At 54.4% G+C, this 69,956-nt stretch overlaps 1 protein-coding gene across 1 annotated transcript; it reads left to right on the top strand.

Annotated features, from left to right (window-relative positions):
• Positions 1–7,719: 7,719 nt before the first annotated feature.
• GRIN1 (glutamate ionotropic receptor NMDA type subunit 1) lies at positions 7,720–47,696 on the top strand. Its single transcript, XM_067308918.1, has 21 exons — positions 7,720–7,977; positions 11,735–11,869; positions 17,461–17,637; positions 22,332–22,394; positions 23,133–23,233; positions 23,838–23,959; positions 24,738–24,912; positions 26,665–26,809; positions 26,909–26,992; positions 28,232–28,367; positions 29,309–29,436; positions 29,651–29,815; positions 30,591–30,709; positions 31,446–31,558; positions 32,432–32,580; positions 33,839–33,996; positions 34,718–34,879; positions 37,141–37,250; positions 38,484–38,629; positions 41,283–41,393; positions 47,628–47,696. Exons 1-21 carry the CDS (start codon positions 7,720–7,722, stop codon positions 47,694–47,696), a joined length of 2,826 nt encoding a protein of 941 aa, XP_067165019.1.
• Positions 47,697–69,956: the final 22,260 nt, after the last annotated feature.

Here is a 69,956-nt window from a genome sequence, read left to right on the forward strand (position 1 = left end):
GAGAACTGGCTGAATGGCAGAGCTCAGAGGGTTGTGATCAGTGGCACAGAGTCTAGTTGGAGGCCTGTAGCTAGCGGCGTCCCCCAGGGGTCGGTACTGGGTCCGGTCTTGTTCAACTTCTTCATCAGTGACCTGGATGAAGGCACAGAGTGCACCCTCAGCAAGTTTGCTGACGATACAAAACTGGGAGGAGTGGCTGATACGCCAGAGGGCTGTGCTGCCATTCAAAGAGACTTGGACAGGCTGGAGAGTTGGGCGGGGAGGAACCTCATGAAGTTCAACAAGGGCAAGTGCAGGGTCCTGCACCTGGGGAGGAATAACCCCATGCAGCAGTACAGGTTGGGGGTTGACCTGCTGGAAAGCAGCTCTGCTGAGAAGGACCTGGGAGTGCTGGTGGACACCAAGTTAAGCATGAGGCAGCAATGTGCCCTTGTGGCCAAGAAGGCCAATGGTATCCTGGGCTGCATCAGGAAGAGTGTTGCCAGCAGGTCGAGGGAGGTGATTCTCCCCCTCTCCTCAGCCCTGCTGAGGCCACATCTGGAGTACTGTGTCCAGTTGTGGGCTCCCCAGTCCAAGAGGGATGTGGCACTACTGGAGCAAGTCCAGCGAAGGGCTACAAAGATGATTAGGGGATTGGAGCGTCTCTCTTATGAGGAAAGACTGAGAGAGCTGGGCCTGTTTAGCCTGGAGAAGAGAAGGCTGAGAGGGGATCTTATCAATGTATACAAATATCTAAAGGGAGGGTGTCAAGAGGATGGGGCCAGACTCTTTTCAGTGGTGCCCAGTGACAGGACAAGAGGCAACGGGCACAAACTGAAACACAGACACTTCCATCTTAACATGAGGAAAAACTTCTTCACTGTGAGGGTGACAGAGCACTGGAACAGGTTGCCCAGAGAAGTTGTGGAGTCTCCTTCTCTGGAGATATTCAAAACCTGACTGGTGCAATCTGTACAACATGCTCTAGGTGACTCTGCTTGAGCAGGGGAGGGGTTGGACTTAGACGACCTCCAGAGGTCCCTTCCAACCTCAGCCTTTCTGATTCTGTGATGTTCCCCAACATGCTCTGTTTTGAGTGCAGTGAGGCCAAAGACTGAAAGAAGCCTGGATCATCTAAGGAGCATGCCATGTAGGCTGCCCCGTGGGCAGTAGCATATCATGCCCTGGCAGGGAGAGGGGTGACCAGGATTAGAGTTCCTGCAAAACTTTGCCAAATCCACGTCAGGAAGGACAGCAAAGACCCAGGCAGTACTCCCACTGAAGGAAAGAAAAGCATATATCAGAATCTTGCTGGACATCTAGCCAGCACACAAGGAAGTCAAAGCAGCAGCATTGAATGTGGGTGAGGACTGAGGAGATCTCTTCCCCCTCCAACCTCAGGCTGCTCTGCATCATTTACTGCATGACCCAAGCCCAGGCTCCAGCATCCTCTGAGATGAAGACTGATTTGAAGGTAGTCTTCCCAGCAGTGATTACTCTTTCTGAGAGCTCCTTTTCAGCTTCAGATATGCAGCGGGCCCAGAGAACTAGAGGTCTCTGAGGATGGATGTCCCATCTCCTGAGAACCCTTTGGGAACACTGCAGTGCAGGACCATGGTGTGCAGGCAGCCAAAGCCCAGGAACCTCTCAGCTGGGAATGGTTTTCCAGTAGAAAACCAGAATTTTTGTCAAAATGAGAGTTTCCCTACAGAGGATTTCAAACACATGAATGCTGTTTTCTGTCAGAACATTATTCCAGTAGAAATTCCCATGCATTTGTAGTTTATATTTGACTGTGTGTTTATGTGCATTCAGTTCCTTCTGATTTCACAGAAGCTGTTTGTGTTTCTCACCATCTTTGCCTCAGGTCATTGAGGTTCTGTGTCCCATCCTTCCCTCTTCCTGATCACCAGAACATCTCCTTGCCTCTGGAACCCTTTGATATCCCAAAACTAGGCTAACTGCAGCCAACCTAGTGAATGCCTGGCTTCCTTGGATGAAGACAAAGCACTGGTGAATGGTATAACTACTCCTACACCCAGGTAACTCAGTGATGAGGTAAACGATGCAGAGTGGCCTGATGATGGAGGGGGAGAGATCACCTCAAGTCTCCTCACATGCTGCAGGATGCTGCTGCTCCAACTTCTTCGTGTGATGACAGGGACTGCAGAGGTGACATGTGCTGTGATTGAGAGGGTGGCAAGGGCTCTCTGAGCCCTAGATGTTGTGCCCTGCAGGGAAAGCTGAGCAAACCCAACAACGATGCCCATTGCTAGACGAGCAGCTCTGTGCTGTCCCTGACGTTGGAGCAGGGAACCATGCTGCCTAGCAACTACACACATCTGAAATGCAGAGCAAGCTGTGCTGAGTCCTTTTTGGCTGTGAAAATATTTAGGGAGAATGTAAGACCTGCTTAGGGATTGCAGGCCATCCAGCGTGTCCTTTCTGGGTGCCATCTGGAGGAGACTGTGAGTCAGAGACAGAATGTACAATGGCAGCAGCTGAATTTAAACAGCTGCTCAGATACGTTCACCTTGGTCTCCATCCCATGGTCCTCCCTGCCAAAGAAATAATGCCTTTGGGTGAGTTACTCCCCAGGCAGACACAGGGCCCTTGCCTGTCAGTCTGGCTGGATCACAGACGTGTGATGGGGACGTCCCTCCCCAGTGTCCCAGCTGCTCAAACAAATCACATCCCTGGCAGGCTGAGTGGAGAGGAGTGTGCTACACTGTGAGTCCAGGAGGGCAGTGAGGAGACACAGACAGCCCCTGCACTGCCTTCCCTCTCCATCATCCCTGACAGCTGTCTGACCACCACCTGAAGCCCACCTTGTGCTGTGGGCTTACTGCTGTTCTCTGTCCCTGGCCCAGGTCATGCTTGTGTTGACCATGTGGCTGAGAGCCATCGATGCCTAGTTTCCTCTGTCTGCAGGGTACCCATGGCATGGAATTCCCCTGGATGGCATTAAGATGCCAGAGCAACAGAAACGTGAGAGATGATGAAGCTGGGCAGGAAGCCTTGGCCCAGGCATGGAGACTGCAGGAGGAGGGGAGGGATGCAGTACATCAGGAAAGCCTTATTCCAAATTCACCATCCTGATGCCCTAGGACACCATCCCAGTCTGTGCTGGAGTCATCCCACAGCAGTGCTCACCATTGAGGGCATGACTATAGAAGTAGTTGCTCTGGCTAAAAAGTGTGTGACTGGGAGTCCTGACAGCTGGGAATACCACGTGAGCAGTGTGGCCCTGCTGTCTGGGGATGCTGCAGTCTTGCTGGTCCAAATGCTTCACTTCTGCTCTCAGCAATTAGGCCTGCAGCTGAGGGAAACCCTCGCATGCTCTGCCCCTCTGGAGAAAACTATGGCAAGTCCTTGCCCTTCCAGGCAGATCACTCACAAGTGTGGTAGTGAAACAATGCCATTTTCATCATAAACGTGTCATTCTGCAAAGGTAGAGCTTTGTCTTACTAAGTTGATGATGTTTTCACAATAAATCTATAGCATTTTATGGCTTTCTGAAAAGGCTGGCTTAGCCACTGTCTGCATTGCCCTAGCTTTTGTGGCTGAGAGTTGGGGGAACGAGGGTGATCACAAGGCCTAAACTGCTCACAGGCAACACTTGTCTCCAGCAAGAGTTTCAGATGAAGGTCTGTGTGCCACATGCCTCACCTGCAGCTCATAGATACTTGATCTGGCTGTTTGCATGGGAAAAGTCATGCATTACTGTTTCACAGGTGCTCAGAAACCCTAGGAAAGCATCCACAAAAAGGCAGTGATCTGTCGTTGCTCCTGGTAGGTGACAAATCTGGGAACACCAGGTCAGCATGCTCTGAGGGTTGACTGGCAGACTTTATTCAGCCTTACCTCTTTTATAGCAGCTTATGACAGTTTTTTTCCAAATATTTTTGGGGCTCTTTTCACCAGGTTTTCAGCCTCCTTGTAAAGAATATGGTCACCAGATCTGGCAATGCTTCTATCTGGGAATCCTCAGTGCTTCACAGAGAAACTCCATCATTGCCTGCTACTATTCTGACACATCAGGAATACATCCAAGAAGAACATTGGCTCTTTTTGTTTTCAAAAATCATGTTCAACTGCTGTCTTTTCTGACCCACTAATCAGTATTAGACACCACCAAATCCTTTCCACAGTCCCTATTTCTGCTGCATCTGCTGTTCTATCCTAAGGTCAGGACTTACAATACTTACTTCTACTTAGGTGGCTGTGCACTGACTGTCTTAAAATATGTTTCAGTATGCTCAGTTTATCATATGATTCCAATTACTCAGCATCATTATTTGCTATTTCACAAATATTATCAGCAGTGATTGCTTCCAGAACAATGATAAAAATATTGAAGTATCAACCATGTCTCAAATCTTGTCATATTTGTAGGAATACCTACATTTAGCTTGAGTTCTTCACTAACAATTGCTTTTAGAGATGTGACATAGGCCATTCAGTATGTGATTTACTTATTTTATATCTTAGTTTAACCACTCCAAAGTCTTGGAGCTGTAAGTAAAATGTATTACAGTAGTCTGTGCTACAGCCATGCAGTTGCTGCTATCATTTAAATTTTAACTTTCTCAGACTAAGAATTTAGTTTTTTTGACAGCTCCATGATGACTGGCATGAATCATATATTTCTATAATTTACAAAATTCCATATTACCTTTTCCACTGTTGGGACTGATGTCTTACCCCCAGGCAGATAAAATTTTCAGCTGAGTTCAGTGCTGCTCCCTTCAAGCCTCTACATTTTAGGCTGATTTACTCTGGCCAAGGGAGGAATTACACCATTCACCGGGCATGGGACATCACACAAACATAAGCTTGTCCGACTCTCTTGCATCCAGAATGTGCTAGACACAAAGAGCAGTATCATACTATGCACATACTAATGTCTTCCTTTTACAGACAACTTTATTAAGTGCTTGTACCAAACCATGGCTAAGGAGGTTGCCATGAGATTCAAGAAGGCAGCCATAGGAAAAACAAACACCATCACTCACTGCAGAGTCTTCACAAGGATCAGCTGGTGGATGCAATTGTGTTTGCCATTTACACAGCTTCCACCCTGGGAAAACCCTGCATGCACCCATTGCCTTCAGATGTTCAAAGAGCTTGAAGACACAGCAAGTGTGGAAGTCATGCAGTGACAACATCTGTGCTGACTGAGTCTTGCTGCTTGAGTTTGTGATCTAGGCTGTTCCTGATGCCAGGACAACATGGCTCAGTGGGAGGCATGACCTGAGAGGGAAGCAGGCATTTCTCAGACCTCTGCAATGGTGCCAGGAACAATAGTCTCTGCAGAAAAAAAAGAAAAAAGAAAGAAAGAAAAAAAAAAGGAGACACATAGGAAAGACACTGGCTTCTGCCTATGATCACCCTAGACTCATGGGCAACACAAGAGGGGCTCAGGAACTGTACTCATTTTTCTACCAACAGATAAATCCAGACACTAAGGAGAAAAGACCTTTTGCACTGCAATGTGAGCAAGCTAAAAAATATTTCTAAGCCTGCCTTTTTCCTTCATCTTCTCTGTTAAGTCCCTGGCTGTGGTCAGGTCTTGCCCTTAGTATTGTACTTCTGCCCTCATATCCACCAGGGTCAGGGGCTGTATAGGCCCAATTGAAAATAGTTGGTTCCCAAACAACCTACTGAAAATATATCAGGCAGGTGGAGGAGAGAACACAGTCAAATGTGTGCAGTCTAAGTGTATGGATGCAACTCTCTTTACTTATCTGCATCCCAGGTCACACTGGGTAGACAGAGCCATGCATGAGTACTGAGAAGTCCTCATCTCCATGCTTGGAAGAATAGGAATAAAACAGTGGCACTGAAAAGGGTAAAATGCGCTTGGATGTCTTTACTGAGAGCACAGCAGGGTTTGATGTGGAGTTCCACACAAAGCATTGTGAGAGTTAAGATGAAGTGGGGCCATTTGCATTATCTCACAGAGTGCGTCATAGCTGCTATAGGTTTTGCTGCTTTTTCCAAGCAAATGTCTGCAGCTTCTCTGAGTGGGTCTCATAACTAGAAGGGTGCTTTGCAGCACAGTATCCCCTCATGTGCTGAGACCCTGCAGCATTACACAACAGCCATTTTGCTTCTGCAGCTTCTTCTGAGTGCGTGTGGAGAATGTGGGACACAGACAAAATGGTTTCCATGGCAACCTGCACTTCAGAGATGTCAGTGAGAAAATTTGCGTTGGGGGAAAAAAATTCTGCTTCAACTCACGTTGCAAGCAAGCGCAGAGGTGGGCTGTGGCAATACCCTAGAAATGGCTGATGTAAAAATATCTCTGGTGATTTTTCTTCTGCAGTGCTCAGTCTGCTCTCTTTCTTGGCTGGTATACAGTGGGCTGGTTGATGGCATTTGTCCCATGCAGTTAGAAAGCAACACCCTGTAGCTATCTGCAACCCTTTTGTTTTTTTCCAGAAAGGCTGAAGTAGCAGCTCTGGAGAACTCTGTTGGCTTCTTCCTTCTGCCCCTGGAACTGGAAATGGTCCAGGAGTGAAAACTCAGTCCTCTTCAGCCATGGAGTTGGACTGTCCTCCAGATGTTGGCCATTAGCTGCTGTGACTCCATTTCCTCTGGGGGTGGTTAGTGACAGCCTAGAGGCAGATAGATAAACAGAATCCCAAGAAATCTCTTCAGCAGAGAAATACTAAGGCAAAATTCCAGGAACAACGGAGTGAACTTTATGGAGGAAAATGGCTAGTCCCCATATTGAGGTAACACCTGGGAGAGTGATGTCTCTACGTAGAGAGACAGATCAAAGACAAGGAATGAGGTGAGCGACTGATTAGCCTCTCTGGTCAAGAGATGTGTTGGCCAAGGGAGAGTTCTCCAGCACTGGAGTGAACAGAGACCCTGACGGTGTTCATGTCACAGACAACTCTCCCTGGCCAGGGCTGGAAATGTGTGTTATTCAGAGACACTGCATAACTGGGAATATTTTTTCTGCAGAAAATCTCGGCTCAGCTGAAGCACATATGCCTCCCAAAGTAACACGGATTCACAGAGCACAGATGGGCTTGTGAACAGCACTGCAGCTGAAAAGATGAAAAGGGAGGAGCTGAACCTCCAGAAGATGCTCTCCATTTGCTCTCCACCGTGGCTGGAGGCTCAGCCACACTTGAGCTCTGGCCACTGCACCCTTTCTAGCAGTGCAAGACCCACTCCCCAGCCCTGGAGTCCTTGAGGTTCCTGCAGCCTTCCCAGGGATGGCTTCACACCACCCTCCCAGGAAGGTCTGGCTTGCCGCTCCTCCTCAGGTGCCCGCGTTGGTCAGCCCGGAGTGAGCAGGAACGCGGGGTCCACACGGGGTCCCACATCTAGCAGCCCTCCCCAGTGCACTCCCGCGTCCCCCGCCGCCAGCCCCCGCCGGGGTCTGCCCGGGAGGCAAGCCGCAGCCGCGGCGGGGCGCGGGGCGGCGGGCGGGCCGGGAGGAGGGCTCTGCGGCAGCGCGGGCCCCGCGGAGCGGGAGGAGCCGGCGGCGGGCGGAGCGGCGCGGCGCGGCGCGGCGCGGCGCGGAGCGGAGCGGCGGTTCAGCACCAGGGAGAGCGCCCCGCGCCGAGCCGAGCAGCGCCGAGCCGAGCAGCGCCGAGCCGCGCCGGGCCGGACCGGGCCGGGCCGCCCTATGGGGCCGAGCTGAGCGGCGCGGCCGGGCGCGGCGGACCCTGTGCGGCGGGGCGCGGGCGGAGAGCCCGGGGGGCTCCGGGCCGCCCGTGGATGAGCACCATGCGGCTGCTGCTGCTCGCCCTGCTCTTCTCGTCCTCCTTCGCGCGGGCCGGCTGCGACCCCAAGATCGTCAACATCGGCGCGGTGCTGAGCACCAAGAAGCACGAGCAAATCTTCCGCGAGGCGGTGAACCAGGCCAACAAGCGGCACGGCACCTGGAAGCTCCAGCTCAACGCCACCTCGGTCACGCACAAGCCCAACGCCATCCAGATGGCTCTCTCTGTCTGCGAGGACCTCATCTCCAGCCAGGTACCCCCGGGCCAGCACCCCCCGCCGCCGCCGGACCCCTCCGGCCGCCACCTCGCCGCCCCCCGCCCCGAGGCCCCGCCGCGGCCGGGAGGGCGCCGAGCCGCGACCCCCGCGGGCACAGCGCCCCCGTCCCGACGCGGCCCCGCGACAGCCCCCGGCCACCCCCGCGGGGACTCGGAGTGGGGCAGAGCCGTGGGCAAGCGGGCTCCTGCCCCGCTGCCCCGGGGTGCCGCCAGCCTGCTGCCTGCATTGCAGCCTTTATGTAAGAGCAGTGGGGCTGCATGCACTGCCACACCAGCGCACACACACGCCGGGTGCACACAGAGGCTTGCGCACACATATAGCACAGAGAGGCACAGGCCATGACATGCCTACACACACTGTGTGCACACACGGACACACACACAGTACCGTGGGTGCATATGTATTGTGCACAGACACACATCACCAGGGCATGCACCGGCACACACAGCACTATGTGATATGCACACACATGGGCATGGAGGGCAGCATGGATGTACACACATCAGGTGCACACTCACATCACTGTGGGCATACACATGGGCATGTGCTGCTGCATGCGCACGCATCATATGCACACACATCACTGTGCAAACATGGGTATGCAGGCACACCACTGCCTGTGTACACCCATACCACTGTGTGAACACACTGCCACACACACATGCCACATGCATGCACACACCTATGTGTACACACAAGCATGCACTGCACCATGCATACACACATGCACATTTTGCCACATATACCTACACCACTGCTTGCACTAGAAACACACGAAGAATGCTGCATGTACACACACAGCATTATGCACACACCTTCAGATGCATACATTTGAACGACTGTGCACCAGAGCTGCACACACACCCATCACACCAGGTACACACACAGCACCATTGCCCCCCCAACCAACATCATACACTGCACAGGGCAGACATGCAAGCACACACACTACCGCACACATGCACATGAAAGAGGTAGACACATGCCTACACAGATTGCAGTACACACTTAGACACTGCATGCACTCACATACACACAGTGTGCAGGCACATCACAGAGAGGTGCATACACACCGATGCACACAGGCGTGGGTAACAGAGCACACTGTGCATGCATGCACACACACATGCACACACACACACATGCACACACGCACACACTCCCCCAGCTGGGCACCTCCTGTCCTCATGTGTCAGTCTCAGCAATTTGCCGAGCCCACCACAGTACATGCCCCCCACCCCGAGCACAGCAGGCACAGAAGAGACCAGCCAGAATCCACCTTCCCCCAGGCAACAGGTGCAGCCCAGGTCCCCAGGGTGCTGCATGCCTCTGCCCTGGGCAGCTTGATGCCTGGCCGCTGCCATTTCCCCTGTGTGTGCTCTGGGTGCTGACCTCAGCTAACCAGCACTGTTCCCCCAGCTCTGGGCTGGCTGGTGGGCAGATAGGCACATACAAACCCACACCTCAAACACAGACTTGTGCTTATGTACAGACACACACATATATGTGCACAAAGTGTGTGAAAACATGCACCACACAGACTCATGCTCACCAACTTGCGCACAGAAATTCATGTATGGCACACACAAAGGCAGCAAGGGGAAGGGAGCTGAGGGGCAGGAGGTGCAAAGCACAGCAAAGCTGACACATTCACAGATCAGCTTCCTAATGTCGAGATGAAGGATGGTTGGAGAGATCCCCAGGGATGCTGGCAGAGCCAGGCAGGAAGCACAAAGCAACCTGTAAAAGATATTTGGTGCCTGGCTGGGAACAGAGAGAAGGTTCAGTTGGGTCAGGAGGTGCATGGCTGCATGTACACACACAGCATTATGCACGCACCTGGGCTGGGATGAGGCTTCATTTAAGCAACTCACCTAATCAATATCTATGCTTCCATGCCACCTCTAAGGCCTTGCCCCAATGACAAACCTTGCAAAGCCCTAGGCTGGTGCTGATCTTGGCTTGGGCAGGGTAGCTGCCCCCATGGGCCACCAGGTGGGCAGTGGGGCATGTGGGCTTGTGCAGAGAGGCTGCAGTCCCACTCTGGGGGGCACAGGGGCAGCTGTCTCTGTTAAGTCCCAAGGCGACAGCCCAGCAGTGTGGAGGGGGCTGCAGGTCCCACTTTCTGGGTGTCAGGGCACTGTGGGGTGGCTATGCCTTCCCGGTGGGCAGGGAGTCTCCTGGCTCTGCTGCCCTTGCATGGGGAGGACACAGTCATGCTCTGTCCTTGCTTGCTGGCGCTAAGCCCGAGCAGGGGGGCAGTGAGGTAGAGGAAAGCCTGGAAGCCCGCGCATGCAAAATGGCTCCTCTGTCAGCTGGTGTGCTGCACAGTGTAGCTCTTGCCCCTGCACAATCTCCAGCCTCTCCCTCCTGTGTCCAGATCCCTGCCCAAACCTAGCTCCCCAAGGTCCTGGTGCGTAGCCACACTCTGCCCTCCTCCTCCTGGCTCTGGTTGCCCCAGCCCTGCCAAGCGCTCCCTTCTCCTCTCCCTCTGCCAGCCTCCTTCCCCATCCCCCCACGTCAGGCATGAGTGCTGCACTGGGGACTCCTCCTCCTGCCCCCCCCATACCCGTTAGGTGCTCTCCCCCAACCCCTTTCTGGGTAATTCCTCCCTTCACTGATAGTAAGGTCTCCAACCCCTGCCACCAGCCCTCTCTGCATCCTCTGCTTTCTCCCCCCAATGCCAGGCAGTATCACCAGCCTTCCCACCCAGTTCTCAAGTCCCCCTTCTTCAGGTGCTTTTCATCATCCTCTCCTGTCCTAGCAAGTTGTCCTCCAGCCTCGGTGCAGAGCATGTCCTGGGGCTTGGGCAGATCTTTGGAGGAGGGAAGAAATGTTATTTCCTCTTTGATATCAAATTCCTTGCACTGATTTACCCCAGCTAGAGCTCTGACCTGGTGGCTGTCACCAACAGGGGTCATTCCCTGTGCTGTGAAAGTGCATTATTGTAACAAAGGATCCCCCAGGGATTACCTGGTTTCTTCCCCTTCAGTTTAAAAACAAAACAGGATCCTGCTGGAGATCAAACTCCCAGCCCTTTAATAACAGCAGGATCTTGCTGAGATCCTCTTCCTCTGTTTTGGTATAACCCAGATCCCTAAGCAGGATGGACCACCATGAACTTGTCCCATATTGCCCAGGTGTTCTGAGGGCAGATTCCAGCTCTCCTTGCCTGAGAGCTGATGATCCTCCCTCTGCCCCCCTCTGCCTCCCTGGCTTTCTGATTTCTGTGCATGTTCAGGGCCAGATGGCTGATTTGCTCTGTGGCTCTGCACTCTTTCTCCTGCTCAGAGTCCCAGCTGACCACTTTATTTGTAATAGTCCTCAGAGGAGAATTACAACTGAGTATTAAATGTGTGGTTAAAGAAATCGCATTACACAGTGTGACTGTAAGGGAGATGTTTCCCTTTAATCTGTAATCCATGAAAGTTATTAGTTTAGCAATCCGAGCAGCTAGGCGCAGCTTTTCCATTAAGATGCAACCCTGAACAGACCCATTGCCTCTGAGCGGGCTGCAGTCTGAGGCAGTCACAGGCTTGCAAACAGCCCTCTCCACACCATCGCTGGGACATGCTTGCCAGTGCAGTTGTTGCTATGCTGTTTCCGATATTCGAATGATCTTATCATGTTAACATGGGGCTGTTTAACATTGCGGAAAAGAAAAGGAAAATCACACTTGATGGCCAATGTGCTCCTGTGAAATAATGTTTGTGTCATGTATCCTGTCCTACAGGTCTATGCAATATTAGTTAGTCACCCTCCTGCTCCAAATGATCACCTAACACCAACACCCGTATCATACACAGCTGGCTTCTACAGGATCCCTGTCATTGGTCTGACAACACGCATGTCTATATATTCTGATAAGGTAACTGATGCATGTTTCTAGTATAGTACCTCATACATGTGGTGTAAATCAGGAGTGCCCATCAGGAGGATTAATGTTATCTGCAATAGCCTGCCTATTTATATGTCTGTATGCCTATCCATCCATCCATCCACCCTCTCCAGTTAAATCTGCAGCTCCCTCTCTTTCTCTTGCATTCCCTTGTACATTATTTTTTCACAGCTGTCAGTGTTGACCTACATAGTGCTGGATGATTTCTGCAGCGTTTCTCTCTCAGGCTGCTGGACTCATAGCTCTTTAGCCAAACCAAATGCATGAACTAGCTCCTGCCCTGCTCACTAGTGATAGCTGGAGCATCCTGGATGCTCCTCAGATGGGGAGAACTTGTTAAGGTGCAGGAGGATCCTAGTGATGCCTGTACATTGGGCAGGAGCTCTCTGGGGTTTGAAGTTGTTTGGTTCCTTTTACTTTCTGGGCTTATATGATATTGGTAGGAGAGACAACAGAATTGACTAATAAGTTATCCTAAGGCTTTAAATGACATTCAGTCGGGTCAGCACTCAAGAAAGAGGTTCAAATTCCAGGTGCCCAAACCAGTGTCTGTCTCTATGGAAACCCAGGGGGGTCAGTCTGGATGAGATCCTGCTGTATGCAGAGGGCTGGTTCCTGCCAGGTTGGTGGGCAATGCCCTGGCCTGTGTGTTAAGATGCTTCCGTGGCTGGCTCTTCCCCTGGATGCTCTCAGCTAACAGCTGATCTTGCAAAGACTCTTCTTGGTTAACAAAGGCAAAGGGAGCAGCTTAGCAGGACCAGGCCATTCACATGCCATTACAGCCCTGCTGTTAAGGCAGCCTTTGTGGAGAATTTTGTTCAGGTACATAAGCTTAGTGATTGAGATCAGGCCTGTTTCAAAGAACAAATACATCTTTGGAAAATGTGAATATTCACAAATGCAAATGTTCAGTGCGAAAATAGTCACTCTGCCCACATACTAAATGAAGCCAAATTTCAGGAGGTGAGGAGCAGCAGGCTCCCAGAGACCCAGGCAGCAGGACTTCTCTGCTGGAGCAGTGGCAGGTCATGGTATCTCTCAGCAGGTAAAACTGTGGGAGAACGACCAGCAAGCAGTGGCCATGGCAGTGACAGAAGTGGTGGCTAGCGTAGGCTGGGAGCTCTGGCATTCCCTGTCAGGGTTCTGTCAGGCACTGTTAGAAGGAAAAGGGATGATAGCAGAGCTGGCAAACCAAGGGGGAGGTGCAGCAGAAGGCAGGAAATACTCAGGGGGGATTTGGTTTGTGCTGCCTTGTGGAAGGGATAGATCTGATCAGCAATGTCACCGAGGGGGACTCTGTCACACTGCACATGATGCCAGGGAGAAGGATATCCACGTCCACACAGTTATCAGTCCAGTTTCTTCTCAGCTGAGCTGTGCTCACTGAAGCAGATTAGCTGCCATTTCCACAGTAAGAGCTTGTGCTGAATTTGCCATGTTCACCCTGAGGGGGTGGGGAGTTTTCCATTCAGTGTCCACTTCAGCTGTTTTTTTCCCATTTAAAATATGTTTTCAGCAAAAGTGACTCTAAAAAAACAACTGTCTTTCAGATCTGGAGGAGCAACCCACTGTGGCGGCAGGGAGAATATTTGCCTCCCACTGAATATTTGCCTCCCACTGAATATTTGTGGGTGTTCAGCAGGTACAGGACTGCTGGGTGCACTCACCAAGCAGGGACTTAGCAAGCAGGCCATCTGCTTGCACCAAGCATGTCTCACTCCTCTGAGCATCCCTGCCACGCAGGTCTCATGTGCAGCCTCCATCACTCCAAGACAGCCGGGGGCTTGAGGGCTTTGAGCTCCCTACAGAGAGGGAAATTGCAGGTAGATGCTGGTGCAAAAGCAAGGACTGAGTGGGGAGAGGAGCAGGGTGCAAGGATGTTGAATAGTGGACCAGCAGGAGCTGGGAGGCACAGCAAAGGTGGAAGCGGAGTGGGGCACAGAGTGGACCTGCCCCCTACCCACAGGCAGGTCCAAGCAGAAGACAACAGTCTGCTGCTCTGCTGCCAGTTCCCTTTCATTAGCTCAAGGGCAAAGGACTGGTGTGGCTCTGGTAATGCAGGTGTGGACGGGACGGTGTAAGGACCCTGTGCAGGACAGGACGGCCCTGCTGGTGCAATACTGAGAGATTCATCTGAATCCCTTTTTAGTTTTCAGTGATCAGTTTATTTATTTATTTATTTTTTTTTTAATTCAGGAAATTATATCTTTCATCTTAGTTTCTATGGAAACAAGCTTGTAAGATCACTTTGTGTGTATGCCCCTGATTGTTTTTGAAGGCACCAGCCAATTTTAGCTAAATTTCTCAGAGGGTTGAAGTCTCAAAGTTAATTATGGTACTCCTAAGTCCAGGCTGACAGGGGGAGGAGAGGCATGGGCTTCAGCACAGACAGGTTTGCCCATATCTTTTGATGCTCTCAGAGCATCTCCAGTCAAGCATAGCGGTCCATGCGCTGTAGCCAGTTTTTCAATGAAGAGACCTGAGGGAAGCAAGCTTTATTACTCCCAATATTCAAAGAACTACTTGTTCTAGAAACAGTATTGCAACTGTGAAGATAAAACACTCAGGCTTGGCAGCCTTTGTTTGGCCTCCCTTTTAAATACATCTTATAAAATGATTCCCTGTTTTTTCACCAAGATCCTCACCTCATTCAGCACAGTCCTGGGATAAACCAGCCTGCACAGTGAAGGGGATCTCTGAAATCCCTTTCTCCTTTGAGTGAGTGGAAGGTGAACAGGGAACTCCAAGAACAGATACCAAGTTCTCATGGTAAAGGCAGCTGACTGGTGAACATCACTATGATATCCATCATTATGGAGAGCCCTTTGTGGAATCCATATGGGCTAAGCACTGCAAAAAATCAGACTCTGACCTTCTCATGCTGGTCCACCAGAAGGAACAAGATAGACTATTATTTTTGTGTCTCTGTTCCCATGTGGAAATTGGGATAATTTACATCTCCTTCCTTTTCCGAAGGGATCTTGTAAAAACTTACTAATATTTGAAAAAGATGAAACGACATTGAGAGCCACCTGTGTCCACTTTGAGGTCTAGATTCTGCTTCAAACAATATTTTCTTCTGCAGAAAAAGAGTTAAGTGAGGAAGCATAGGGCTGAGCACTCAAGTTTCAGCAGAAGACAGGAGGATATTGCAGAAGCTGTTCTTCAGTTCAGATTTGCATTTCTAAACTAGATTACTGTGAGTGATTTCCACACTCACATTCCAGCAGTCTCAGTGAGCAGCAGGACTACTCAGAAGAGAGCAAATGATGTGAAGCCTCCAAAAAGTCTTACAAGACAAATTGTTGATTTGCAGTTGGGAGCATTTTTACTGTGTGCCTGATCTGAAGGGAGCAGGTTATGACCCATAACAGCTCAAATTTAAAGCACTTGTAGCAGCACTTCATGGACAATGCCTGACAAGCAGTTCAGCTGAAATGAATTAACATACAGTGTTGGTTGTCTCACAGATGTTGAAGTAAAACATCAGGTGTTAAAAAAATTGTTGACAAACAACTTCATTGTGAAATTTCTTTCTCTGAACCTTGGGGTATATATAGTTATGACATTCAGGAAAGCCAGGATCAGTTTAAGCAGCATTTTGGCAACTACTGGATGCAAGCTTGTTGAGAAACTAGAAAGTAGTTTCATGCAATATTTTGAAATTTCAAAGCTGTTTTCATTTCAAAGGGAATGAAGTAAGTTCAAGTTTGATTTTCAAGTTTTCTATCCTGTAAAAACTTTCTGATATATATTTTTTGGGGGGGGGAGTATTAGCTATTCTATTCTTCTTCCCTTTCTTTTTTCTCTTCTGATTTTTCTTTACTTTCCTGCATTTCCTTAAACCAGTTAAAAATACTCAGGGATAGGGGAAACGACAACCATGGGCGTTTCTGCTGGGAATCATGGCTCATGAGTCATCTGAGCTCCCATTACAGTCAGAGGGAGAGAAGCAGGCCCTTCTCTTGTGCCGCTAGCCTGAGCTCTTTTAGATATCTACCTCAGGAGGAGTGGGGCTGGACATGGAAGTGCTTAGGTTTCTCCACTGCCTACAAAGGGAGACTGAACAACATTCAGGTGGAGACCACATTTGTTCTTCCCACTGTTCGTCCCTCTGGGCTTTTTCCTGATCCTGTAGATTAATATTGGGCTTATGGGGCAAACAGTGTTTCTCTTGCTCTTTGCATGATTGGGAATGTTTGTATCATTCATACAAAACTGCTCTTCAGTGACACTTGTTAAGTCTCTCCTGATTCGTTTCCACGTTAAATTAAGCAGCCACAGTCTTCTCAGTCCCTGTAATCTGGAAATATTTCTGCTGCTTTTGGTATTTTTGCTGCTACCTCAGAGCCTCTGTTGTTTCTGTGTTTTGGTACAAAGTGGCAGAACTGACCTGATATCCCTGGTAAGGGCAGAGTGTTAAGAGATGTGACCGTGACAGAATAAGTATTATTTTCTGTATGTTCCATAGCTTGCTTTGACCTTGTCACCATGTAGTATGTGAGGAAAAGGAGTTAGCTGATCTGCTCCTTCCTCCCATGTGGTTCCATGGCAAATGAGACACTTTTTCCCTTCTAGAGTAAATTACTGTGGCCTAATCAGGACATTTGTAACCAGTGCTGGAGCAGATCCTTGGATAGTCAGTTCTGGACTAGCCCTCTTTGGTTCAGAGGACCATCTCAGCCCATAAAAAAAAATGCTGTGTTGCTCATCTTTCTGTCCTTTCCTGTTTAGACCTCTGACTCCCTCCAGAAATTAGCTATTTTTTCAAGCAGCGTCCATGCTGAGCCTAAGCACTTTAATTTTCTAATATTTGACTCTAGGGCCTTTTGGAAAAGCTGCATTTTTTTGAAACCTTTGCGTCAGCTACAACCTTTGATTCAATTGCTCCCCAAAGAGTACTGCACTTAATTATGCTGGAATTGCTATTGCTCAATCATCCAACCATAATGATGTCTTTAACCAAATCAGATAGGTTAGCCGGGGCATGAGTCCAGAGCTGTGTCTCTTCCTGTGTACTGCTGTGGAATAAGCTGACCTAGAAAAAGCCAAACAGCATGCTGTAAAACTGCTTTTCTGAACTTCTCTCATGACAAATGATTGGTATATACCTGTGTGTACCTGCAACTGCTCCTTATTGCTCTCTGAAGGGAATTCGTTTTCTTTTTGATGTCCACAGCACTGCATGCTCAATAACATTTTCAAATAATCAGAAGAAAAGGCTATATTTGCACTGAATGTTTCTGACTTCATTCCTGGATAAGCTTTTCTTCACCATGCATTTATTGGCTACAAAGCAAAAAATCCTCTCTCCCATGCACTGGATTAACCACAAAAAAGTAGGAAATCAGAGCAAGTATCTGCTTCTCAGTCAAAAGAAAGGAGTGTAGATACCAGAGGCCAGCTAAAGGTTTGCAACTCAGAGGACTGCCAAAAATTGCTGCTCTACTTCTTTGACCTAGTGATCCCTACCCTGTCTGTGCGAACTTGCCCATTCCTTGAGATGTACCCTGGCAGATGACCCACACTAGTCTATGTTTAGCTCTTGTTCTTCCTTGCAGAGCATCCACCTGTCCTTTTTGCGCACAGTCCCACCATACTCTCACCAGGCCAACGTCTGGTTTGAGATGATGAGAGTCTTCAACTGGAATCACGTCATTCTGATAGTCAGTGACGACCACGAAGGTCGTGCTGCACAAAAGAAGCTGGAGACCCTCTTGGAGGAGAGAGAGTCCAAGGTCAGTCCCTAAATATTGTCTTGTAACTTTGTTTAAGCAACAACAAAACTAGAAGTCTCGGGCTGTTGTATGTATGTAGATTTCTGTATGTAAAACACCTTTTCTTTCCATTGTAACATGGCTAACATGCTTAAAGCATCAACAGTGTCTGACTAGTACCTGACAGAACTTTGTACTTTATTCATTTCACTTGCTTTGCCATGGTCAAAATCTCCTACATGTAAATCGACTACAAAATGAAGGGAAGGATAACCTGGAGCTCTGCAAATACCTCGCCCAAGATTCCCACCTAAGGAGAGGACCAGTCGCTCAGCTTAGGGAAGCACCTGCCCCACTTACAGCCACCCAGGGGCCAGTCTAGACCCAGCAATGCCAAACCAACCCAGAAAAACAGCTTCTGAATTGGCTAACTGGAGCTCACCTTAGTGGTTAAGGAGGGCCAAAGGCAGCTGGCACATTGATGCACAGAGGTATAATGCACCCTCTCTATAAAGCTGTCAGCTCTGAGGTGGTAAGTCGATGCCCCAGTTCCCATCTCCATTGAAGCACATGCTAAACGCTGCTTTCCTGACGCCCCCATGCTGTTATGAGAGTGCGGTTGTGGCTCGTGAGAGCAGCTTTATCGAGGAGGTGCACTGCACCTGCATTCAGGGCCACTCAGGGGAAGGGGGAGGGAGACAGAAGAGGTCTCTGAACCTACTAGAAATTGAGCAGGATAACCTTAGACCTGCTACCGTTGAGTATAGGACTGAGCAAACGTTCAAGTAAAGCAGGGAAGGACAAGACAGGGAGCCATTTGGCTGCAAAGGTTCAAAGACAAGCACCTAACTGGAAAGCAAGGAACCACCTCCTGTCCTATGGGGTGAAAGGAATGTCCCAGCACAGCTCTTGTCCACACTGGGTCCTGGGTCAGCGCTAGGTGCCCTTCAGGTGGGTAGTGTCTGAACCCATCTCCCAGTTCTCCAGCAGCCTCAGGTCAGGACACTCATTCCTGGCTGCTACCTCCTGGGTCATGGGCAGGGACCACAGTCTGTTCTTGTCCAACCCCACCAGTAGACATTTGCTAGGTCAGCTGCTGAGGAGATGTGACTGTAGACTCTTCTTGTGCTTCAAGCTAGGCATCTGAGCTGAGAGACCAGCCTGTCACTGCTCTTCATCACCTCTTGTCAAGCCACTGAAGAAACCATTGGCACAGGAGTGCAGGCTGGTACAAACACTGACCAACAGGCTTTTAATTTTTGGCACTGGACTCTGAGAAGTTTCACCCTTGCTGCAGCCTAGGCCGTCATGAGACACTGGTGTGCAGTCCAACATTGTGGGATCCTCCTGCCTCCAATGGCAGCTTCTTGCTGAGCCACTGCAGCCTGATATTTCTCTCCATAGCCTCTTCCCAGCACACTGTTCCCTCCTCTCTGCCCTTACTCAGGGAGAGCTGTGGAAGGGTGGCTCCTGCTATCAGTCCTTCCTCCATCTTCTTGTATCTTTTGATTTTCACCTTCTGTTTGTCTTGCCGCCTCCATACACCCCCTTTTACTGCTCCCTCTCCATGCTTGCACTCACTGCAATGCCTGCTCCCAGGCGCAGGGTGTATTTCTTCTTCAGCTACAAGAAAACCATTGAGATCTGGGGCCTGAAAAAAGGGAAGAGAGGATCTGTCCTCAGACCTTCCCTGCATTCACACTGAATCTATGACATGTCTTGGTGTATCCTGGCAGCCACTTGGCCACTTCAGATGCCCTGACTGTCCTCTAGATTAGGGCCTGTGCTCCCTGATGGTAGGTCACTTTGTTTTCCCTCTGGGGTCTGCCATACTGTCTTGCTTCTCTTTCCTTTGAGTTTGTTCTGGCCAAACTGGCTGGCCTGGCTGATCTGGAAAGTGGACTCCATCAGGACTTTCTCCCTCTTTCTCAGTCCTCTCTGCTCTTCTAATCATTGGTGTGCTGACTCCCCTTCATGCCCTGAAGCTGCACCCTGGTCCCCTCCCCAGCCTCTTCAAAAACAGCCTGGGCCCTGGCAAGGGAGCAGGCTGAAGAGCTGCTCTTGCCCTCTTCAAGGCTTGGATCACTGCCCCTCAGGACCTGGGGTCTCTGCTGTGTGTCAGAAGCTCACCTGCCCACTTAAGCTCTTGGACCCTACCATGGCTTGTGTTCTAGCTGCCTCCTAGAGTCTGTGCAGGCTCTGGGTGATCCTCAGACATCACTGTATGGATTCATACTTTAAGCATGTGCTCAGAGCCCAGCACTCAGGCCAGGATGGTCTGTCCTGTCACATCCCACATGCTAGCTGTGTTTTAAGCCTCTCTGCAGTAACTATCAGCTTGGGGTTGCTGCTTCATCCCTGGTTGAGTGGTACAGCTCTGTAAACTTATGCTGGGCAGGTCCATGATTGCACAACACTCCTTAGGTTCATTAGGAAGTGTTGTGAAAAAAGGAGTTTGTTGGAAGTCAGAGGTGACAGGTCCCTGGCTTGTAGGTTCCCTTCCTTTGGGATAGTGGTGTTTGTACAAGCTATAATTTTTAAGTGAATGCTAGAGAATATTGTGGAAAGTGAAGTTTGAATCTGTTGGTCCCTGTGTCAAACATGAGCTGAGTAGCACTAGCCCAGCAAGTAGCAGGAAAGTGCTGTGGGACCCGATGTTCCCTGCCCAGTGGAAAGAGAGGAAGCATTACTGGTTTAGTTCTGTCAATAGGGATGGGAACAGAGAAAGGCAGAGAGGTCTGATCAGGTCCCACCCGGGTCCAGCTGTGTTGGACCCAAAACACCCAATCTGCTTCACTTTGCTGACCAGCTTGATTTGAGGTGCCAGCACATACAGGGCATGTGAAGTCATTTGTGGCTGCAGGTTGCAAGGTGGATGACAGTTTCCTGCTAAATTGCTGGTACCTGAGGAAGAATGGCCAATATCTCTTCATTAGAGGAGAATATTCATACTCTCCTGCTGCCGTGACACTGCTCTCCTCTGTTGTGGTGTTATTCCATATCTCACTGTGATCTGAGGAGACTCTGAGAAGCAGCCATAGAAATTCCCACCATGGATGTCATCTGAAGTGAAGGCAGACCTGGGTTTGCAGTAAATTTTGCCTCCTCAGATTCTTTTCCTTGTAAGGATCCAACTTTTTAGAGCAATAAAAAGGCTGCCAGACTGTGTACGAGGAGCGAAGGGTAAAGAGGGAAGAGGAAGGATCATGTGACTGCACTGAGCCCTTCGAACAATACACAGGCATGAGCTCTGGCAAAGTGTCCTGCTGAAGAGTGGCCTGAGTGCTCAGGAGGAGGCGAGCTATTTAGTTTGGAGACCAAGATGCAGAGATAAAACCCAGCTGCCTAAGGAACAACCTGGGAAAAGTGGAACCCTTATGTGCTGGGGATGCAAAGCCTCAGGTTCCTGGCGGGGACAGTTGCCATTATTTTAAGATGCTGCAAAATGGGGATTGAAATAGAACCATGTCCCATCCCCCTACACACAATTCAGGGACATCCAGCTGGGGTGGTAAGGGAGCTAGAGGAAGAGGTCGAACTATGTCCCACTAAAGATTGCCAGAAGTCCATTTTGATCCTCCATGCACTATTGGGGTGATGTTACTGGCATGACCACACTGGCTGCTCCCAGAAAGATCCACTGTGCTCTGTGTATGCTACTGCAGGGTCAAGGTTTCTGAAAGCAGAGGCCGTCAGCTCTCAGCATGCTGCCTGGTGGAGAGAAAACCTCCAGAAGCATGTTTCATGACTCCGGCTCCTTTGGGACTGAACACTAAGGCTGAGCAGCAGAAGCAGCTCGGGGAAGAGAGAGGGGGAGAAGGCATCTCTCTGCTCTGGTCCGTTATCTGTAGGATCAGTCCATGCTGTGCCACCTGTCCATAGTCTGGGTATGATGCTCCAGCTGGCAGCATGGAGACTGCTGAGCAGTGAATCCCACTAATGATGTGTAGGGTCAGGGCGTGGGCACTGTGGTCTCCAAAAACTGCACCTCCCAAGGCTACCTGTGTGCTGCAGAGCCTTGAAGTGCTCTGTAACCTGCCCTCCAGCCCTCCCCAAGCACCAAGTAAAAGGTGTCACCACATGATCACCATTGCTTCATATTGCCAAGATTTGAGGCAACACAGGACGTAGTGAGCTTTTTCTTTCTCTTTTGGATGGCAACAGAAGTCCAAAATGCTGCTCCCTCCTTGAGAGAGGTGAGAAGTTCAGCTGAGACACTTCACTTGCTGTGAACTCCCTTAGGGTGTACAGGACTGTAATGATAAGAGTAATGATAGTAATGCTAATACTCATAATTGTAACAGTTTGCATTTATCCAGCACTTGCTGTACACAACATTTTGTCCTTTACTTCCACAGTAATTCCATGGAATACCTACCATTTAGGCCCTTAGAGATGTGTAGATTGTTTCTGACTTTAAGATATAAATTTCTTGCTGAAGAATTCCCCAGTCCCACAAGGGAAATACAACTGCATCGCAACAGCTGTGACACTCAGGCTTGCTCTAACCAATACGGCTTTGCACTGTGACGCTCCCGTGAGAGCTGAGGCACTCTCTCCTGATAGTGGTTTTTGCGAGCTCCAGCGTTATAGAGACCCTTTAGCAAACAGTGGAGGAGGAGGTGGATGTTGGATTGCTTTACTACACGTCATTTTCAACTGTTTATAATATTCTTCTGTGTCTACATATTTTCTCTGTGCACATTATTCATCAGAGTAAAAAAAGGAACTATGAAAACCTCGACCAACTTTCCTATGACAACAAGCGAGGACCCAAGGTATATATGCATGGAAATGCACGCCGCCCACCAACCTAACTAGCAAATGAAAAATAGCCACAGCCACCAGAAAAATAAAAAAGAAAAAAAGAGAAAGAGAAAAAAAGAAAAGAAAAGAAAGAAAAAAAAAGATCCATGACTATGTTTCTTGGTAGCACGTTTTTATGTTGAGATAGTTTGGTTTGGACTTGAGAATGGAAACCTAGCCAGCTGACCCCGGAAGGATTTCTTTTTGAAACATGCATGTGAACCAGTAATTAACTTGCAAGTTTTTTTTTTTTTTTTTGAAAAGTTGAACCAACCCCCTTTCCTCCCCAAAGGAAATGGTTCCTTGGTGTAAGTTGCTCACTTTTACTCCCAAAGGTTAACCCTGTGCAATATGTTTTTTTCATTTCCCATGTTTTTGAAAAACAACACTCGTTTGAGTTTTCAATTGCATTTCAAAGCCTTTTTCTCTTTCCTGTACAATGCACGCCTCTTTTTGGGTCTTGATTGACTTCAGTTTGCATGCACAGTGCAAAAAAACAAAAAGCCAAAACCTTAAAAGAGAAAGGAAGGAAGGAAAGAAAGAAAAGAAAGAAAAGAAAAGAAAAAAAAGAAAAAAACTAGCTATAACCAACCTTATTTATCAGACTTGTGCAGTTTAATGAATTTTCTTGACCCTTTTCTAGATAGCATGGCTCTCACAAGCAGTCCTTAGACTACTGCACTAACCAGCTTTGCTCACACTAATCACAGGCTGAGAAAGTTCTTCAGTTTGACCCTGGAACCAAAAATGTGACGTCCCTGCTGCTTGAAGCTAAGGAGCTGGAGGCTCGGGTCATCATCCTTTCTGCCAGGTAAGGCCTAGGGGAGCCATTCCTTCCCCTCCTTGGTCTGATTTCCTCATTTTCCCCTTTGCAATGCTGCCCAGCACTGGAGCCAGTGCAGATTTGGGACATGCCTTCCCTTCAAGGAACATGGGAGAAAATCCACATAAAGCCCTGTGTCCCAAGCAGGTAGTAGGTATTGTGCTGTGAGTGCTGCTGGTTAAGGAACTTGAAACTGTGGGCATGGCAGAGGTGGTCAACTATCCTGCAAAGTTCTACCGCTTGTGATTGCAGCACATACTAATGACATACTCTGAGGCCCTGTGAAGGAGGGCGGTCTTGCCCCTGTGCCTGTAGATGGTGAGTCATAAGGAATGGGCCAGAGCTGCTGATGCTCAGCAGTGTTGGGTGTGGTGGGATGAGACAAAGCTGAGAGAAAGTTTCGATTGCATCAAAGAATGAGCTGTTGTCCAGGAGAACCAGCTATCAGAGTGGGTCCAAGGACAGTTGCCTGGCCAGGTCAGCCCTGGGGATGTGGTGTCCATGGTCCTGATGCCCCCTGGGGTCTCAGTCAGAGGGGAAGAGGCCAGCTGGCACTTGGAGCCACATTGCCGTTCCCTTCTTCTCGTTGCAGTGAGGATGATGCGGCCACGGTGTACAGATCAGCAGCCATGCTCAATATGACGGGCTCCGGCTACGTATGGCTGGTGGGGGAGCGGGAGATATCAGGCAATGCACTGCGTTACGCCCCTGACGGTAGGCACCCGCAGGAGGCACCAGCCCTGCTGTCGGCTGGGCTAGGAGGGCACCCCGCTCGGAGCTTGGACTGACCGATGCCTGTGGCACAACTGGCTGTCATTTGCTCCTTGCAGTAAAGCTTGATTTCCATGCTGGCAGGGCAGGCAGGTCCCTGCATGTGGCTGGGGAGAAGGCCCAGATGTGGCCCCATCTTCTGGGGTGCCTTTAGCCCTCTCTGGACGCAAGGGTGGCTGAGAGAGGCTGGGAGCTGAGTTCCCCCACCTGTGCCACCTGCCCTCCTGGGGATCACTTGGGCTGGGAGAACACAATGCTGTGGTGGACCTGAGCAAGTGGAGGGACCCACACAAACAGCAGCCTTTGCTCTCTGCTCCCATGGGGTGGCAGGAGCAGTCTGGCAGCCTTTGACATGCTGCCATGCCTCAACTCAAGTTTGCCAGGGCTTTGCAGGCTGTCCGCCACCTGGGGGAACTGCTAGGGTGCTGGGATGGGGCTACATCTCTAGGTGTCAATGGTCTGTGTTGCAGTCCCCAGTCCCCCTCCACCTCTGACAGGCAGGATGGTGTCAGCCCCGCATCTGCTGCAGCTGCTTGCCCTGCCTGCTCCTGCCTGAGTCCCAGGCAACTCCCCAGCTGTGCCTGTGTGGGAGTCCTAAGGTCCATAATCACACTTTTGCCTGCCCCTGAGCCCTGCCAGGCCCTGGCCCCGTGGGAATAACTCCAGAGCAGCCGGTGTGCCCAGCGAGGCTGACCTCTCTCTTCCCCTCTGCTTGCGGCAGGCGTGATCGGTTTGCAGCTCATCAACGGGAAGAACGAGTCAGCCCACATCAGTGATGCTGTTGCTGTGGTGGCCCAGGCCGTGCATGACTTGTTTGAGAAGGAGAATATCACAGACCCACCACGTGGTTGTGTGGGCAACACCAACATCTGGAAGACGGGCCCTCTTTTCAAGAGGTATTTGGGAAAGGGTGGGCTCCGCATTCACATGGGAAGGGTCCTGGTTGGGCAGAGGGAGCAGAGAAGCTGTTTAGGGCAAGCCAGAAAAGATGAGAGCATCTGGAAAAAGTGCAGTAGACCAGCACAATAGCTTTGTCAGGGAAATCTGTCAGTGAAGTTTTGGCACAAATGGCACAAGACTGCTAGCAATACAGATGTCATGGTTATATCTCTCCTGGAAAACTAACCAGGACATGGGCTCAGGCACTGGCCTGCAGTTGTCCACACTATTTAAGCATCATCTTGCTGCCTGGCACCAATTCTGTCCATGCCAACCCATGCTATGCCAGGCAATGCCTGGGGGACAGGGAGCACTGTGACTCCCAGGGAAGGGATCTTGGTGCCGTGGAGGGATGCTCTCCTCAGATCTGGATCTTAATTCTCTGAGCAGGAGAGGGGAATCAGGGTGTTGAGAAGATTTCTGTCAAATCAGATCTCAGTGCTGCTGAAATGTTTCCTGCTAGATGTTTTAAGGCATTGGTTTGTAGGCTGTGGCTTCGGTTCTGAATGCATGGGTCAATGTGCTGCAAGAAGGGCTTGGGGGATGAGGTTTCCATGCCTGGGGCAGGTTGCTCTCTGTTGTGACAAATCTTGGTGCCACAGAGGGTTTTTTCAGGTTTTGGGGTCTCGGTGGATTAGGATGTGCATGATGTAGGATCAGAGCACGTGTGTGTTGGATTTCTCTGTCACAGGCAGTGTGTTCAGCAGATGCTCAGTGCTACATGCCTTCCCTGAGCACGTGTGTGTTGGATTTCTCTGTCACAGGCAGTGTGTTCAGCAGATGCTCAGTGCTACATGCCTTCCCTAGAACCAGACCTCTGTACTGTGGGGAGTAACCTCCTGTGTCATTGCAGATGCTGGACCTACAGCGGCCTTTTCTGCCAGATGGGTCTTGGTAAAGTGACAATGCCCTCTGTAGCATAGCTCCTAGTGCTGAAGGGCTCTTCTCTGCAGGATGCAACCAGCACCAGGGTGCTGATCTCAGCAGTAGGATCCTGTGCTGGGGGTTGCTCTCTGCAGACATGATCATGGTGTTGTTCAGGATTCTCTTTCTGTAGATTCAGGTCCTGTTGAAGAAGGGACCTGCAGAGCCTGGGGTTTTTATTTTAGGAAGATTTCCTGTGCTCCTCTCTAGTGACACAATATCTTTGACATGAGCTATTCAATGTTATTCTCTGCTGAGCAGTGCAAGTGGCTTGTGCAATTATTCTGTATGTTTACTGTCTTCTTTCTAGGGTGTGGGGAGCTTGTTTTCCCTTTGATAATGTAAGTACATGCCCAGGGGCATTACCTAGGCTGCAATGGGCTGGCGCTAAGCAGAGATAGAAGGAGCTGCTGCATGAACACAGCCACCAAGAGACCCCCCTCAAAGGAAGGTCTCCCTGGATGCTGTGGCCTAGATATATAGCCCAAATCATTCCTTAGGGGAATGGGACTGACCTGGTAGAAAACAGGGCACAGTGACAACAGATATGGTAGTGCAAGGTCTGGAAAACACAAGTCTCCAGGCCTGATCTCATCCACCAGGAGCAGGTGACCAATGGACTATGAACAGGTTATAGGTAGTCTTGGCTGGACTTTTACAGGGTTGTGGGCATATGAGACAGGCTAGGCCACCGAGAGAAAGCATTTGCCTTTCTTGCCCCTTCTTAGATCTCCAATGGCCACAGCAGGTTTTCTAGGTTGACCCTACTGTGTTTCTCTCTGTAGGGTGTTGATGTCCTCCAAGTATTCGGAGGGTGTCACCGGACGGGTGGAATTCAATGAAGATGGGGACAGGAAGTTTGCCAACTACAGCATCATGAACCTGCAGAACCGGAAACTGGTCCAAGTTGGGATTTACAATGGCAGCCATGTATGTACAGGTCTGGACTGGGTGGGTAGGAGGGATGCCTATACAGGAATATGTATCTGTGGCCTGATGTCTCTCTCCTTCCTCTGGAAACATTCATAGGTCTTGACCAATGACCGGAAGATCATCTGGCCTGGGGGGGAAACTGAGAAACCTCAAGGCTATCAGATGTCAACCAAATTGAAGGTAATGGCAAATGGCAGCAGGAGGTGGCAGTAATTCTCAGCTTTCTGCATGCAGGGCTGTTACTTCATCTGCCTTCCACTTCTGCTGGTGCCTCTGCACCTACCAGCAGTGTGTGCAACCCAGGGCACATGCCATCTCAGAGGGGGTATAGCAGAACAACTTTAAAAAAGGTACTGGAGAGCGTTCAAAGGTAGGGAACAGCTTCCATCCGGAGGCAGATTAGGGTGTCTCTAATTTGTTCCCAAATTAAGGACAAAAATAGGGTGTCATCCTTTGGTTTGGAAAAAGAGATAAAGGGGAATGGAAAGGGTATATGAGATAGGAGAACAGAGAAGGGATGGAGAGTGAAGGAGTTCACTATTTCACATGACTTGGGAGCCAGAGGGGATCTGGCACATGTTTACAGCGAATACAAGGATGGGCTCCTTCGGCCAACCCATAGTTCAAGTTTGGAGCTTGTGGCTGCTGGCAATGCAGACACCAGAAGGAAACAGGATTAAACAGACCAGTGGAGGGTAGGTGGGCTGGTGGCTGCAGTGTTGGGCTCAGGAAGTCACTGAACAGCTGATGACCAGAAGCTGGAGATTACACTGGGAGAAAGTCCCTCCACTCTTACACTGTTTCTCATGCCCTTCTCCTAAGGGTTCATCAGCAGCCACTTTAAAGACTGGATACTGGGACTGCTAGTCTTACCAGTATGATGGCTCGTATGTCTTTCTGTCCAGTTGAGGTGAATCACATGTTCCTGCTGGCTGTGAGCCCTTGTTCCTGCAGAGGTGGTGCAGAGTCACTGGGATGCTGCTTTGCTGATAGGGGCCAGGGCATGACTGAAAGATCTGCATTTGCTTGGAGTAGTGTGACGTAGTGGCTAGAGCACAGGCCAAGGTTGTAATTCTTGCTTTGCTGTCACTCTTTGGCCTGCCTGTAAGGGAAAGGGCTGTGAAAGGCTTTGAGGCCAGAGGTAGAAGTGTCACATGAGGGAAGATGCAAGTATGGCTGTTTGTCTTGAGTGCAGAGCAAGCAAATGTCTTCCTGTGCCAGAGCCAGGGCCTGCTGCCGGGCTGAGCAAACTCACAAGCTGAGATGGCAGCTGACGAGGGCTATGCTTGCGTGGACAGAGCTCCTGGAGAGTTTTCTTTGGTTCACTGAGACCAACCACATGCCCCATCCTAGCTCCCCAGGGAGGAGATAGCTCTGGAGGGAGATGGGGACAAGTGGATGTTTATGCTTCCCCCACAGATCGTGACAATCCACCAAGAGCCCTTTGTGTACGTGAAGCCCACGCAAGCAGACGGGACATGCAGGGAGGAATTCACCATCAATGGAGACCCTGTGAAGAAGGTCTTTTGTACTGGGCCCAATGAGACCATCCCAGGTAACTGGATCTGACTAGATCGAGTGATGAGGGCAGCAGCTCCACCAGTGTGCCCGGTTGGCGAAGAGTCCCATCCTGGGAAGGGGTCCCTGGGGGATTCTCAGCTGCATGGGAGCCTGTCAGGCTCAGTGGTGAGCAGCAGGAAGGGTGACAGCATGTTCAGTCCCTAATGCCAACTGTCAGCTCAGCCCTGTAGTGATGCTGTGCAGCAACTGGGCAGGGGGATTCAGGTGTGCCGGGGTTTTTCCTCCTGTTTCTTCCTTGGGGGCTCCAGGGCTGTTTTAGGGGATTGCACATCATGTTCCCACATCTTGACACACTCTGATTCCTTTTGCCCTGTTCTCAGATGCACTAAACAAGAACCTGAAGGCACGTTAACACTAGCAGTACCCTGTTTCAAATCATTTTATTATGCAAAGAGTGTTTCAGGCTTCGGAGTGAGCACTTAGTGGGGTGTGTGAGTTGCTTAGCAATGCCAGCCTTGCCCAAATCCACTTAAAGTGGATCCTCTTGGCCTGTCATGCTTTCCTGTGCATGAATCCCTGCGGTCCGAGTCGTGTTCTGGGCTGTGTTTCGCCACACATGTCCATTTTAGCATTCCTCCAGCCCAGCCCTGCATGCACCAAGCTCCCTCCATCCTCCCTATGGTGGGCAGGTGGCATGAGCTGTCAGTCCACCTCATTGTGTCATGCCAGACGAATGAATCCCCCTTTGCCTCTAGTTTGCCTTTCTCCCACAACGGTTCTTTCCCTGCACACTTGGGTGATGGAGGCAATAGGACAGGGTGATGAAGGCAGATGACACTGTCTGAATAATATGATTACATCTCCTTTGAAACCAGAACCAGGCAGGCAGCTGCTTTCAGTGGGGACAGCTCTGTAGCCTGCAGTTCCTAGCAAAGAGCTGTCTCCACTTGATGTGCTGCTTTCTCCCACCTGCAGGCCGCCCCACTGTGGCACTGTGCTGCTACGGCTTCTGCATCGACCTACTCATCCGGCTGGCAGGGGTGATGAATTTCACCTATGAGGTTCACCTGGTGGCTGATGGTAAATTTGGTACCCAAGAGCGGGTGAGTTTGGGCAGCTTGGAATATCTCTTTGCCTGTATCATGTGTTGAAACATCCTTGGGCTGTTCTCCGGAGCGGCAGGGGGAGTCTGGGAGTGTGGGGCAGAGGGTGAGCTTCGGCCTCTGTCCCTACATACACCACGTGCATGAGGGGTCCTGGCTGGCAAGGGGATGGGTGTCAGGGAGGCAGGCTCATCCTGTGCTGGCTTTCTGGCAGGTTAACAACAGCAATAAGAAGGAATGGAACGGGATGATGGGGGAGCTACTGAGCGGCCAGGCAGATATGATTGTGGCTCCTCTCACCATCAACAACGAGCGGGCACAGTACATTGAATTCTCCAAGCCCTTCAAGTACCAGGGCCTCACTATCCTTGTGAAGAAGGTATGGACTGGGCCAGGGTGTTCAGTAGGACCAGGGAGACCTTGCTTGCTCCCCGGCTCCCAGTCACTTGTCCTGTGTTTGCCCTCCTGTGGCAGTGCCTGCACCTTGCCCAGATCCCTTGTCCACTGCTCCCTGCCTGCTCCAGCATTGTAGCAAAACCCAGCTTTTGATGCAGGATGTCAGCCTTCAGGTTACTTTCTCTTCTATGATGCTCTTCCCTAGCGGTGATACGAGCAGAGAGCAACAAGCTTGGTAGCTTTGTGCAAGCACTATCTCCTCCTCATCCTCAATGGGAGGCAGACCAAAGCTGCAGAGTGGGGAAGGGCTGCCATCTCCAGGTACCCACAAGGCTCCTCTCTACTTTTCATGTTGTACCACAGTGTACATCTCCCCCTCCGTGGTGGGGAGGCAAATCCTATGCAAACATGCTCTTAGGATGCTTCCCAAAAGGGACATTGCTCAGGTCTCCAACTCCTCCTTGCTCAGAAAAGCAAGAGGTTTTTCTGTCCCACTCCTATCTTCCCACTGTCCATTCTGGGCATGAGGAGGATGGGCTCTATATGGCCCCCCCACACAGAGTGTATGTATGGGTGGGGCCACATATATAACCTCTTACCCCAGACTTTATGGTGAGGCAGTGTAGGTGTGTGTCTGCTGCCTGTACAGTCCCTCAGAGGTCATGTCCTCTTTGCAGCTGTGTTTGCCAGTCTGGTTTTAATGCTGGTGTGTGAGCTTGAAGGGTGCCAGCACTGTTTGCTTCTCTCTTGTGTGCTAGGAAATCCCCCGCAGCACCCTGGACTCATTCATGCAGCCGTTCCAGAGCACCCTTTGGCTGCTGGTGGGGCTGTCTGTGCATGTGGTGGCAGTGATGTTATACCTCTTGGATCGCTTCAGGTGAGTGTGCTTTGGGTCAGCGAAGGACTGAAGGGGACAGGGAGGTTCTCCCTCCCCTGGGAGCAGTCCCCTGCAGTGTCCTGCTCAGGCACAGCCCTGCAGCCCTTTGGGGGCTCTCATGAGAGCTAGACCTTGCTTTCTCCACATTGTCAGCTCTGTGCAGCCATGCTGAAGTTCTGGGCCTCTCTGGGTGCTGCTAAGCTGAGAGATCAGACAACATTTGGCACTTGGATATGGGGGAGCGTGTCTGTCAGACCAGATGCCACGCTGATGGCCTAACCACTCTCACAAGAGCTCCAGGGGGCCCTGGGCTCTGAGATTAGTCCCCTTATTTGGCTCCAAGGTGGCTCTTCCAAGGGGCAGGGAGCCTGTATCCCCTCACCAGCCCTGTGTTCAGGGGCTCTCATAGATAATTTGCAGTGAGCCTCTCATGTTTCAGTGGGAGAGGTTTGAGCTGGCCTGGATGAGATGCTATTTGTGGCCTGGAGACAAGCATGACAGGACTGGTACCAGCTCAAGGCAATCAGGATTGCACATCATCAGAGGGGAGATGCCTGGCAGTGGTTCATGAGGGCTGTAGAGCCAGTCCAGCAGGCAGGGAGCAAAGAGCTGTTTGGGGCACAACCACACTCTGTGGAGATGAGTGCAGTGGGGCTGCTTCAGGATGCTTAAGGCAGAGGGGAGAGTCCTGAGGACCGGGATAAGAGATGTCAGAACTCTGGGTCATGTTTCCTAGCCCATTTGGTCGGTTCAAAGTGAACAGCGAGGAGGAGGAGGAAGATGCCCTGACTCTTTCATCTGCCATGTGGTTCTCCTGGGGAGTTCTGCTGAACTCTGGGATTGGAGAAGGTAAGTTGCTGCACAGCGTGGGGCTGCTCTAGCCTGCAGCCCAGGACCCAGGGCTGGGAGAGGCACTGGGCTGGGGGGGGGAGTCTATGCCCTCCTTGAGCAGGTCATCTTTGTGGCAGGGCTAATGCTACTGCAGCGGGACACAGGGCAAAAAGGGAACGAGCCAGAGATGGCCAAGTCAGCCTTGCAAGGGGAGCCTAGAGGTGTAAATACTCACTCCAGATTGCCCAAAGGGCTCACAGCAGCCCTGAAAGGTCTCTCTGGCCCTGGTTCCCCAGCCTAGTTCTCAGCTGCTTGCTGGGCCAAACCTCAGGTTCAGGTCTCTCTCAGGGTAGGGTGAGCTCTGTCATTGTGTCAGAGTACCAAGGGGCCCTGGGAGGACCATTCAGTGAATTGGTAAAAGCCTTTCCTCCCTGGATTGGGCTGGCAGGGATTCAGTGATGGTGGGAGGCAGCACACTTGAGGCCATTCCACTACTCTTTGCCATCAGGGATGGGAAGCAGGTTCTTCTTGGGCTGCTTCTCTTGCCTGTGGGTTACACATCTGCATCTGGTGAGATGGGCACCTGCACAGCTGGTGAGAGGCATCGAGTCCTGGAAGGAGCTGGGTTTTTCTTGGCTGACTGCAAAAGGAGTTGGGTGATGTTGGCCTCTGCACACGGCCTGGGCACAGCACAGAAGTTGGGACATATAGGGCAGAGTCATGCTCCGGCTGCTGGGTTTGGGCAATGCAGGAGTTCCTCGCACGGAGGACAGCAGAGCAGAGGGGGGCATGTCTGCAGCCACTATCAGACTTGGATGGGGTGGATGTGGCTTTGGTGAACAAGTCAAAGTCCTTGTCATGCTGGTCTGAGCTATCCTCTTTCCCTTCTAGGTGCTCCCCGGAGTTTCTCTGCCCGTATTCTTGGCATGGTGTGGGCTGGCTTTGCTATGATCATTGTGGCTTCATACACTGCCAACCTGGCTGCCTTCCTGGTGTTAGACCGGCCTGAGGAGAGAATTACGGGCATTAATGACCCCAGGGTAATGACCACATGCTCCCTCTCCCCTTCCCTGTTTGTCACTGGGCAGAGATGTGGGAGATGCATCCAGTGGGCATCTCCTGGTTCCTGTAGTATCCAGACCCCTGCTTTAAATGGGCTAGCCCCAGTAATCCCAAAGCAACCCTGATGTTTTCTCTTGGATTTCCTCTCCAGAGGCATCACAAACAGTCCTGATCCCACCCCACATGTCTTCCAAGTGCCCACAGGGCTCCAGGGCAAAGCTCCCAGCCCTGGCCCATTTCTGCAGGACTGGGGGCTCCCATCCCATGTGCAGCCACTGCTTCTACCTCAGGAAGGAGCAGGAGCAGGAGCCATGACTGAGGAGGGGAGTCAGGCTATGGGAGGCATGTGGTTGGTGGAGCGGCAAAGCCCAGGCAGCACCATGGGACCACAGAGAGGCAGAGGGGTGTGGGGGACCACTGAAGCTGTGTGCCTGTGCCGGGGATCAAGCCCTGAGTGGTTGTGCCTGCGTCTGTTGCTGGCTGGTCTGAATGCCTGTGCTGAGTGAAAACAGACAGACAGACAGAGGGAGAGAGGAATCAACAGAGAAAAACCTTGTCCAGAAATAGCACATATCCAGCCAAGCTTCCTGCCAGTTCCTGGAGAGCCCACAATAACCAACGAGGAAACGATTCATTATAAATGAGTTATAACTAATGAAATGGTCCCTGTGGTGTAGTCAATACTCTCAGCAGATGCCAGCATGCCTCAGGCCCATTTCCCGTTCTTGCAAGGACACAGATACAGCCTAGCAACCCAGACCTGCAGGAGACCATCCCACAGCGTTGCCAGCCCCATAGTATCCAGCACCCTACTGCATACTCTGCCCACTGTATTGTCATCCCCATGGTATCCACTGCCCTCCTGCATCCTCAGCCCCATGGCAGCACTGTCCCATGGCACCCCCTGCCTCACAATATCCACAAACCCAGAGCATCCTTTGTCCCACAATGTCCTCAGGCCCATGGCATCCACTGCCCCACAGCAACTTCAGCTCCACTGAGGAGATCAAGACCTTCTCTGAGAAACAGGTCCCTGAAGGGATGGATGGTTAGGAAATGTAGCTTTGGGGTGAGTCAGTTTGGTTGATGGAGAACAGAAGAAATGGCAGCTTAGCTGCCCCCCAGCTGCTCCCTGAGCCAGCCCGCAGCCACAGTTGGGGTCTGCCTGGCTGCTCTGCCATGTTTCCACACAATGAGGTACCACAGCTGATGGCAGGCCCTGCCCTTACCTTTCAGCTGCGCAACCCCTCCGATAAGTTCATCTATGCCACGGTGAAGCAGAGCTCGGTGGACATCTACTTCCGACGGCAGGTGGAGCTGAGCACCATGTATCGACACATGGAGAAGCACAACTACGAGAGTGCTGCTGAAGCCATCCAGGCCGTGAGGGACAAGTGAGTGGGACCAACACCTTGTCTGGCCCTGCAGGCGTGGGACCAGGGGGAGCTCTGGGGGTCTCCAGTCCGGGGGAACAAGCAGGACTGATGCCAGCTAGGGGAGGCTGCAGCTGAAGCATGGTTGGATGGGGTCTGCCCACCCCTTGCTGGAAGAGATATGTCCACTTGGTTCGGGAGGAACAGGGGTATGGGTGTTTGTGTCTGTGGGTGGGCTGTGCAGGTGCCAGTACTGGGCTGGGACATGGAAGGAGCATCTGATCTCAGGGCCACAGCAAAAGTTGAGGAAAGAGATATTGGGGCCAGCTGGGTTTCCAGGCATGGCACTGAAGGAGGATTTGAGGCAGCCTTGACAGTGTCACAGGAGCTGGAGCTAGTGTGTGCCAGATCTCTGGATAGAGAGTACAACGGCTGCAAAGCAAAAGGCATGCTCAGAGCCCTGGCCCTGGCAATGACCTCCACTTCTGGCCTCTGCAATTGCCTCTGTGTGGGAAGGGCTTCAAACCCCCCCCCCCCCCCAATATCCCCTTCTACTCCTCCTGCAAAATTGTGCCTACTCTTTGGGCAGGAGCTGCAGCACAGACACCAGTGGGAGGAGAGGGATGTTAATAACCAAGCCCAGTGTTTAAATTAGGGATGGGAGCATCCTCACTGCTCTCACAGAGGCTGCAGACAAACTGGGCTGCCCTATCTGACCTGTCTGTCTTCTCTTGGCATCCAGCAAGCTCCATGCCTTCATCTGGGACTCAGCAGTGCTCGAGTTTGAAGCCTCCCAGAAGTGTGACCTGGTGACGACAGGGGAGCTTTTCTTCCGCTCCGGCTTTGGGATTGGGATGCGCAAAGACAGTCCATGGAAGCAGAACGTCTCCCTGGCCATCCTCAAGTCCGTACATGGCTCTCAGCATGGGGCCTGCTCCCTAAATGCTGCATGTGTTAGCACGCAAGTAGGCTTATGCCAGGCACTGCCATCCCACCCTCCAAATCCTCTGCAGGGATTGGGGCTCCCTGACTCTGGGTGGTTTGAAGGGTATGTGCCTGACTGAGTGGGATGGACACCCTAAGCTTCAGCTCTGGTTCTGGCTCACAGGAGTCTGGGAGCTGATGAGAGGGCCAGAGCAGGGCAGCCATGCACTGGGGCCAGAGGCAGGAAGCAGGAGCCCTGCTTGGCCACAGGAGCATAGGCAAGGTTGATAGAGAAACCCTGGGAGCATCCAGTATCAGATCCTTGTGAGCAAGGTGCAGGCTGCAGCAGCAGGCAGAGGTGATGTGATTTCCCTGATTCTCCTTGCGGGTTCAGCTTGGCCAATAGCATTGTGCTTCCTTGGCTTAATCTTTCGGGAGCTATTCTTTCAACTCTGGGCATTCCTGATGGGCAGAGACTTCCTCCTGAGACCATGCTAAGGCTCTCATATCAGTACGGACCTGCAGAAATGAGTTCCACAAGTTAATGAGATATCATGGAGAAAAGGGATTTCTTGTGTTAGTTTGGAAATTACACATTTATTGCAGACAGGGAAATGACATGGAGTAAACTGTGTTCATGGAGCAAAAGCCAGCCAGGAACTAGGAAGTGGAGGGGAAGGTGCAAGATTAATTTTACTGAAAGGCAGAAAGCCAACATCCAGGAAGCACCAGGGTCCTGCCCACCATGCAGAGTTGAAATGTCTGCAGAAGTCAGTGGGCATAATGCAGGAAACCCAAGCAGGTCCCAGGTTAACTTAGACAGCCATGGGACCCCACTGGCTGGCCATGCCAAGGGGCTGGGCGGCAGCAAAGTGAGAAGCCTGGAGGGGCACTGGGAGGGTGCCCTTGGCTTTCTTCTGGGAGAGGACAGGGAGGCCCAGGGATACAGACTGCTAAGAAAGACAGTGAGTCATGGGGATGTACAAGGAATATGAGGGAGAAAAGCTCAGGGGGACCCATGGTGGGACATGTGGGACATGTGCCCTGTGCCTACCTCCATTCCTGCTAGCTGTTCAGGCAGAAACAGGAGCTGCCGGGGTACCGTTCATTTCCTTATAAGCTGGTATGACTGGTCAGGTGAGCTGTGCTCTGTGCTGTGCCAATTTCTTTCCATGACACACCAGGGAGTGCAGAGGCTTCACTCTGCCCCTTATCTCTGGGTAAGAGGGACCCTGGGGTCCTGTCACACCATCAAAATCTGCTAGAGAGGGGGACGGGCTGTGGGGGACCCTCTGTGAAGCTAGAGAGAGGGACTAGGGGTATTCACCAGTGACAGGAGCTAAATAGGGAAGGAAATAATAGACCGTGCACACCATTGAAGACCTGAGGAAAGCAGCTTGAAGCATCTCTCCCTCATGCTTCTTCCTATCACAAGGGTACATAAAACAAAGAGAAGAAATGCAATCAGAGCAAATGACCCCCCCCCCCCATGTTTCACACCCTGCCCATGTCAAATTAGCCCAGGTGATTCAGAAAGGAATGGGCATTTCTGTGGCTAACAGGATATGTGGTTAGGGACACCAGGGACGTGGGTAGTCCCTGCCCTTGCTGTATGGAGCAGGGGACTGGCAGGCTTCCCTGTTCCTGCAGGAATTTTGCCCCTGCTCTGTACTCAGACCTCTGTCTAGGGTCTACAGATGGAAATTGGCAATAAGGTGGATTTTAATTTCTTGGGTCTCCCAGCCCCAAAATACCTTGCCCAAACCTGCTGTTCCCCATCATCTGCATTGCTCCATTTGGAAACTCAGCTTACAAATGGCTCTTTTTGGTAGTAGGTGGCCAGTTCTCCAGCTCTCAGAACATGGGGCAGTAGCACCAGGCAGCTGCAGACACCTACTTGCACCCACTGCACTGTGCACGCAGCTCATGGCCACACTGGCTGTGCACAGACAGTGTGAAAATGCGTGTAGGACATGCAGAAATGACCACTGCAGACAGGCCACACACACACATGCTCTCTACATAGATGCCATACATGCACTTGCGTGTGCCCTTAGCCAGGCATGCACACACAAGTGTGCACACACATCAGCCATTCACATGTTTGCAGGCTGCAAACAAATGCAGAGTCTTAGCGTGGAGGGCATGAACGCACAAAAGGCATGAAAGCCAGTCCCTGTGCCCCAGTCATCTGCATACGGTCTCCAGTGACTACTCTGTCCTGTCTCCTTGTGCTTTCAGGTCCCATGAGAACGGCTTCATGGAGGATTTGGACAAGACTTGGGTGAGGTATCAGGAGTGTGATTCCCGTAGCAATGCCCCAGCAACACTCACCTTTGAAAATATGGCAGGTTTGTTCTGCAAACCTCTTTCTTCCTCTTCGCTGGGTAGCCTGCTTTCACTCAAGACATTCTCCTCTCCTGAGCTCTCCTCTCAGGCCAAAGCTCTGCTTCTTCTGGGTTTGTGCTTTCCTAGCGCAGGAAGGCTGTTGTGTTGGGCTCCAATTCCATCTTGTCTGAAACAGTTCCAATTCCACCTTGTCTGAAATGGTTCCAAGAAGCCTCCCCGACCTTCCCTGGGGTGGCTTTCTCATCCATGGGTATGTCCTGCTTTGAACATTGCTCCGCTCCCTCTGCTGTGGCCAAACTGCAGCTGTCATGGTGAAATCGGAGCTTTCGCCAAGGCAGAGAGAAGGGAAGAGCACCTTCTGGGGAAGAGAAAGTGGCCGAGGAGGTGAGCAAGGAACATTCTTCAGGAGGGAGTGGGTGGCAAGGGGCAGCCACCCAGCCTTGAGAAGACTGTCCCAGGCTCTTCCAGGGCAGGGAGCAGAGAGCAGGAAGATGATAATTTATTCAGTGTTTTTTTTTTTTTCTTGGCCCCTGTTTGTAAAGACTGTGAGGTCCCCCAGATGGACTTTCCCTTTGCAGCAGTTCAGTGCTGGCAACCCTTTGCCCTACCCACATGTGAATGTAGGATTAAACTTGTCCAGGGGGACCCAGTCCTCATTGGCACCTCAGGGCCAGGGCAGAAGTGCCAAGAGAGGGAGCAGTTTGCTCCATCTCCCCAGGACATTCAGTGCTCCCCACCTCCCCATCCCATGGCTCCCAAAACACCACCCCTGTGGATTCCCAGATGGCCAAGGACAGCACAGCCAGTTCTGTGCACTGGAGTCCTTCCTGATGGGCTAAACAGGAGATCTGGCATTGGGTTTCTGGGACAACACAACAGTCTGGGGGGATGGGGTCTGTTCTGGTGCTGGCTACAGCACCCAGCATCCCAGAGCTCTGTGCCTGCCCCCGAGCGTCGCTTCAGCACCACTGATGCTGGTGGTTGTGCATGACCAAGAGGATCTTGCAAAGACACCCGGCATACCGTCACTTTGCTGCCCATCACCTAGGCAGCTGCAACACCTGCCCTGCTGTGCTGGGTTACCCTCCACAGCTCCTCATGGACTGTGGGGGGATGGTGGGGGGCCAGGGGGACCCTGGGTTGGAAGATGCTCCTCTTGCTCAGTGTGATACAGAGGAAATGAAGTGTCATGGTGCAGTTTCCATTGCCCTCTGTAACTTTCCTGCTTATTTCAGGTGTGTTTATGCTGGTGGCTGGAGGTATTGTTGCCGGGATATTTTTAATATTCATAGAAATAGCTTACAAAAGGCATAAGGACGCGCGGAGGAAGCAGATGCAGCTGGCGTTTGCGGCCGTTAATGTGTGGAGGAAAAACCTGCAGGTAGGACAAACCGTTTTTAGAGCAAATCTCCAACAGGTGCGTTTTCCATTCCTTCACCAAATCAGTGAATGCAGAGCTGTGGATTAGCATGGGGCCCTCTGTCCCCCACCCTGCACTCCAGTAACTCTGGCCAGGTGTTCCTGAGCCACCAGTGAGCTGTAGATGCCCTGCCTTGTCCCTGGGAGTGCTCTTGGCCAACGCCACCTCTCCTGGGAGATGAGTTGTACACAGTTCTGTCTGGGACAGACACCTGGCCCAAATGCCCAGATTTGTCCTCAGCTGTGCTCATGAGGGGGACCTGGCACCTTGCTCTGCTGAGGGCAGTGTGCTGGAGCCACATCTTTTTCCAGCTGAGCAAGCAGTGCCAGTGCTGCTCCTGCTCCTTTGCAGACACTCTGCACAGAGGTACTACTGTGGCTGCACTTGCCAGCAGAGGATGGGAGGGATAATCTGCTGCCACTGAGCATCCCTTCGCCTGTGGCTCTCACGCTGCTTAGGTGGAGAAATGCTCAAGTGATGGTTTCCAAAATGAGCCAAAGCCTCCCCTTCTCTCCCTGCTCCTCAGGTGTGCAGTAGCTATCTTTATGCCCAGGACAGATTCCCAAAAGAGGCGGTGTGTGCTCTTGTCTTTTGGAGACAAGGATGTCTCCCGGGATGGGAGCCAGCAATGCCAGTGCTTGTCAGCACCAAGATTCAGAGGGGTGCTTCCTTGGGACCATTGCTCTCCCCAGCATTTCCCATCACTAAAATGCCTCCTTGTCATGCAGGCAAGGGAAGCTCAGGAGGGTTGGTGTTGCCTGGCAGTGACACTGAACCATGGTAACGTATTTGAGCCAGACCCAGCCACCAGCCTCACTCTTCCCTTACCCCATTGCTCTTGGGATGAACCCTGGTTGCACCCTGGACCCCAGTTTAGGGCACCAGAAGGCTCTCTCTGAATTGTTGGGGCTGCTTTTCTTCCTTGGGGAAGCAAGCCAGCATTCAGGGAGCAACAGATCCTTTAGACAACTAAAGGAGACTGCCATTCACAGAATGAGTGAATGAAAGAGAGAGAACAATGATTGGGAACCCCAAAAGTGATGTCACCTGAACAAGCGAAATGAAATGGCCCTGTGGGAGCAGCACTGGCTGGGGATTACAGAAGGGCTGCTCAGGTGGAAGTGACCTTCCCGAGAGCAGTGAGGGGAAGCACAAGGCCAGGCTGCTATATCCTGAGAACTTGCTGGGTTCAGTTCACTAATACAGTATCGGAAAAAGCCTTTTTTTAAATTTTTTTCCTTTGCTTCCAAAAAGCAGCAGCACAGATGGGGTTAAGGCTGCTGGGACAGAGCACACTAGTCACACTGCCATTTTTCACTTGCCAACCTTCTAGAAAATACTGCACTGGGTCATTGGGCAGAGTCTGTGGGACTGTGAGCAAAGCATGCTGCCCTGTGGGGATAAACAGCCTCATGGTAAAGAGCCGTTTGACAATGTAAGACTTTTCCACAGGAGGAAACGTCAGAGCACTAGTATCTGGTACATTGCTAGAAGGTAGGCAAGTGGAAAGATTTATTTGTTAAAACAAACAAACAAAAATAATGGTTTTTGGGATCACAGTTTTGCCATGGCTATTTCCTGAGATGCCATGGAAGAAAAAGACATTTCATTCCATTCATCTTGCTTTCCTTTCCGTTTGTGCATGTCCGCAAAAGAGAGAACTGAGAAGGAGGAGCAAATGTATCCCCGAGCATGCTCTACGCACCAGCGGGATACATTTTGGTTACCCCCGTGCAGTAGCAGAGCCAGACCTGGTCACTCCGTCCCCCGTCGGAAAGGTCACACTCATTGGCACGAAAGCAATTGGGGAGGAATCGTTCTCAGCGCCCGCCGCAGAGTGCGGCCGGTCCCCTCGGCTCGCTGCCCCTGCACCATGGCGGCTGGTGCTCCCAGCCTGCGCTAACCAGGTCCGACTCGCTAACACCAATGGCTACATTTTTCAGTTCTGTTTCTCTTTCAGTTCATTCCGACCCCCTGATGACATCATAGCGCTAACGCTTTGCTTCCTCCCTTTCTTTTCCTTTTTTTATTTTTCTTTTTCTTCCAGTTTCCTTTTTTTTAACCCTTTTACTTTGGGAAAAAAAAAGTTCGGCTTTGCACAAATGCATCATTTAAATTTTTGAATACATTTTTTACAGAATATTCATACAATGACTTCTCTTTCAATGCAGTCCTTTCTCTCTCTTGTGGCACTAGGATTCAGCCTCAGAAAAGTCCCTGAGCAATTTTTTTTAGTGGTAGGTGCAGCATCTCACCTCTTGGTCTATCTAGCCTAGCGGTGGAAGTGAGGGGCAGGACGCTAGTCAGAGCATCCCCAGGTGCTCCCGAGGAAGCGAGGTCAGCTGTGCAGGCCTGGAAGCAGACACTGAGACCAGGGATATTCCCCAGAGGGGTTTCCAGTGCTCCAGATGCGAGGCTGGCCCCATAGCTGTGGCCGTGTGGCGGCCGTGCTGTAATTGTGGGTCACAGAGGCCCTTGGAGGACTGGGAGTGACAGAACATCTCCAATAGCTTTCTCACCTAAATGAAGGACATGACATGGGGCAGTATTCAAATAGATTTAGAGTTTCCAACAACACACTAGAGATCTAATCACTTATACATATTCATTTTAGGATAGAAAAAGTGGTAGAGCAGAACCTGACCCTAAAAAGAAAGCCACTTTTAGGTCCATCACCTCCACCCTGGCCTCCAGCTTCAAGAGACGTAGGTCCTCCAAGGATACGGTAAGAGGAAGAAGAACAATTCTGCCCTCTATCTTTCTCTCTCTTTCTCTCTTCTGCCATCCCATTGACTGCCACACACCCATCCCGAAGCTGCCAGTGTACATGCATAGCTCATGTTCGTCACCAGTCAGTCAGTGAGTCAGTGAGTCAGTCATCCCGTGTACCTGAAAGGATGCTGGGATCCTGGAGGGCAGGCAGGAGGTGGTTTGGAGTCCTGTGATGAGTTGGGAGATGCAACCGAGTTTTTGTTTTGTTTTGTTTTGTTTTGTTTTTTTTGCCTGGATGATTTCTGATGTTCCTCTCTGTGCTTTGCTCACCTTTCCGGTGCTGACCTTTTGAATCCAATGACATATTTTTTTCTGTTCCTGAGTGTTCCTGTAACTGTTTGTCATTGTATGCCTAAAATGATCACCCCGATTTAATTTGGGCACTGTGTCACCTCACTGAGAGCCATGCGTGTCACATTCTTTACATGTGATTTTTGTTTGTGATTATTAGCATTCGGGACATAGTCCTCAGCACACAAATGACAGCTGTCTCTGGTTATCGTCAGCAGTATTTCAGCTCTAGAAGAGAGACACAAATGCTTAAAAGAGGAAGTTTTAAAGACCCAACCTGGCTCAAACTGTGCACTTTCCACCTTGGAGTAAAACTGCTCTCATGTAACCAGAGAAAATTTACAAATTGTTACCTCTAAAGCCAGCTGTTTCCAAATGTGCGAACGTGTCTGCTCTTGCTAGAGCTTGAGACACACTTCAGCGTCAGGTTGGGCTGTTGGTCTGTCAGACTAAGCCGGTGTCCCTCTGCATGTTGCCGTCTGTTGTATGACACTGCACTGTGGCTACTCTGTTGTCTCGTGTGGAAGCGGGAGGTGCGTTTTGCTGCCAGATCTCCCGGTTAACGGGCTGCCAAAATCGCTTCCCTGGGTGACCGGCGGGTTTCTGCCCAGGGCTGCTCAGAGCAGGCTCCCCGCCAGGCTACGAGAGGCGTGATGCATGGTGGGGCCGGGGGGACGGAGGTGGCACCGGCGCGAGGAGATGTGGCCCCTGGCAGCAGGGCGGCTCATCCCCGGCTGCAGGCACGGGGGCACCTCGGGGAGCAGCATGTGATGCTCCAGGGGCTCTCTGGGCCATGGCTCTGTATGCAAAATGGAGGTGACTCCGTTTTAGACCAATGCAGGCTCAATCCCAAGAGGCTCCCAGGAGCACCCCTGGGACACCAGCCTGGGAGCCAAGGCCAGCTGAGCCCTCAGCTGGGCTGGGCTGCCACGAGCTCACACAAAGTGCTCCTCTCGTCCTGTCCCCTCAGGGCCAGCAGACTTCAGAGGGTGGCCCCATGCTCTTGCCAGCCATGCCCCATAGCCAGTGGGGAAGATGGGCATCCCTGTTATCACCTGTGCTGTGCCCATGCTGCACCTTGTGCTGGGCCTTGGGTCCCACCTCTCCCCACTGCCACAGGGACCAAAACCCAGAGTAGCTCTGCAGGAAGATTGCAGGTTGTGTCTTGATAGCCTGAGCCCAGACTGGGAGAGAGGAAAAAGAGGGATGGGGTGGGTGGTGCAGTGAGGAGAAGCTGGGAAGTGAAAAGAGAGAGGAGGAAGAAGAACAGGCAGGATGAAGAGAAAAAGGGGAGAAAACAACAGAAAGAGTTGGTGGGGGGCCCTCAGCGCAACTAGGGTAGACCCCACATTTTGTGGTGTTGTGTTTGATTCACTCTAAGATTTAGAAAACCAATGGATCCAGGCCTGGGAGAGCAAGAGCATCATGGCAAAGTGAGGGAGATCAGTGCGCACTGCAGGCACAGGAGCCGGTGACAGGACTGGGGGAGACGGGGCTGGTGGAGTCCATGCCCTCAGTATGGCAGTGCCTTTTCCAAGATGCTGGGAGCTGAGGTTACGGACACTGTACGCACCCCTGTTAACAGGGATACACCTGCCCACTCTGCCCCAGGAACCACTGCCTGGGGCAGCTGGCATGTGGCACCCTCAATTCCTCCTTCATTGCAGCCTTGCAGCAATATGAAGCATCCTGAGCCAAACCCCTCTTGGTGGTGTGGCTGCCCATGTCCCCACAACCACCCCAGAGTGCTCTCTGCCTCAGGGTAGGAGCATCCCCTATGCCCTGAGGTGTCCAGGTCCAAAGGTCTTCTGCTCCAAAGGCTCCACAGGCAAGAGGCAGAGCTGTGCTCTCCCCTTTTCTCATCTGGTGGGGACCAGCGCTCACCACCTGTGGGGCAGTGGGCCACAGGGAAGCCAGCAAAACCAGCCTTGCTTGTGCTTTGGGCTGTGGCCGTGCTCTTCTTGGCACACTTTGCAGGCAAGCCATGGAGGGAGATAGCCCCACTCATTCCAGAGGATGGCCCTCGCTCTGGTGACAGCTGCTTCTCTGGTGCAATCCCTTTATAGGTTATGGTGCCCCACGCCCTGGGTGCCTGTCGCAGTTGTCTGCTTGCAGTAGGGAAACATGGCCGGGGCCCCAGGATATGCATCCTCTAAAGGGATCAGGCTAGTTGGGCCAAGAACAGGCTAGTAGGGTCAAGATCAGGCCGGAGCCTTGTGGTGGAGTGAGCTTTGTTGTGATCTTGGGCTGGCCTGCTGGTTGCTCTGTGGGATGAGCAATCAGTGGGAGGGTGTTGTCCCCATCTAATGTCACAGCCTGTCATTTGGTGCCCTCAGCTTCGATGCAGCAGCCCTGGCTCAGAGACCTCAATGCCCTCCTGCTGTGGAAGGCCCCATGAGTACGTAGCATGCTGGGACACGTTGCCTGGGGTCCTTGTAAAGACAAGAAAGCAGTGAGGTGCTCTGTTTTATGATGCTTGGCAGAGCCATAGGCCCAAGCCAGGTCTCAGATGGGCAAGGCTTGAGAGCCTATGGGGCTGGAAGGCCAGACTGACCCCAGCTCCATGGGCTCTCCTGTCTAGCAAGCGAAAGATGCAAACCTGGTGGCCTTGCTTCTTTCCTTTTCGTTGTCTGGAGTTTTAAAAATGGATTCTACTCTGCAGCCCTGCAGAATGGTCCCTCAGGAGTGCCAGAGAGACAGGCTGGCACCATGGAGCCAAGACAGCCCTGGGAAGCTACCATCCCACTCTGAACGTCCTAGCGCCCACCATCACCCGAGCTGCACAGCCTCTCCGCGGCACATCATCCCCACCGCCCCAGGAGGAGATGCATGTGTTCCCCATAGGCAGCTCCTGCAACTCGAATAGCACTCGCAGAGCTGATGTACTGCCATCCATCGCAACCACCCACGATACTGCAACCCCACAGAAGCCATGTGAGATGCATAAACCACACAGACACCTTCTGAGCCGGCACATTTTGTACAGACACGTAACGAGATGCACAGATCCCTTAGCCCCCACTGCAGATGTTGTCAGCCCCCGCAGAGTCAAATTGCCAGCCCGTGGGTCCCCAAACACAGCATGACACATGTTCCACATCACCACCAAGCAAAGGCCCAGTGCTGTGAGGCAATGATCGCTCTATAATTGTTGGGATATTGCCAAAGCTGGTCAAAAAATCAAGGGGGTTCATGGAAAAGGTCACCTTTTCAATGAAAAATCAGCCATTCCAAAACCAAATACTTTTTTGCTGAAAAAAAAGTCTAGTTTTTGGCCCCAAACAACTAAAAATAGGCCAAAGACATCTAATTTTTTTAAAAGGAAAGTCGGCATTTTCTACAACAAGATTGCATTTAGCTGGAATCATAATTTTTAATTGAAAAAAAAAAACAATTTTTTTCCAGAAAACTTTCCACCAGACAGGGACTACCACATAAGCCCAGATTAGGTTGAAGTCATTTTTAAAGACATATTAAGTTATTGTCTATATTTTCTTCCTGGTGTCATTTAAAGTTTTTGGTGCCTTCACTTCACTTCCATACCTTAACATGTTTGAGTCTCTTCTATGGTTAATATTGATTAATTTCTTGGTTTTATAATGTTTGGTTTGGGGATAATTGCACCATCCCTGTAACATAATTTACCCTAAATTACTGATATGTGCTTTTGCCATTAGTTCTACTTTAACATAGTTTTGATATGACAACTTTCTTGTTTTTTTTTTTTTTAATATTAAAAATTGCATGCATGAACTCTACACAAAAAGTAAATGAGAATGTTACCCTGTGATAACTCTGTGATTGGAGGAGATATGCTTTCAAATCAAAAGTCATGTTCTTGTATTTTAATTTTTTCTGGCCAAATTCCCCAGTACGTTTGGTTGTTTTAGAGTCCCCCTTTGAGCTGTGCAAAGAGGCCAGAATGCCCCAGCCTGTCCTGCTAGATCTCCAGCTTCCCATCGCAGCAGCCACACATACACGTTTATTGAGGCACGCACGCACGCGCGCACACACACACACACACACACACACACGCAATTTTCTACCTGTTGCTTCAGGTCAGTAGTGCAGGGTTTTTAACAAAGGATCTTATTTTTTGCCCATTATCTTTTGTATCTTAAGTTCTTCCTTCAGCAAAGGCTGAAATCTTCTCCACCAGTGAGTCACCCAGCCTCTCCCTTTTCTAAACCATCTCTTCTCCTCTGTGGGAGCAAGGCCCTAGAGAGGTGGCTGCTGCCTCATCCCACGAGCTCACAGCTCATAGCTATTTTATTACGGCAGTCAGAAGCTGAGACTTTTGCAAAGAGGGGGCAGCTGCACCCATTTTGGGAGAGGGTCATTTTTTGGCGGACCTACAAAATGTCACAAAAAGCTGCCCAGGGCAACAGAGTAACTTGGGGTTCACCTCGGCCATTTTCTGTGCAAACAGGCAATGGTGAAGGTGTTACCATTTCAAACAGCAAAGCCACAAAGGCAACAACAAGGAATTTCTTAGAGGCTCCAGTTTAATATTAATTTATTTTCTGAATGAATGGGTGGATGCACTGATCCCATGAGATATTCCCTCAGTGTTAGCAATTGGCAGCATGCCCTTGGCACACGTACCAGAGGATTGGGACCACACTGTCTCTGGCCCCTACCCCAGCAGCCCCCCACTGAGGCGCCATGGTCCTTGTGAGGCACAAAACACTCTGGGCAGAGCAGAGAAACTCTGAGGAGCCCACACAGTACTCTGGGGGACACCAGATTTCCCTGAGTCAGGAGCTGGGGTGTATAGCCATGCAGGGTAGCCACAGTGCCAGAGCCACCAGCAGCACTATGGGGGCCACAGTCGCCACCAGCCAATGCAAGACATGGGTAAAGTCCTGTCAGCAAAGAGCCCCTCCAAGAACATAGCAAAATGGCAACCCTCCTAGGTAGCATGGTGCAAGGCCAAGCAAATGTCACCACAGAGGGTCTGCGCAGCAGTACAGAAGAGGCCCTCTCAGGCCCTGGCATCATTTTAGGCCCCCTGGAAAGTAGTGCATGATGCTCCATGCCACCTGGTCTTGGAGCAGGGCTGGGCAGGCCCAGCTCAGCAAGTAAGATTTAGGAGAATGCAAATGGAAAAGGAGGGAAATATGGTAGAAAGAAAGGAGGAAGGAAGAAAATAGCTGCCCAGCTTTAAATCCCTGGCTGTGGAGGGAGAACTTTTTTTTTTTTGCCAGTTGAAGGGGGTTTCTGCTCTCCCTACTTTACTTGCTGGTGGGGCTGTGGTTGGGGAGGTCTCTCCAAAGGAGTGTTTGCCAAGGCCCCCTCCGTAAGGAGAGCAGAAACAAAAATCCAGGCCATATCTCAACACAGAACTAGGATGAATTTTCACATTGCCACATGAATCTCCAGTTTACTGCAAAAAAACCCACACTGCACGTTTCCTCACCTGCATGAAGGGAAAGTCAAAGTGGAGTCATTCAAGCAAGGAGGTGAAATACCCTGGCCTCAAAGCAGAGCTAGATCTGGCACCAGTCAGATGTTGAAACCCAGCCTGACCCTCCAAACACAAGTTCAGCTGGGGGCTGGGCTGATGAGTCACAGACTTTGTCTTGTAGCTCTCCCAGAGCATAGACAGGCTCGCTCAGCAGGCGACATGGCTGCCACGTTCTGCAGAAGCTGTGCTGTGCTCCTGCGCATCCTCCTCCCCGTCCAGGTGTAGAGTGCTTGGAGAGTGTCTGCAATGACCTCTGCACAAGCTTGGATTGCATTGGGAAGGGGACCTCAGCCAGCAGCAGGTTTTGGGCCGTTGCCTGACCCCTGAGTGATATCCTGTAGGGACACACGGGATGTAAATAGACATAGGAACAAGTGCCAGAACTGCCTAACACTTTTTTCTTCTTGTCTGTGTATTTGTGTGTTGCAGCAATATCATCCCACCGACATCACCGGCCAGCTCAACCTCTCCGACCCCTCAGTCAGCACTGTGGTGTGACGTTCTTCCTGGGGCCATCAGTCCTAGCCCAACACAGTAGGAAGGCACAGCCAGGATTGCCTTTCCAAGGGACACTGATGGGTTCTTCTGGGTGATATGGGAGGAAAGCATCCTTCATCCATACACGGTGACTTCATTGTATATCTCCCTCCCTTCCTAGGCCTGCTGACATATTCATGCCCCAGGGTGCACCGCAGAACCAGGACACAGTTTGGATTTCGCTGTACAGAGATAATTGCTTCCAACCTGTGCTGTTGTTAATCAGTATTGCCACTGACTAGCTATGTGCAAGGGGAATGGACTTTGAAAGGCACATGGTGCCTGCTCTCACACATTAGCACAGAAGAGATGGTGCTAGACTGCTTACACGTGCTTCACTTTGCAGGTTTTGTGCTTCTCAGCATAGGCACAGACCGTCAGACCTGCGCTCCACATTTCACACCACCCTTGGGGGCCCCCATGTGATGTGTTCATGGCCCCAAGCAGCTGGAGCAGTCCACACGGTGTGACAGGCCAGGCACATGTTCCTGCTGTGCTGAGTGATCCACTGTGTCTGCAACAGGGAATGGAAAACGTGTGTTCTGTTCATCGTCAGCAGATAAACTCCTGTTCCTCCCTTCCACCAGCCTGTGCAAAAAGCCCATGGCTATGATTTGTCTCCTGTATATGGTCTGTTTGAGGCAGGAGTGCTCCTAGTCCTGCAGCCCTCATTGGCTCCCCCCACGGCCGTGTGCCTGTGCTAAAACATGGTACTCTGGAGCTCCTAATGTGCTGTCAGCCAAGGTCCTGGCTCCCCACATCTGCTGCTCACAAGACATACCCACAGTCTGGCCATGCCCAGCACGTAGCCCGCACACCATGGCTCTCATGGCCAGGAGCATTTCCATGGAGAATGGCTCTGGGTGGTTGCATCGACCTTAAGCAAAGCTCCATACTTGCCAGCACCAGGAATGCAAGGAGAGATGCTGCTGCCTGAACTTTGCTGGGTGCTTGCTGAGTGCCATGACATCTGCACAGAGGCCACCCAACCCGTCTTTGGTATCCGGACACCACAATAGGTGCTTGTAGCACACTGGGCCTTCCCTGCCACACTCACCAGTGGTGCAAGCTTGCTGGCAGCCTGTGTGGCAGCCCTGCTGCCCCAGCTCACCTGGCCGCATCTGCCTGAACCCACAGGCATGACAAACCAGATCCTGGCTCAGGAGAAGGGAACCAGATGAGGGTGACTGAAGTCGTTCCTCCCCACACCTTCCTTCCCCTATGCATATGTGCTCTGGCACCCCACCAGACAACAGGCCATGTGTCAGCATCCCTCAGCACCCTCCCATGCAGGTGCTGTGAGTGCGTGCAGGGGCACCAGCACTCTGGAAGCATCTGGAACCGACCAAGCTGGTGATGAGCAGCTGCAGCATGTGCACGAGCCACACTGAATCCCACCTCCTGTGAAGGTGGAAAGTCCACCTGTAATGCAGTACCAAGCCCCAGCAGCAAGAACTGTCCACCTTCCCCTTGCCTCAGCCAAGCAGATGGGGCTTCTGCTGAGGATCAGCATCCTTTGCAGGCAAGATTTTCAGACTGCATCTGAGGTCTGTGAGCATTGTCCCACTGATTGCAGTGGCTCCATCAAATTCATTTTGCTCCAGCTGAGAAATTGGGCCCATTCTACTTTATATGTTGATGTAACATTAATATCAAGTTTTTGCAAGAGCTCAATAAAGTCTAGACTGAATCATGAAGTGGTTTGTTCCAGTGTTGTGTGCCTCCTTCTGTCTCTACCTCTGGCAAAACTGGCAGGGGGCTCTGCACTGAATCAGTGCCTTATGCAGCACTGCTGCAGGGTTTGCAAACAGTAAAAGGTGGAGGGAGAGGGGAGGGACAGAGAAACTAGTAGCCAGAAAGGCTAGGATCTAGAAGGGGGACCAGGAAGAATGGGGTATTGCCATTCTGGGATGCCAGGGGAAAAGCCAGTGTGTGGGGACAGACCTGGCAGCAGGGGCCCAGAGCCAGTGTGAAATAGGTAGAATACCAGCAACTCTCAAAACGGTGATTTTCCAGGCTTCTGGCAGTGCTGCTAGGCAGCCAGCTGCTTGCTGCCAGCTGCCAAGGCAGTAATCCTGCAAACATCCGCATTGTTTGCTACCTTCTTCCGCATTAACATAATGTACTTCCAGTTGCATGCCCGCACAGGAGCCCTGCTGTGGCTCGCGTTCACAGGCTGCTCATTGCCTCATGGTGAAACCTCCCGGATACATCTGCCTTGAACACCTGAACTAGTGCAAAACCTGCTGCTGCTGCTGCCATCTGTCCTGCCACCTCAGAGACAGCACAGGGCACTGCCAGCAGGGCTGGTGGGTGGGAACAAAGAACTGACAATGTTGATAAAGATGCCTGGAAAAATCTCCTTATGCCAGCCCATCCACAGGGGGATATCCCAAGTGATTTCCAAAATGATGAGGCAGATTCTCCTTTGAGGTAAACTGACGCAACCTCAGTAATTAACGGTGTGTCCCAGGTGTTCAGAGACATCCAGCCAACACTCAGAGGGGCTCTCACCCTTATTGTGGTGGGTAAAAGAGAGGTTCAGGGCCTGGGCTATAGAAGCAGAGCCCTGGATCACAGGGACTAGACCAAGGCCCCACTTTCCCCATTCATCCAAGGGACCTGAATAACACAGAACTCCTTAATCGAACACCAGCACCCACAAAAACCAGTCCCAAATGCACATGCCACAAAGAGCCAGATGAAAGAAAAGGGACAGGAGAAACGTTCACATGCCCTATATCAGGAGCAGAAAAGAATTTTCTGAAACCTGCCAAATGTCTGTCACGTCATACGACCCAAAGGCCCTGTGGAATCAGTAGAGCATCCCTGTGACTCCCGTGAGTCGCAGACTTATGCAGAGACAGGCCTTGCTCTTGGGCAGGAAAGGCGCTTTCGCCACTTTGCAGGCTGTGCTGCCCAGGCTGGGTGCCGGGTGGGTGTCTGTCCGCACGGGGGGACACTGCCCCGTGGGGAGTGCTGGTGCCAGCGCTGCCACGTGAGGCGTGAGCCACTGCTGCCCCTCAGAGCGAGCCCCGTGATGTCAGCGCAGCGTCCCTGTGACTCCCGTGACATCACGCCTGTGAGGCGGCCGCAGAGTCGGGGCCCGCTCACTTTGCCCCACGCTTGCGGCCAGGCGGCACGCGAGGCGCCGAGGGCGCATCAGGGGTGCGGCTTCGCGGCTGCGGCTTTGCTTTGCGGCCAGCAGCGGTTCTGCCTGGCTGAGGTGGCGGCTGCGGACCCCGCAGGGCTGCTGTCCTGCAGCCAGGGGTGCCCAGCGGGTGCCAGGGCGTTGCACAGCCCCGAAGGCTCACGGGGTGCTCCTCGCTCTGCAGGGACAGGCTTTCGCCGGTGACCTGAGCTGCTCCGAGTGCGGCAGGTAGTGTGTGTGTGTGGGGGGGGTGCGTGGGGTGCTGGGGCGGCTTGGAGCTGCCAGCTCCTCTCCCGCCAGCGCCGCCGGGCAGGCAGCAGGGGCTTGTCCCGTGCGCGGTGCAGAGCGCGGCTTCACCCCTTGGCAAGTGGAGGGGCAATCAGGGCCCTGCCCTTGTGCCCTGCCGGCCACGCACCGACAAACTCTGCCCAGCCACCAAAAAGCGCTCCAGAGCTCTGCCAGACACCTGCTCTCTAGCAGCTTGTCCCTCTCTGATCCGGCAGCAGAGGCCAAACATCTCGCACCCTGTGCCTTTGGCCCGTGCCTCCCTTGCCCTCCTTGGCCGGCGAGACTCTTTGCCCAGGAGCCCCCCTTGCCCAGGGGAAGCCTTCCTGCAGGAAGCCCAGCACCGCAGGTGTGCAGGGGGGCCTTTTGCCCCGACCCCTTGCCAACAGGGCTCCTGGGGCTTTTCTCAGCCCCGAAGGAGAAGATTGGGCACCTCGGGAGCTCTCGAGGTCGGCAGCTTTGCTGCCGCTTCTGGCTCAGCCTGCGTGGCTGCTCATGAGCTTTGCCCCCCCTTTCTTTGGTAGCACTCGACGTCGGCAGCGGAGGACCTTCCAGAGCACAGCGGCTTTTGCCCCGGAGCCAGCGTGAGCCAGGTGCCCGGGGCAATGCGGCCGCACGCCTCTGGAGAGCAGATGTGCCCCATCTGCCTGGGCACAGTTGAAGACGTCGCCTACGTGGCCGGCTGCCTGCACGAGTTTTGCTTCGGCTGCATCCGGCAGTGGTCCGCCACCAAAGCGGAGCGCCCGCTCTGCCGGCGGCCTTTTCGCTCCATCCTCCACCGGGTGCAGGGCGACGACGACGACGTGCAGGAGTACCGCGTGGCAGGCTCCGAGCACGGCTCTGGGGCACGCCAGCCGCGAGGAAGACTTCCTGCCCGCCTTTTGGCAAGGAGGCGGCAACGTTCTTCCGCCCGCCGGCCCAGGAGCTCCTCCGTGCCCCTTTCTGCCCGGGGGCCCTCGGGGGCGCGCCAGAGGGCGCGAAGCAGGTCCCCGAGGAGGGACCGTGATGGCCACCGTCAGTCTCAGCCCACAAGGGCCGATGACTCCTGGCTCCGCACGGTCAGGGCGGAGCAGCGGGGCTTGGGCGACCACCGAAGGCGATGACAGGCCAGCTCCTAGCTCCGAGTGCCGACGCCAGGCCTTCTCGGGGAGGACCGAGCGGTCACACCGGAGAGGAGGCCACGAGAGCTGGCATTGCTCCTGGCAAAGGCACCGAGCGGTGGCAGACGATGGCAGCGGAGGTCCTGCAGCCGTCCTGCGCGCAGGGACTGGGAGCACGCCACGGAATCCCGGGATCCGCGCTGCTCGCCCTTTGGCCATTGGGGCAAATGCGTGCTTAGCCTCTTGCCAAGTCGTGCTCTTGTGAAAAATAAACAACGTCCCCCACGCGCCAATCGCCTCGCGCCAGAAGGGGCGTTTTTGTCGGGCAAGGAGAGGGGCTGGGCGCAGAGACAGGCCCTGCTCTTGGGCGGGAAAGGCGCTTTCGCCACTTTGCAGGCTGTGCTGCCCAGGCTGGGTGCCGGGCGGGTGTCCGTCGGCACGGGGGGACACTGCCCCGTGGGGAGTGCTGGTGCCAGCGCTGCCACGTGCTGCAGCTGTCTCCGGAGCACGGCTCCGCAGGGAAAAGGAGTGGCAAAGCAGGCGCCAGGGCCTGGCCCTGCAGGGCCAGCCCAAACACCGCGCTCCCCCAGCTCGGCCTTCGCTGGCGCCTGGCAAGCCCGCAGCAACCTGGCTGCGGCTGCCCGGGGCAGCCGGCGCGGCACAGCTCCACGGCCGCTGGCGCCCAGCTGCCGCTGCCGTTCCCTGCGTGGCCGACCTCGCGGACAGCCCCGAGAGCACCACACAGGCCTCTTAGCCAGGGGCCTGCCTTTCTCGGCTTTCCCGGGTGGCCTTTGGAGCACGGGGGAGTCCCTGGCAGGGGCACTTGCTCAGCGCTGGCGCTCCTGCACCCGCCCTTGCCATTGCCGGCCAGGGCTCTGTCTGCGAGGGCGAAGCAGGCCTTGGGCACAGCGGCCGCCCTCTTTGCTGGCGACCGCCGGGCACTGCTGGCCCAACCAGTCCTGGAGATTCCTGCAGAGCATTGGTGACAACTTCTTGACCCAGGTGGTGGAGGAGCCAACAAGGAGAGGTGTGCTGCTGGACCTCGTACTAACAAACAAAGAAGGACTGGTGGAAGATGTGAAGGTTGGGGGCTGCCTTGGCTGCAGTGACCATGAGATGGTGGAGTTCAGGATCCTGCGAGGAGGCAGCAGGGCACCAAGTAGGATCGCAACCCTGGACTTCAGGAGAGCAAACTTTGGCCTCTTCAGGGACCTACTTGGAGGAATCCCATGGGTGAGGGCCCTGGAAGGAAGGAGTGTTCAAGAGAGTTGGTTAATATTCAAATATCACTTCCTCCAGGCTCAAGAGCGGTGCATCCCTATGAGTAGGAAGTCAAGCAAAGGAGGTAGGAGACCTGCATGGATGAGCAAGGAGCTCCTGGCAAAACTCAACCAGAAGAAGGAAGTCTACAGAAAGTGGAAAGGGGGACAGGCCACTTGGGATGAATATAGGAATGTTGTCAGAGTATGCAGGGATGTGACGAGGAAGGCTAAGGCCCATTTGGAATTAAATCTGGCTAGAGATGTCAAGGACAACAAGAAGGGCTTCTTCAAATACATCAGCAGCAAGAGGAAGACTAGGGAAAATGTGGGCCCTTTGCTGAATGGGGTGGGTGCCCTGGTGACGAAGGATGCAGAGAAGGCAGAGCTACTGAATGCTGCCTTTGCTTCAGTCTTTACTGGTCAGGCCAGCCCTCAGGAACCCCAGACCCTGGAGGCAAGAGAGAAAGTCTGGAGAGAGGAAGACTTTCCCTTGGTGGAGGAGGAGTGGGTTAGAGATCATTTAAGCAAACTTGACACCCGCAAATCCATGGGCCCTGATGGGATGCACCCACGAGTGCTGAGGGAGCTGGCGGACATTATTGCTAAGCCACTCTCCATCATCTTTGAAAGGTCATGGAGAACAGGAGAGGTGCCCGAGGACTGGAAAAAAGCCAATGTCACCCCAGTCTTCAAAAAGGGCAAGAAGGAGGACCCAGGCAACTACAGGCCAGTCAGCCTCACCTCCATCCCTGGAAAGGTGATGGAGCAGCTCATCCTGGAAGCCATCTCCACGCATGTGGAGGAAAAGAAGGTGATCAGGAGTAGTCAGCATGGCTTCACCAAGGGGAAATCATGCCTAACCAATCTGATAGCCTTCTATGATGGAATGACTGGCTGGGTAGATGAGGGGAGAGCAGTGGATGTTGTCTACCTAGACTTCAGAAAGGCTTTTGACACTGTCTCCCATAGCATCCTCATAGACAAGCTCAGGAAGTGTGGGTTAGATGAGTGGACAGTGAGGTGGATTGAGAACTGGCTGAATGGCAGAGCTCAGAGAGTTGTGCTCAGTGGCACAGAGTCTAGTTGGAGGCCTGTAGCTAGCGGTGTCCCCCAGGGGTCAGTCCTGGGTCCAGTCTTGTTCAACTTCTTCATCAATGACCTGGATGAAGGCACAGAGTGCACCCTCAGCAAGTTTGCTGACGATACAAAACTGGGAGGAGTGGCCGATACGCCAGAGGGCTGTGCTGCCATTCAAAGAGACTTGGACAGGCTGGAGAGGTGGGCAGAGAGGAACCTCATGAAATTCAACAAAGGGAAGTGCAGGGTCCTGCACCTGGGGAGGAATAACCCCATGCAGCAGTACAGGTTGGGGGTTGACCTGCTGGAAAGCAGCTCTGCTGAGAAGGACCTGGGAGTGCTGGTGGACACCAAGTTAAGTATGAGGCAGCAATGTGCCCTTGTGGCCAAGAAGGCCAATGGTATCCTGGGCTGCATCAGAAAGAGTGTTGCCAGCAGGTCAAGGGAGGTGATTCTCCCCCTCTACTCAGCCCTGGTGAGGCCCCATCTGGAGTACTGCGTCCAGTTCTGGGCTCCCCAGTACAAGAGGGATGTGGCACTACTGGAGCAAGTCCAGCGAAGGGCCACAAAGATGATTAGGGGACTGGAGCATCTCTCTTATGAGGAAAGGCTGAGAGAGCTTGGCCTGTTTAGCTTGGAGAAGAGAAGGCTGAGAGGAGATCTTATCAATGTGTACAAGTATCTGAAGGGAGGGTGTCGAGAGGATGGGGCCAGACTCTTTTCAGTGGTGCCGAGCGACAGGACGCGAGGCAATGGGCACAAACTGAAACACAGACACTTCCATCTTAACATGAGGAAAAACTTTTTCACTGTGAGGGTGACAGAGCACTGGAACAGGTTGCCCCGAGAGGTGGTGGAGTCTCCTTCTCTGGAGATATTCAAAATGCGCCTGGATGCAATCCTGTGCAATGTGCTCTAGGTGACCCTGCTTGAGCAGGGGGGTTGGACTAGATGATCTCCAGAGGTCCCTTCCAACCTCAGTGATTCTGTGATTCTGTGATTCTGTGAATGTGGGGCTGTGTCGCCTGCTGTTGCTCTCTGGGTGCTGCCGGGCAGGTCGTTTGGGGGAGCCGCTGCGATCCCGGGCTCCTGCTCAGCAGGGAGTCAGCTCTCGGCCAGCATTTTTGCGGCTGGAGTTTGCAGGGCAGCAGCCTGACCTGGGAGCTGGGGCGCTGGCGAGAGCTGTGTCGCTCTTGCCCCAAGTCTCCTCTCAGTCAGTCGCCAGCGGCTTCTGCTCAGCACAGGCGATGATGCTCCGTCCCTGAAACCAAGTGCCCAAAGCCCCTGTCAAGGAGCACAGGCCTGACGACGCAGGATGCAGGGGCAGGAGAGGAGGAGATGGTGGCGAAATGCCCCCAAGCATCGAGTGACCACAGCTGAGCCCCCGGGCGCCTTTGGAGGCCTGGAACAGCCCATGCCTGCAGGGTCCGCTGTGCCCAGCACATGCGGGCAGGAGGGCCTGCAGGGCATGCCTCGCTGCCTCGTGGCCTGATCGCGGCCCAAGTGACAGGGACGGCCGTGCAGGTGCGCCTGGTGCCGGCGCAGGGTAGCAAGGTGCCAGCCAGAGCGACGCTCTTGGGGCCGGGAACGGAAGGCCCGGGAGGGGCTGGCGCTGCGGTTTGGGAGATCTGCAGCGCACGCGCAGCCTGCCAGGCGGGCCAGCCGGCGTTCAGGCTCCGTCCCAAGCGACAAGAGCATGCCGGCCAAAGAGCCCAAAGGAGGAAAAAGGGCCAAAGCGTCCTGTCCAATGGACTTGCCAAGCACAGGCTTGGTCTTTCAGGCTGGGGGGGCTGCCGGCTGCTGCCCCTGAGAGCGAGCCCCGTGATGTCAGCGCAGCGTCCCTGTGACTCCCGTGACATCACGCCTGTGAGGCGGCCGCAGAGTCGGGGCCCGCTCACTTTGCCCCACGCTTGCGGCCAGGCGGCACGCGAGGCGCCGAGGGCCCATCAGGGGTGCGGCTTCGCGGCTGCGGCTTTGCTTTGCGGCCAGCAGCGGTTCTGCCTGGCTGAGGTGGCGGCTGCGGACCCCGCAGGGCTGCTGTCCTGCAGCCAGGGGTGCCCAGCGGGTGCCAGGGCGTTGCACAGCCCCGAAGGCTCACGGGGTGCTCCTCGCTCTGCAGGGACAGGCTTTCGCCGGTGACCTGAGCTGCTCCGAGTGCGGCAGGTAGTGTGTGTGTGTGGGGGGGGTGCGTGGGGTGCTGGGGCGGCTTGGAGCTGCCAGCTCCTCTCCCGCCAGCGCCGCCGGGCAGGCAGCAGGGGCTTGTCCCGTGCGCGGTGCAGAGCGCGGCTTCACCCCTTGGCAAGTGGAGGGGCAATCAGGGCCCTGCCCTTGTGCCCTGCCGGCCACGCACCGACAAACTCTGCCCAGCCACCAAAAAGCGCTCCAGAGCTCTGCCAGACACCTGCTCTCTAGCAGCTTGTCCCTCTCTGATCCGGCAGCAGAGGCCAAACATCTCGCACCCTGTGCCTTTGGCCCGTGCCTCCCTTGCCCTCCTTGGCCGGCGAGACTCTTTGCCCAGGAGCCCCCCTTGCCCAGGGGAAGCCTTCCTGCAGGAAGCCCAGCACCGCAGGTGTGCAGGGGGGCCTTTTGCCCCGACCCCTTGCCAACAGGGCTCCTGGGGCTTTTCTCAGCCCCGAAGGAGAAGATTGGGCACCTCGGGAGCTCTCGAGGTCGGCAGCTTTGCTGCCGCTTCTGGCTCAGCCTGCGTGGCTGCTCATGAGCTTTGCCCCCCCTTTCTTTGGTAGCACTCGACGTCGGCAGCGGAGGACCTTCCAGAGCACAGCGGCTTTTGCCCCGGAGCCAGCGTGAGCCAGGTGCCCGGGGCAATGCGGCCGCACGCCTCTGGAGAGCAGATGTGCCCCATCTGCCTGGGCACAGTTGAAGACGTCGCCTACGTGGCCGGCTGCCTGCACGAGTTTTGCTTCGGCTGCATCCGGCAGTGGTCCGCCACCAAAGCGGAGTGCCCGCTCTGCCGGCGGCCTTTTCGCTCCATCCTCCACCGGGTGCAGGGCGACGACGACGACGTGCAGGAGTACCGCGTGGCAGGCTCCGAGCACGGCTCTGGGGCACGCCAGCCGCGAGGAAGACTTCCTGCCCGCCTTTTGGCAAGGAGGCGGCAACGTTCTTCCGCCCGCCGGCCCAGGAGCTCCTCCGTGCCCCTTTCTGCCCGGGGGCCCTCGGGGGCGCGCCAGAGGGCGCGAAGCAGGTCCCCGAGGAGGGACCGTGATGGCCACCGTCAGTCTCAGCCCACAAGGGCCGACGACTCCTGGCTCCGCACGGTCAGGGCGGAGCAGCGGGGCTTGGGCGACCACCGAAGGCGATGACAGGCCAGCTCCTAGCTCCGAGTGCCGACGCCAGGCCTTCTCGGGGAGGACCGAGCGGTCACACCGGAGAGGAGGCCACGAGAGCTGGCATTGCTCCTGGCAAAGGCACCGAGCGGTGGCAGACGATGGCAGCGGAGGTCCTGCAGCCGTCCTGCGCGCAGGGACTGGGAGCACGCCACGGAATCCCGGGATCCGCGCTGCTCGCCCTTTGGCCATTGGGGCAAATGCGTGCTTAGCCTCTTGCCAAGTCGTGCTCTTGTGAAAAATAAACAACGTCCCCCACGCGCCAATCGCCTCGCGCCAGAAGGGGCGTTTTTGTCGGGCAAGGAGAGGGGCTGGGCGCAGAGACAGGCCCTGCTCTTGGGCGGGAAAGGCGCTTTCGCCACTTTGCAGGCTGTGCTGCCCAGGCTGGGTGCCGGGCGGGTGTCCGTCGGCACGGGGGGACACTGCCCCGTGGGGAGTGCTGGTGCCAGCGCTGCCACGTGCTGCAGCTGTCTCCGGAGCACGGCTCCGCAGGGAAAAGGAGTGGCAAAGCAGGCGCCAGGGCCTGGCCCTGCAGGGCCAGCCCAAACACCGCGCTCCCCCAGCTCGGCCTTCGCTGGCGCCTGGCAAGCCCGCAGCAACCTGGCTGCGGCTGCCCGGGGCAGCCGGCGCGGCACAGCTCCACGGCCGCTGGCGCCCAGCTGCCGCTGCCGTTCCCTGCGTGGCCGACCTCGCGGACAGCCCCGAGAGCACCACACAGGCCTCTTAGCCAGGGGCCTGCCTTTCTCGGCTTTCCCGGGTGGCCTTTGGAGCACGGGGGAGTCCCTGGCAGGGGCACTTGCTCAGCGCTGGCGCTCCTGCACCCGCCCTTGCCATTGCCGGCCAGGGCTCTGTCTGCGAGGGCGAAGCAGGCCTTGGGCACAGCGGCCGCCCTCTTTGCTGGCGACCGCCGGGCACTGCTGGCCCAACCAGTCCTGGAGATTCCTGCAGAGCATTGGTGACAACTTCTTGACCCAGGTGGTGGAGGAGCCAACAAGGAGAGGTGTGCTGCTGGACCTCGTACTAACAAACAAAGAAGGACTGGTGGAAGATGTGAAGGTTGGGGGCTGCCTTGGCTGCAGTGACCATGAGATGGTGGAGTTCAGGATCCTGCGAGGAGGCAGCAGGGCACCAAGTAGGATCGCAACCCTGGACTTCAGGAGAGCAAACTTTGGCCTCTTCAGGGACCTACTTGGAGGAATCCCATGGGTGAGGGCCCTGGAAGGAAGGAGTGTTCAAGAGAGTTGGTTAATATTCAAATATCACTTCCTCCAGGCTCAAGAGCGGTGCATCCCTATGAGTAGGAAGTCAAGCAAAGGAGGTAGGAGACCTGCATGGATGAGCAAGGAGCTCCTGGCAAAACTCAACCAGAAGAAGGAAGTCTACAGAAAGTGGAAAGGGGGACAGGCCACTTGGGATGAATATAGGAATGTTGTCAGAGTATGCAGGGATGTGACGAGGAAGGCTAAGGCCCATTTGGAATTAAATCTGGCTAGAGATGTCAAGGACAACAAGAAGGGCTTCTTCAAATACATCAGCAGCAAGAGGAAGACTAGGGAAAATGTGGGCCCTTTGCTGAATGGGGTGGGTGCCCTGGTGACGAAGGATGCAGAGAAGGCAGAGCTACTGAATGCTGCCTTTGCTTCAGTCTTTACTGGTCAGGCCAGCCCTCAGGAACCCCAGACCCTGGAGGCAAGAGAGAAAGTCTGGAGAGAGGAAGACTTTCCCTTGGTGGAGGAGGAGTGGGTTAGAGATCATTTAAGCAAACTTGACACCCGCAAATCCATGGGCCCTGATGGGATGCACCCACGAGTGCTGAGGGAGCTGGCGGACATTATTGCTAAGCCACTCTCCATCATCTTTGAAAGGTCATGGAGAACAGGAGAGGTGCCCGAGGACTGGAAGAAAGCCAATGTCACCCCAGTCTTCAAAAAGGGCAAGAAGGAGGACCCAGGCAACTACAGGCCAGTCAGCCTCACCTCCATCCCTGGAAAGGTGATGGAGCAGCTCATCCTGGAAGCCATCTCCACGCATGTGGAGGAAAAGAAGGTGATCAGGAGTAGTCAGCATGGCTTCACCAAGGGGAAATCATGCCTAACCAATCTGATAGCCTTCTATGATGGAATGACTGGCTGGGTAGATGAGGGGAGAGCAGTGGATGTTGTCTACCTAGACTTCAGAAAGGCTTTTGACACTGTCTCCCATAGCATCCTCATAGACAAGCTCAGGAAGTGTGGGTTAGATGAGTGGACAGTGAGGTGGATTGAGAACTGGCTGAATGGCAGAGCTCAGAGAGTTGTGCTCAGTGGCACAGAGTCTAGTTGGAGGCCTGTAGCTAGCGGTGTCCCCCAGGGGTCAGTCCTGGGTCCAGTCTTGTTCAACTTCTTCATCAATGACCTGGATGAAGGCACAGAGTGCACCCTCAGCAAGTTTGCTGACGATACAAAACTGGGAGGAGTGGCCGATACGCCAGAGGGCTGTGCTGCCATTCAAAGAGACTTGGACAGGCTGGAGAGGTGGGCAGAGAGGAACCTCATGAAATTCAACAAAGGGAAGTGCAGGGTCCTGCACCTGGGGAGGAATAACCCCATGCAGCAGTACAGGTTGGGGGTTGACCTGCTGGAAAGCAGCTCTGCTGAGAAGGACCTGGGAGTGCTGGTGGACACCAAGTTAAGTATGAGGCAGCAATGTGCCCTTGTGGCCAAGAAGGCCAATGGTATCCTGGGCTGCATCAGAAAGAGTGTTGCCAGCAGGTCAAGGGAGGTGATTCTCCCCCTCTACTCAGCCCTGGTGAGGCCCCATCTGGAGTACTGCGTCCAGTTCTGGGCTCCCAGTACAAGAGGGATGTGGCACTACTGGAGCAAGTCCAGCGAAGGGCCACAAAGATGATTAGGGGACTGGAGCATCTCTCTTATGAGGAAAGGCTGAGAGAGCTTGGCCTGTTTAGCTTGGAGAAGAGAAGGCTGAGAGGAGATCTTATCAATGTGTACAAGTATCTGAAGGGAGGGTGTCGAGAGGATGGGGCCAGACTCTTTTCAGTGGTGCCGAGCGACAGGACGCGAGGCAATGGGCACAAACTGAAACACAGACACTTCCATCTTAACATGAGGAAAAACTTTTTCACTGTGAGGGTGACAGAGCACTGGAACAGGTTGCCCCGAGAGGTGGTGGAGTCTCCTTCTCTGGAGATATTCAAAATGCGCCTGGATGCAATCCTGTGCAATGTGCTCTAGGTGACCCTGCTTGAGCAGGGGGGTTGGACTAGATGATCTCCAGAGGTCCCTTCCAACCTCAGTGATTCTGTGATTCTGTGATTCTGTGAATGTGGGGCTGTGTCGCCTGCTGTTGCTCTCTGGGTGCTGCCGGGCAGGTCGTTTGGGGGAGCCGCTGCGATCCCGGGCTCCTGCTCAGCAGGGAGTCAGCTCTCGGCCAGCATTTTTGCGGCTGGAGTTTGCAGGGCAGCAGCCTGACCTGGGAGCTGGGGCGCTGGCGAGAGCTGTGTCGCTCTTGCCCCAAGTCTCCTCTCAGTCAGTCGCCAGCGGCTTCTGCTCAGCACAGGCGATGATGCTCCGTCCCTGAAACCAAGTGCCCAAAGCCCCTGTCAAGGAGCACAGGCCTGACGACGCAGGATGCAGGGGCAGGAGAGGAGGAGATGGTGGCGAAATGCCCCCAAGCATCGAGTGACCACAGCTGAGCCCCCGGGCGCCTTTGGAGGCCTGGAACAGCCCATGCCTGCAGGGTCCGCTGTGCCCAGCACATGCGGGCAGGAGGGCCTGCAGGGCATGCCTCGCTGCCTCGTGGCCCGATCGCGGCCCAAGTGACAGGGACGGCCGTGCAGGTGCGCCTGGTGCCGGCGCAGGGTAGCAAGGTGCCAGCCAGAGCGACGCTCTTGGGGCCGGGAACGGAAGGCCCGGGAGGGGCTGGCGCTGCGGTTTGGGAGATCTGCAGCGCACGCGCAGCCTGCCAGGCGGGCCAGCCGGCGTTCAGGCTCCGTCCCAAGCGACAAGAGCATGCCGGCCAAAGAGCCCAAAGGAGGAAAAAGGGCCAAAGCGTCCTGTCCAATGGACTTGCCAAGCACAGGCTTGGTCTTTCAGGCTGGGGGGGCTGCCGGCTGCTGCCCCTGAGAGCGAGCCCCGTGATGTCAGCGCAGCGTCCCTGTGACTCCCGTGACATCACGCCTGTGAGGCGGCCGCAGAGTCGGGGCCCGCTCACTTTGCCCCACGCTTGCGGCCAGGCGGCACGCGAGGCGCCGAGGGCCCATCAGGGGTGCGGCTTCGCGGCTGCGGCTTTGCTTTGCGGCCAGCAGCGGTTCTGCCTGGCTGAGGTGGCGGCTGCGGACCCCGCAGGGCTGCTGTCCTGCAGCCAGGGGTGCCCAGCGGGTGCCAGGGCGTTGCACAGCCCCGAAGGCTCACGGGGTGCTCCTCGCTCTGCAGGGACAGGCTTTCGCCGGTGACCTGAGCTGCTCCGAGTGCGGCAGGTAGTGTGTGTGTGTGGGGGGGGTGCGTGGGGTGCTGGGGCGGCTTGGAGCTGCCAGCTCCTCTCCCGCCAGCGCCGCCGGGCAGGCAGCAGGGGCTTGTCCCGTGCGCGGTGCAGAGCGCGGCTTCACCCCTTGGCAAGTGGAGGGGCAATCAGGGCCCTGCCCTTGTGCCCTGCCGGCCACGCACCGACAAACTCTGCCCAGCCACCAAAAAGCGCTCCAGAGCTCTGCCAGACACCTGCTCTCTAGCAGCTTGTCCCTCTCTGATCCGGCAGCAGAGGCCAAACATCTCGCACCCTGTGCCTTTGGCCCGTGCCTCCCTTGCCCTCCTTGGCCGGCGAGACTCTTTGCCCAGGAGCCCCCCTTGCCCAGGGGAAGCCTTCCTGCAGGAAGCCCAGCACCGCAGGTGTGCAGGGGGGCCTTTTGCCCCGACCCCTTGCCAACAGGGCTCCTGGGGCTTTTCTCAGCCCCGAAGGAGAAGATTGGGCACCTCGGGAGCTCTCGAGGTCGGCAGCTTTGCTGCCGCTTCTGGCTCAGCCTGCGTGGCTGCTCATGAGCTTTGCCCCCCCTTTCTTTGGTAGCACTCGACGTCGGCAGCGGAGGACCTTCCAGAGCACAGCGGCTTTTGCCCCGGAGCCAGCGTGAGCCAGGTGCCCGGGGCAATGCGGCCGCACGCCTCTGGAGAGCAGATGTGCCCCATCTGCCTGGGCACAGTTGAAGACGACGCCTACGTGGCCGGCTGCCTGCACGAGTTTTGCTTCGGCTGCATCCGGCAGTGGTCCGCCACCAAAGCGGAGCGCCCGCTCTGCCGGCGGCCTTTTCGCTCCATCCTCCACCGGGTGCAGGGCGACGACGACGACGTGCAGGAGTACCGCGTGGCAGGCTCCGAGCACGGCTCTGGGGCACGCCAGCCGCGAGGAAGACTTCCTGCCCGCCTTTTGGCAAGGAGGCGGCAACGTTCTTCCGCCCGCCGGCCCAGGAGCTCCTCCGTGCCCCTTTCTGCCCGGGGGCCCTCGGGGGCGCGCCAGAGGGCGCGAAGCAGGTCCCCGAGGAGGGACCGTGATGGCCACCGTCAGTCTCAGCCCACAAGGGCCGACGACTCCTGGCTCCGCACGGTCAGGGCGGAGCAGCGGGGCTTGGGCGACCACCGAAGGCGATGACAGGCCAGCTCCTAGCTCCGAGTGCCGACGCCAGGCCTTCTCGGGGAGGACCGAGCGGTCACACCGGAGAGGAGGCCACGAGAGCTGGCATTGCTCCTGGCAAAGGCACCGAGCGGTGGCAGACGATGGCAGCGGAGGTCCTGCAGCCGTCCTGCGCGCAGGGACTGGGAGCACGCCACGGAATCCCGGGATCCGCGCTGCTCGCCCTTTGGCCATTGGGGCAAATGCGTGCTTAGCCTCTTGCCAAGTCGTGCTCTTGTGAAAAATAAACAACGTCCCCCACGCGCCAATCGCCTCGCGCCAGAAGGGGCGTTTTTGTCGGGCAAGGAGAGGGGCTGGGCGCAGAGACAGGCCCTGCTCTTGGGCGGGAAAGGCGCTTTCGCCACTTTGCAGGCTGTGCTGCCCACGCTGGGTGCTGGGCGGGTGTCCGTCGGCACGGGGGGACACTGCCCCGTGGGGAGTGCTGGTGCCAGCGCTGCCACGTGCTGCAGCTGTCTCCGGAGCACGGCTCCGCAGGGAAAAGGAGTGGCAAAGCAGGCGCCAGGGCCTGGCCCTGCAGGGCCAGCCCAAACACCGCGCTCCCCCAGCTCGGCCTTCGCTGGCGCCTGGCAAGCCCGCAGCAACCTGGCTGCGGCTGCCCGGGGCAGCCGGCGCGGCACAGCTCCACGGCCGCTGGCGCCCAGCTGCCGCTGCCGTTCCCTGCGTGGCCGACCTCGCGGACAGCCCCGAGAGCACCACACAGGCCTCTTAGCCAGGGGCCTGCCTTTCTCGGCTTTCCCGGGTGGCCTTTGGAGCACGGGGGAGTCCCTGGCAGGGGCACTTGCTCAGCGCTGGCGCTCCTGCACCCGCCCTTGCCATTGCCGGCCAGGGCTCTGTCTGCGAGGGCGAAGCAGGCCTTGGGCACAGCGGCCGCCCTCTTTGCTGGCGACCGCCGGGCACTGCTGGCCCAACCAGTCCTGGAGATTCCTGCAGAGCATTGGTGACAACTTCTTGACCCAGGTGGTGGAGGAGCCAACAAGGAGAGGTGTGCTGCTGGACCTCGTACTAACAAACAAAGAAGGACTGGTGGAAGATGTGAAGGTTGGGGGCTGCCTTGGCTGCAGTGACCATGAGATGGTGGAGTTCAGGATCCTGCGAGGAGGCAGCAGGGCACCAAGTAGGATCGCAACCCTGGACTTCAGGAGAGCAAACTTTGGCCTCTTCAGGGACCTACTTGGAGGAATCCCATGGGTGAGGGCCCTGGAAGGAAGGAGTGTTCAAGAGAGTTGGTTAATATTCAAATATCACTTCCTCCAGGCTCAAGAGCGGTGCATCCCTATGAGTAGGAAGTCAAGCAAAGGAGGTAGGAGACCTGCATGGATGAGCAAGGAGCTCCTGGCAAAACTCAACCAGAAGAAGGAAGTCTACAGAAAGTGGAAAGGGGGACAGGCCACTTGGGATGAATATAGGAATGTTGTCAGAGTATGCAGGGATGTGACGAGGAAGGCTAAGGCCCATTTGGAATTAAATCTGGCTAGAGATGTCAAGGACAACAAGAAGGGCTTCTTCAAATACATCAGCAGCAAGAGGAAGACTAGGGAAAATGTGGGCCCTTTGCTGAATGGGGTGGGTGCCCTGGTGACGAAGGATGCAGAGAAGGCAGAGCTACTGAATGCTGCCTTTGCTTCAGTCTTTACTGGTCAGGCCAGCCCTCAGGAACCCCAGACCCTGGAGGCAAGAGAGAAAGTCTGGAGAGAGGAAGACTTTCCCTTGGTGGAGGAGGAGTGGGTTAGAGATCATTTAAGCAAACTTGACACCCGCAAATCCATGGGCCCTGATGGGATGCACCCACGAGTGCTGAGGGAGCTGGCGGACATTATTGCTAAGCCACTCTCCATCATCTTTGAAAGGTCATGGAGAACAGGAGAGGTGCCCGAGGACTGGAAGAAAGCCAATGTCACCCCAGTCTTCAAAAAGGGCAAGAAGGAGGACCCAGGCAACTACAGGCCAGTCAGCCTCACCTCCATCCCTGGAAAGGTGATGGAGCAGCTCATCCTGGAAGCCATCTCCACGCATGTGGAGGAAAAGAAGGTGATCAGGAGTAGTCAGCATGGCTTCACCAAGGGGAAATCATGCCTAACCAATCTGATAGCCTTCTATGATGGAATGACTGGCTGGGTAGATGAGGGGAGAGCAGTGGATGTTGTCTACCTAGACTTCAGAAAGGCTTTTGACACTGTCTCCCATAGCATCCTCATAGACAAGCTCAGGAAGTGTGGGTTAGATGAGTGGACAGTGAGGTGGATTGAGAACTGGCTGAATGGCAGAGCTCAGAGAGTTGTGCTCAGTGGCACAGAGTCTAGTTGGAGGCCTGTAGCTAGCGGTGTCCCCCAGGGGTCAGTCCTGGGTCCAGTCTTGTTCAACTTCTTCATCAATGACCTGGATGAAGGCACAGAGTGCACCCTCAGCAAGTTTGCTGACGATACAAAACTGGGAGGAGTGGCCGATACGCCAGAGGGCTGTGCTGCCATTCAAAGAGACTTGGACAGGCTGGAGAGGTGGGCAGAGAGGAACCTCATGAAATTCAACAAAGGGAAGTGCAGGGTCCTGCACCTGGGGAGGAATAACCCCATGCAGCAGTACAGGTTGGGGGTTGACCTGCTGGAAAGCAGCTCTGCTGAGAAGGACCTGGGAGTGCTGGTGGACACCAAGTTAAGTATGAGGCAGCAATGTGCCCTTGTGGCCAAGAAGGCCAATGGTATCCTGGGCTGCATCAGAAAGAGTGTTGCCAGCAGGTCAAGGGAGGTGATTCTCCCCCTCTACTCAGCCCTGGTGAGGCCCCATCTGGAGTACTGCGTCCAGTTCTGGGCTCCCCAGTACAAGAGGGATGTGGCACTACTGGAGCAAGTCCAGCGAAGGGCCACAAAGATGATTAGGGGACTGGAGCATCTCTCTTATGAGGAAAGGCTGAGAGAGCTTGGCCTGTTTAGCTTGGAGAAGAGAAGGCTGAGAGGAGATCTTATCAATGTGTACAAGTATCTGAAGGGAGGGTGTCGAGAGGATGGGGCCAGACTCTTTTCAGTGGTGCCGAGCGACAGGACGCGAGGCAATGGGCACAAACTGAAACACAGACACTTCCATCTTAACATGAGGAAAAACTTTTTCACTGTGAGGGTGACAGAGCACTGGAACAGGTTGCCCCGAGAGGTGGTGGAGTCTCCTTCTCTGGAGATATTCAAAATGCGCCTGGATGCAATCCTGTGCAATGTGCTCTAGGTGACCCTGCTTGAGCAGGGGGGTTGGACTAGATGATCTCCAGAGGTCCCTTCCAACCTCAGTGATTCTGTGATTCTGTGATTCTGTGAATGTGGGGCTGTGTCGCCTGCTGTTGCTCTCTGGGTGCTGCCGGGCAGGTCGTTTGGGGGAGCCGCTGCGATCCCGGGCTCCTGCTCAGCAGGGAGTCAGCTCTCGGCCAGCATTTTTGCGGCTGGAGTTTGCAGGGCAGCAGCCTGACCTGGGAGCTGGGGCGCTGGCGAGAGCTGTGTCGCTCTTGCCCCAAGTCTCCTCTCAGTCAGTCGCCAGCGGCTTCTGCTCAGCACAGGCGATGATGCTCCGTCCCTGAAACCAAGTGCCCAAAGCCCCTGTCAAGGAGCACAGGCCTGACGACGCAGGATGCAGGGGCAGGAGAGGAGGAGATGGTGGCGAAATGCCCCCAAGCATCGAGTGACCACAGCTGAGCCCCCGGGCGCCTTTGGAGGCCTGGAACAGCCCATGCCTGCAGGGTCCGCTGTGCCCAGCACATGCGGGCAGGAGGGCCTGCAGGGCATGCCTCGCTGCCTCGTGGCCCGATCGCGGCCCAAGTGACAGGGACGGCCGTGCAGGTGCGCCTGGTGCCGGCGCAGGGTAGCAAGGTGCCAGCCAGAGCGACGCTCTTGGGGCCGGGAACGGAAGGCCCGGGAGGGGCTGGCGCTGCGGTTTGGGAGATCTGCAGCGCACGCGCAGCCTGCCAGGCGGGCCAGCCGGCGTTCAGGCTCCGTCCCAAGCGACAAGAGCATGCCGGCCAAAGAGCCCAAAGGAGGAAAAAGGGCCAAAGCGTCCTGTCCAATGGACTTGCCAAGCACAGGCTTGGTCTTTCAGGCTGGGGGGGCTGCCGGCTGCTGCCCCTGAGAGCGAGCCCCGTGATGTCAGCGCAGCGTCCCTGTGACTCCCGTGACATCACGCCTGTGAGGCGGCCGCAGAGTCGGGGCCCGCTCACTTTGCCCCACGCTTGCGGCCAGGCGGCACGCGAGGCGCCGAGGGCCCATCAGGGGTGCGGCTTCGCGGCTGCGGCTTTGCTTTGCGGCCAGCAGCGGTTCTGCCTGGCTGAGGTGGCGGCTGCGGACCCCGCAGGGCTGCTGTCCTGCAGCCAGGGGTGCCCAGCGGGTGCCAGGGCGTTGCACAGCCCCGAAGGCTCACGGGGTGCTCCTCGCTCTGCAGGGACAGGCTTTCGCCGGTGACCTGAGCTGCTCCGAGTGCGGCAGGTAGTGTGTGTGTGTGGGGGGGGTGCGTGGGGTGCTGGGGCGGCTTGGAGCTGCCAGCTCCTCTCCCGCCAGCGCCGCCGGGCAGGCAGCAGGGGCTTGTCCCGTGCGCGGTGCAGAGCGCGGCTTCACCCCTTGGCAAGTGGAGGGGCAATCAGGGCCCTGCCCTTGTGCCCTGCCGGCCACACACCGACAAACTCTGCCCAGCCACCAAAAAGCGCTCCAGAGCTCTGCCAGACACCTGCTCTCTAGCAGCTTGTCCCTCTCTGATCCGGCAGCAGAGGCCAAACATCTCGCACCCTGTGCCTTTGGCCCGTGCCTCCCTTGCCCTCCTTGGCCGGCGAGACTCTTTGCCCAGGAGCCCCCCTTGCCCAGGGGAAGCCTTCCTGCAGGAAGCCCAGCACCGCAGGTGTGCAGGGGGGCCTTTTGCCCCGACCCCTTGCCAACAGGGCTCCTGGGGCTTTTCTCAGCCCCGAAGGAGAAGATTGGGCACCTCGGGAGCTCTCGAGGTCGGCAGCTTTGCTGCCGCTTCTGGCTCAGCCTGCGTGGCTGCTCATGAGCTTTGCCCCCCCTTTCTTTGGTAGCACTCGACGTCGGCAGCGGAGGACCTTCCAGAGCACAGCGGCTTTTGCCCCGGAGCCAGCGTGAGCCAGGTGCCCGGGGCAATGCGGCCGCACGCCTCTGGAGAGCAGATGTGCCCCATCTGCCTGGGCACAGTTGAAGACGTCGCCTACGTGGCCGGCTGCCTGCACGAGTTTTGCTTCGGCTGCATCCGGCAGTGGTCCGCCACCAAAGCGGAGCGCCCGCTCTGCCGGCGGCCTTTTCGCTCCATCCTCCACCGGGTGCAGGGCGACGACGACGACGTGCAGGAGTACCGCGTGGCAGGCTCCGAGCACGGCTCTGGGGCACGCCAGCCGCGAGGAAGACTTCCTGCCCGCCTTTTGGCAAGGAGGCGGCAACGTTCTTCCGCCCGCCGGCCCAGGAGCTCCTCCGTGCCCCTTTCTGCCCGGGGGCCCTCGGGGGCGCGCCAGAGGGCGCGAAGCAGGTCCCCGAGGAGGGACCGTGATGGCCACCGTCAGTCTCAGCCCACAAGGGCCGACGACTCCTGGCTCCGCACGGTCAGGGCGGAGCAGCGGGGCTTGGGCGACCACCGAAGGCGATGACAGGCCAGCTCCTAGCTCCGAGTGCCGACGCCAGGCCTTCTCGGGGAGGACCGAGCGGTCACACCGGAGAGGAGGCCACGAGAGCTGGCATTGCTCCTGGCAAAGGCACCGAGCGGTGGCAGACGATGGCAGCGGAGGTCCTGCAGCCGTCCTGCGCGCAGGGACTGGGAGCACGCCACGGAATCCCGGGATCCGCGCTGCTCGCCCTTTGGCCATTGGGGCAAATGCGTGCTTAGCCTCTTGCCAAGTCGTGCTCTTGTGAAAAATAAACAACGTCCCCCACGCGCCAATCGCCTCGCGCCAGAAGGGGCGTTTTTGTCGGGCAAGGAGAGGGGCTGGGCGCAGAGACAGGCCCTGCTCTTGGGCGGGAAAGGCGCTTTCGCCACTTTGCAGGCTGTGCTGCCCACGCTGGGTGCCGGGCGGGTGTCCGTCGGCACGGGGGGACACTGCCCCGTGGGGAGTGCTGGTGCCAGCGCTGCCACGTGCTGCAGCTGTCTCCGGAGCACGGCTCCGCAGGGAAAAGGAGTGGCAAAGCAGGCGCCAGGGCCTGGCCCTGCAGGGCCAGCCCAAACACCGCGCTCCCCCAGCTCGGCCTTCGCTGGCGCCTGGCAAGCCCGCAGCAACCTGGCTGCGGCTGCCCGGGGCAGCCGGCGCGGCACAGCTCCACGGCCGCTGGCGCCCAGCTGCCGCTGCCGTTCCCTGCGTG

This window comes from Apteryx mantelli, chromosome 21, assembly GCF_036417845.1.
Source record: "Apteryx mantelli isolate bAptMan1 chromosome 21, bAptMan1.hap1, whole genome shotgun sequence".
In the NCBI taxonomy this organism is placed as follows: Eukaryota; Metazoa; Chordata; class Aves; order Apterygiformes; family Apterygidae; genus Apteryx; species Apteryx mantelli.

Coding starts and splice junctions, on each gene's coding strand:
- GRIN1 (XM_067308918.1), top strand. CDS start 7,720: ATGAGCACCATGCGGCTGCTGCTGCTCGCCCTGCTCTTCTCGTCCTCC. Junction 24,913..26,664: donor ACGGGCCCTCTTTTCAAGAG/GTATTTGGGAAA, acceptor TTCTCTCTGTAG/GGTGTTGATGTCCTCCAAGT. Junction 33,997..34,717: donor ATCCAGGCCGTGAGGGACAA/GTGAGTGGGACC, acceptor CTTGGCATCCAG/CAAGCTCCATGCCTTCATCT.